Here is a 60,948-nt window from a genome sequence, read left to right as displayed (position 1 = left end):
TTTTAAACTAAAACTACAAAATGATTTTAAGATTTTGGTGCTAGCAAATGTGTCCAGGTATTATTACATTGAAAAGAGATTTCAAAATGGTTTTTCTTCATGGATACTTAGTATTTGCTAAAACCATGGAGTTTGATATCAAAAGAGTTTTCAAAATGTCCCCATTACAACAATGAGATGTACAAGTTGTTATGTCAAAAGCGAACTTTGCAACTTTGTGGGGAGGGTGGCAAGGGGAGCGGGAGGGTTGGGGGGGGCAAGGAAGGAGGATGGGAAGGGGAAACAAAGGAGGAGGCTACAATGCTTGATAAGAAATGTACTCATTGTCTTGCCCATGTAATTGTAACCCCTCTGTACAGTATTTTCACAATAAAAATAAAGAAAAACTAAAAAAAAAGAGTTTTCAAAATGTAAATTAAAGAAAAAATCACTAAGGAGGTAAAATTTATATTAAATGTTAATTTTTAAAGAGCAAAAGGAAGATCCTAGATGGCAGACTAGAGACAAAGCAGTATCAGAGAAATAAAAAGGTTTAATTGAAAAATTGAGCTAGAAAGTGGACATCAGGCAAAGGCAAGTAGTCAGAGCCTACCACCAACAAAGAAACATCCCAATATATTATCTCAGAAACAGGAAACAAGTTGCAGACCAGCGCTCATCATCAGTATCCCTGATTTCAATAATGCATGTACATCCTCTACACACACACACACACACACACACACGCACACACACACACACACATGAATGTATGCAACATCTCAACCTCAACCTACTTACAAGCATCCACTCAAAATGAATCAAAGATCTTCCTGTAATATTTGAAACTTTAAAAGTTTCAAGTTTTGTAAATAATTGATAACAAATGCATAAGCAATTATTTTCTGAATGGCAGAAATGTGAGTTCATGACGATTATAACTATTTAACACATCCCTCCATATCCAAAGAAAGAATTAAACAACAGACAATCCGAATTTTGGGAATATATTTCTACTAGCTATTCCCCAAAGGCTTAATAAGAAAATACATAAGAGATCCAAAATTTAAATACTAAAATAATACAATTAATATATGAGTAAGTGAAGTGAAGGACACTGACCAGAGATCTACTCTGCCTCCTGCTCTCAGCCAGCTGCACATTCCACCACTTTTGAGGCAGCTCAAGCCTGCAGTTTTTTTAGAGTAGCCATGCTGGGATTGGGGCTGGGAGCTAAGGGAAGAAGAGGGTTGGCCACAGGAGGAAGGAGGCAGCAGGCCAGCTGGTTCCTTCAATGGCAGCCCTAATGGCAACCGGTTCTGGGGAGTGTAGGTAAGGTGCAGTGATTGGGACAGATCCCGCGGGGCCTAGCCTGAGGAAAAGGAGTAGCAAGTTCCTCCAAGGTGGACAAGGAGAAATATGACAACCAGTGGCTGAAGCATTTCAAGAACAAAGGCCACAACTTGGAGGTAAACTCAGGCCGTGTGGAAGGCCAGGGCAGAGGGCCTGGGGGCTGGGCGACGCCGGTGGCCTAGAGGCAACAGTGATGCTTCCTTCTATGGACGCACCAGGAAGTGTGTGAGGGAAGGCTCCTCCAAGGCCCTGGCCTAGCCCTGAACTGCCAGGAATGGCTGGCATTTTTGTTTTGTTTTGTTTTTGGGTCTGGTCGTGGGGCCTGAACTCTGGGCCTGGGCTCTGTCCCTCAGCTCTTCAGCTCAAGGCTAGCGCTCTACTACAGTGCCACTTCCAGCTTTTTTCTATTTGCTTATGTGGTGCTGAGGAGTTGAACCCAGCCTCAGGCATGCAAAGCAAGCACTGTACCACTGAGCCACCTTCCCAGCCCATGGCTGGCATGTTTGAAACAAAGTTTCTAATTTTTTTGAACCAAAGTTTCTAATTCCTCCCATGCTGACAATTCTTCTGCTACTCTCATTTCTCCTTGTTTCTTAATTCAACTCCTGTGACCTTTCGGTTCATGAGAAACAGCTGAAGAAATGTGAAGATGGCTTGAAGTCAGAGCTAACTTCCACTCCAGCTCAGAGGATCTAGTGAAGGACCTCCACCTGGGCCTCAGAATCAGGTATTAATTGACCTGTTTGGAATAGACAAACTTACTTTCTCAGGGAGAATCTGTCATTCCTTGACTTTCTCTAAAGAGATCTGATACTAGGGCACATTTCAGAGAATGTGCTTTCCCACCATCATCCATAGCCTTGTCATAAGGAACAGATTCAAAACTGAAAGTGGGCTCATTTCCCACAGGGCCAGTCAGAAGCCAGGAGATCACACTTTCTTTCTCATCATGATGTTCTGGTAGTAATAGAGTAGACAAAGTCTAAGATGTAGCTAAACTGAGCCTGAGCCTGAGGGGGATACAAAGAATTTCCCTCTTTTTGACTACAAGTGAGTTGTAGTCATGGCACCTTCCTTCATATTAGAAAATGCCCTAGGTGAATTATCTCACTGCCACTTTGCAGGAGGTTCAGTTTCCCCTAAGGAGAAGGGTTAAAGGGTGTGACCACCAGTTTGCTTTCTAGGCTGTTGTTTCTCCCACTCCTTCCCATACTGGGAATTCATTGCTTCTTTCAGGCACTCAACTACTTGTTCTGACTCCTAGTCAGGAATACTATTCTTTTGCTAGTCTCTTGCAATTGATTTAGAATAGGCCCAGGCTCTGCTCATGCCAAGAGGTAGATGCAAGAAGGTGACAAGAAGCTCAGATTTGTACCAAAGATCAATCATATAGCAATAAAATTTAACTGAAATTAGTAGTTGAATAATTTAGGGTTTGTAGCCACTAATTTTAGGTATTTATTTGTAACACAGATCTAGAATCATGGATTAGGAAGAGAATTGTGAAATAGATTCAATATAAGATGCAAAAGGCACCCCATAGACATAACAGAAGCTGAGAGTGTGAAGGAACTATTGGTACAGGTCCATCTAATATCTTAGAGTGTCCTTGGATAGCAGGCTGTTAGAATATCTAAAGGAGAAGGACTTCCCAGGCACGAGTGGTTCACACCTGTAATCCTAGCTACTCAGGAGGGTGAGATCTGAGCATTGTGATTCAAAGTCAGCCCAGGCAGAAAAAACTGCTGGAATCTTACCTCCAATAAACAATTCAGAAAAAGCCAGAAGTAGTGCTGTGCAAAAAGAGGCTCAGGGATAGTGCCCAGGCCCTGAGTTCAGGCTCCAGGAGCTGCAAAACAACAACAATGATCATAAAATAAAAGAAGGATTTAAAGATTTGTTATGGAATGAGGCTTATGTGTAATTGCTTAGGGAACCTAGGAGGAGACAATTTGGAACACAGTGATAAATACTCATTACCAATAAAGGATCCAAGGCAAATGCCAAATTCCTCTACTCAAAAACGTCCAAACTTATCTTTTCTTGTAATTGAGGAGAGGCTTCTTTTACAGGATTTCTTCTTATATAGGTAAAAGTCAGTTAATGAACCTCATCAGACTTTCCTGTCAAGATGTAATGCAGCTAACTCTATGGAACCTAATCAGGGCTAGGAAAGTACTGACATTTATACATTTGTCATAATTTTCCTTATAAATATATAACACTGTCAGGTCTAATGACAGACTTCCTATTTTAGAGTTGGAACATGCAACCTATTGAAGGAAATACACATGGATCTCTCAGAGCAATTTCTCTACCACAGAACCATTTCAGATTTCATCCTCATTACCCAAAGAGCAACACATGAAAGCGATGCCCATGGAGGTGGTTGTCTGGATTTTGAAGACTGTGATCTGCACATATATATTTATGAAAATATTATGTTTTTATACTAATGAATGTGTAAAATAGTATAGTAACAGATAAAGAATTGAACACCAAAGTGCACACACACACACTCAAATATAAGAATTTCTCTATATCCTTCCTATTTACCTATACAGACAGTACATGACTTTTTCTTGAATTGTCCTGCAAGTTCTTTATCTGACTCTGGTAGCTTCACATTCTCTGATCTCAAATTAGCCAGATGATATGTGTTCAACAACATTGCCTGGTACAGGCAAAAGTATCCACCTGACAGCCAGAGGAACTTGGATTTCAGAAATGCCATGAATAAATGTGAGGCATACCAGTAGTTTTGAAATTGAATAGATTACATATTTATTAGAAAGGCTGGAAGAAAACACTTCAGTGTAGGATGAAAGACTTGAAGAAAACTACAATTTAAATTATATATATAGCCAGCACCAGTGGCTCATGTCTGAAATCATGACTACTCAGGATGCTGAATCTAAGAGTCACAGTTCAAAGCCAGCCCAGGCAGAAATGTCCCCATGAGATTTTTATCTCCAAATAAACACTCAATAACTGAAAAGGGTACTGTGGCTCAAAGTTGTAGAGATCTAGGGGTGGGATGTAGCTCTGTTGCAAAACACTTGCTAGCAAGTGCAATGTCCTGGGTTTGATCTCCAGTACCAAAAAGAAAAGAAAAAATACAGTTAAAGCTGGGTGCTGGTGGCTCACACCTGTAATCCTAGCTAATAAGGAGTCTGAGATCTGAGGATAGTGGTTCAAAGCCAGCCTGGGCAGCAAATCAGTGAGACTCTTACCTCCAATAAACCAGCAGAGAACTGGAAGTGGCACTGTGGCTCAAGTGGTAGAGTGCTAGCCTTGAGCTCAAGAGCTGAGGGATAGTGTCCAGGCCCAGAGTTCAAGCCCTATGACCAACAAAGAAAATACAGTTAAAAAAAGTTGTAGAGAGCTAGCCTTGAGCAAAGAGCTCAGGCATAGTGCCCAAGCCCCAAGTTCAAGCTCCACAACCAACAATAAATAAAAATAATTAATAAATAAATTACATATAGTTTATTACAAACTCTGTACAGGGAAAATAGGATAGGACAAGTGGCAACAAATGACTACAAGTTACAAAGTGCCATGCCATTTTCTCACTCTGAGAAGATGAATGATTTATACCAAATTTCAAAACATACTGTAAGTTATACACAGGAAATGAAATAACCATGCATTTTACAGACAGTATTTTCAAATCAGTATCTTTTCATTTACACTAAAACACACTGCTTTCAAAATTGATTTGTTTTTGTTATTCCAACTCACTTACCAAGGAAGGAAAGGAAATGGAAATGGAAACATTCAAAACCAAAGAACCTCTGAATATACCAAGGCTCATGCCTGCTTGCTATTATTTCTTTGCTAGGAAATATAACAGGATGATATAGTCTACAGGTAAAGTAGAAGAACAAACTCTCCACTGAGGCTGCAGAATGACTGATGAGGATGGGTCATACAACCTTATCTAGGAAGTTTCACAAAGAGTTTGCTGTGGTAGGTTGAGTCTAGTAGATAAGTGTAGCCAATCTTAGAGAGGAAATTCATTGTAAAAGGCCATATAGAGATGAGGAGGATAACTTGAAGGTGAATATGTGATTAGAGGGCCTTGCTTTCTTGAAGATAGACGTTTTTCGAGTAGGTTTTATACTGTTGAAAATGAGACAGTTAAGGAAGGGATGCTTATTTTTTTTTAGGTCCAGGAATTAGAAATATTATAACATTATCTTTGAAAATTGATAGTAAAGTAAGTGTATTTACAATTTCTATTGCAACATATAGTTTTACCCAATAAATGGTTGTTTATTCTGAATGGGTTTAGAAATGAAACACCATAATATATTTGAACTCACAAAAATAATGACACACAACTTGCCATGCATGGAATTAAAAAATATGTAACAAGACTTATGTCTGAATTCCCAGCTGCTCGGGAGGCTGAGGTCTGAGGATAGCTGTTTGAAGCCAGCCCAGACAGAAAAAAAATGTGAGTCTCATACTACCAATTAGCCTCCAAAAAAAAAATAGTAGGAGATTGATGTGTGGATCAAGTGGTAGAGTACAAGACCTGAGCAATACGGCTCGGGGACAGCAACTGGGTCCTAGTTCAACCCTCAGTACTCATACAAAACAATAAATTATGTGACTAAGGCATGTGGTGCATATTAGAGTTCTCATTCCTTATGCCCTTCATAGTTTATATAACACAAAATTCAGTTTTGTACATGTATTAATTATAGTTACTATAGTAGTATCAATTATTATAAATATATTATATATAACTTATACATTATATAACATTGATGATATTATAATATATTCCTACATTATTCATAGTAATTATAGTAATATCAGTAAAATCGTATATGTTTTAGAAAAGGGAATAAATTTTCTTTGGTATAACGAGGAAGTAACAGTCACAAAAATTATTCCTCTTGGATTTTATATATATATATATATATGTATATATATATAATTATTTCTTTTGCATTCAAGATACTGAATGATAAAAGCAAGTTTTCATATGCACTGGTGTGTCATTGGCATGGGATTGTTCTCCTAAAGTCTTTACTCCAGGCAGAATAAACAGTGGAAGCTTGAATGATTGCCATTCAGGAATTTCTTTAGAAAATGAACCAATCTTGTTTTGATTATTAACAAATTTGTACCCAATACCCTTTTCATTTATAAAATATTTTCATTCTATAGCAATTTTATTGCCATTATAACTATAATTAGAAAGATAATGTGGATGCATCTGCTCCATATCTCTTAAAAGGTAATGTGACATTCACAGAATATCCAGATAAGCATGATGGAAAACTGGACTTGAATTCTAGGTCTGCAACTGGTCAGTCTTAGGTAATTGGGAAATTTGATTGGCATTGCCTGCCTAATTCTTTAGATAGATAGATAGATAGATAGATAGATAGATAGATAGATAGATAGATAGATAGATAGATAGATATAGATATAATGTAGTATTGAATAAAAAGCACAGAATCTTTTCTCAAGTATGTATATTTACATTTTGAAAAGGTAATTTAAAAAGTGTAGCCATTATTGTGTATTTCTTTGAAAAAACGAGTGCATTTCAGGAGTATTTTCACTTCAGCTTCTATAAGAAGATGGGAAATTGTATCTTTTGTATGTTTGCCATGTGGTATTACATGTGTTTTCAAAAATACATACACATTTTAAATAATGGTATTTATTTCATAGGTCACAAACTGAATAATTGGAGTGGATGACCCTAATGTCTTATTTCAGTTGCCTGAATCAGACCGAAAAGAGTCTAAATTTCCTAGTTATGAACATTTCTTCATGCAAACTTAACAACATAGAATGGATTATGAAGGTATAGCCTTCACATACCTCTAAAGCTTTTATATATCTTAGAGTAATATGCACCTACACTAGTCAGCACTCATGAAACACTGATATATTATAATTGTGTTCATATCAGAAATATACTTTAGCTTAAAGTAAAATGAGATGGGTTGTATACTCAACCAAAGAGCAATGATCACCCACTGCAATTTTTCTCAGTGGGTAAACTCTCCCATGTATTTTACTGACTTAACTTCTATTTTGTGCTTTACCATTATTGGAGAGGTCCCATTGTGTCTACATAACAATGCTGTAACAGCCTGAGCTGCCTTTCAGTTGTACCTCCATTGTTGTGATCATGGTCAACTCTGCAGCTGTGAGCACATATTTAGTGGACACTTGATCTTGTCAAGCCCTGATTTAAAATCCAGCTTTCGCTTCTCATTGTCACAGTGTTAAAGATACCACTCCTCTAGATTTATTTTTTATCTTCTTGTATTTCAGACACTGCCTTAGATGTTAGATTTTGAAGTAGAATTTTTGTACATTTTTATTGTAAAAATACTGTCCAGAGGGGTTACAATTAAATGAACAAGGTAATGAGTACATTTCCTATCGAGCATTGTTGCCTCCTCCTTTGTTTTTCCCCTACCATCTCTTCCCTCTCACCTCCACAACTACTCCCTCCTCCCTGCCAGTTTTAAAGTTTATTTTCAATGTAGTGTCTACATCTCATTGTTACAATGGGTCTACCTGTATCCCTATTTAAGCATTTATTTAACATCATCTTATATGGTCATATGTACATAGCTTTTGACCTTTTTGCTTGTCCTAGAAAGAATTAGAAATTTTACTTTGCATTTGATCTGTTGAGGTGTTAGTGATGCCTGATGAACTGCATATATAATAATGTTAATAATGCGATGTTCTGGCATATATTTGTTTAATTTTTACAATTGAGGATGTAAATACACATCACTTACAAAACTGTTTTCATGCACTTTGGTAATACTTTATTGTGAACTTTCTAAATGCCAGGCATGGCAGCACATATTCAAAATCCCATCACTTCTGTAGCTGAGACAAGGCTGGAAAGTTCCAAGCCACCAGGACTATATAGCAAAAAGAGCAAAAGAACCTTCCAAAGGTTTTATTACATACTTTTTACACTTAGCCATTATGACCACCATAATGGAACTCCACTTCTTCACTAATGATTCACAGGATTACTGCTGATGATTGGTATCTTGCCAGGTGCTCATATATGTTTGTGTATCTTCTTTGATAAAGTGTGTTTCCACAGTTTGTATTGAGGAGTTCAGAATATCAGGTCGGTCCATAACCACAACTCTGGAACATCACAGATGATGGGATACCTTGCCAAAGAACTGAGAAATCACAGAGAGGAATAGGAAAGTGGGACACCAGGGGACCCAAAGGCTCACCACCAGTTTTTGGTGGTCCTGCTTAACAAACTTTTTATCCAGTTTAATATAGGGGTGTGGCTAAAGGTATTTGCACAAACTAGGTCATCAATCTATCTTGTGGTTACAACCACTAACAAGAGGTATACTTTGTATACATAGTGACAATTAACTATCTTACTGTTAGGGAGCAGAAGGGAGGAATACATACTTTAGCCATAAAATATCTCATCTCATCTCCAAGATCTTACTATTTTAGTATCCTAACAGCTGTATTTTAAACACACTTAAGGTAGTAACTTATAGCTCTATCTTGCCTTGACGATTTGACCTTTCCAGGGTACATGTCTCAGCCTTTTGAGTCTTGTTTAAGATGGCTTTCTAATCTTTTATCTCTTTCCAGATCTCACAGCTCAGCTCTAGAATCCCTCACAAGTACTCTTACAGTTGTATATTTTTGGAAAGGATTTTTTTCTAGGATAGGCTTCACTTTTTAAACTCTTAAGATTCCTTTTCTCTCCCTGTTCCTGTATCTCCCCCTTTGTGTGTGTGTTTGTGTGTAGGTTGTGAGTGTGTGTGTGGGGTGTAGTAATGAGATTTGACTTTGAGCCCTTGAACCCTTGGTGTTTACACTCATGCCTGATGCTTTACCATGTGAGCCAATGTTCCACTAGGCCTTTGACTGATCAATGGAACATCAATGTCTCATGGATTTGGCTACCCCAGCAAGCTGTGAGCCATGATCCTCCAATCTCAACCTCCTGGCCTTTTAGGAATAGGGATGAGCCACTGGCATCCAGATCTATTGCCAAGTGATTTTTGGTTTTGTATTGCTGTTGTTGTGTTCATCCAAAATCTGTAAGGAAAATAAATCATTTATCATCAGGACTATTCACATAAAATGTGCAGTGTTGAAAGATTAATTATGTTTGACATCCTGTATGATTTTTATCAGTTTACAGATACAGTATGTAATTTGAATTTTTGAATTCTATTGTTGGAAACAGTTGAGTCACATATATAATTTGATTGTTCTTGATTTGGTTTTATAATGTGTTATTTCAGAACAGAGTGTATTAAGGCTTAATTTTGCACTACTGAAACAAGACTTTTATGATTATTCAATGTCTTGTAAATTATAAGTTAATCATTTCTTGGCATCATGTGAGTGCCCGGTAGTTTCCTGTAGTCTTTCCAAGTGTTTTAGGACACAATGCCAGACACTTTTCTGAAAACATTTGAATTTACTGTTCTGACAAATATGTAAGATTGTACTTTATAATTCTCCTGGGATTTTCACTGTACTTCTCTGTACTCTCCAGTGATAAATTCATGTGACAGTTATGTTGATATTCTCCCGTGTTACATTCATCATTGCAACTTGGGAACTACTAGTATGCACTCCTGTACTTCAGTCCATTCACGCCTTGGCCTGCACCACTCTCACAGCAGAGAGCCATAGATTGGGAATATTTTCTTCGCTGTTTATCTTGGACATCTGTCTTTACTTTCTAGCAATGTATTAATTTAATTCACTCTCTAAAGTCTAAGAATGCCTTGAAAATGATTACTGTATTTCCATGGGTTTTTTCTTGTTATTTGGCTTCAGGGAAGAACTTAGGTCAAGCAGATTGCAAACAAGCCTCAATAAATGTTATTCATTAGATAATGTTAACTTCATGGTCTGACTGCCTCCTTCCTTTTCATTGTTTATTTTTCAATGTAGCCGTTTCTTGTAGAAAATATTTCTGTGCCTACTTAATATTAATTCCTACTGTAAGCAGTAATTAATTTTATTCCAACATCAATTCACAGTACCCTGTGAGTTTCTTCAGGATATTGTTTTAGGGTACTTCACATTCTTGGCTATCTTTTAACCATCAATGCATCCAATGATAAAGGCATATTGCTTAAATCATCATTTTGATCACTGAAAAGGAAACCATACTGCAATCTCAGTATATGGCAAACAATTTTCTGGTTTAAAGTTATTTTAGATTAAAATTGATGCTGCAAGAATGAACATTCTGTGTATAATTTAATATATTTTCCTATTTATTTTGTTTTAGTATAGGTTCCAATATAGAAGTATAAAGTTAAAGCATTGCTATTGCTTAGTTTAGATTAATATTTCCAAAAAGTTCAAGAAAATTTTCTATTTATTCACAATTTTCAGTCAACAGAGTGTCCATTATGACCAACGGAGAGAGTTTAAAATTGTTGTGTTCCTTAAAGTAGTTGCTGGGTAATCAAATCCAGTGCTTCATGTGTCAGTCTACTGTGTGCCTATGAGCCTGACGTGGCCTGTTGTTTTATTCTCACTCAATTAGAATAAAGAAAAATTTCAGTAGGAAGAAATCATTATTTGGTTAGTTTATCCAATATCTCTCTCACATATACAGAAATATAATTAATTCTACACTGGCTGAAAATGGTATTCTTGCATTATTTTTATTAGTAGTTGCTGTTTTTTTTATAGCCTCTCCCTTCCCACTCGAAGTCCTGCCTCTATCCTATCCCCTCTCACAAGTTCAACTTGACCCACTTCCAGTCAGCCCCTCTTTCGAAACCCTGTCCTGCTGCACCTGAAATCCCACCCCCAATTAACCTACACCCTAGTAGCCCTGCTATAAACTTTCAAAGCCCTGTTTGCAACCAGCCTCCTTCCTCAAGTCCCTGCTCTGCTACTTGGAAATCCCTCTTCCACTCCATCTACTCTCTTCTCTGCCCCAAAGAAACATATCGCCTCCCTCAATACCCAACTTGTTCCACCCAGACCCTCACCTCCATCCAGCTCCTCCCTTGAATCCCCACCCTTATCTCTGGATGCCCTGCCCCTAACTAACCTAGTCCCTCCAACCCCACCCTTCCCTTTCACCCTACTCTCAACCAGCCTTCTCCCTCAAGCTCCTTAGAGGCTCCAGGGAACATTTCTCCCCTTTGCCCTTCCCCCACCCCATAACTAGTCTACTCCTACAGCCCAGACAACCCATTCAAAGCCCTTCCCTGAACTACACTCCTCCCATGAAGCCCTGTCCTGCTACATCAAAATCCATCCGCCACCCTATATTTGCCCTTGAAGCCCTGCCTTGTTTCACTGGAAGCTACTGGCACAGCCCACCTCATCCTTGGAAAGCACTTCACCAGGTACTTCCCTACCTCCCCATCTTAAGTCCTGCCCTTCTCCCCCAATAATCCAACCCTCAGCTGAGCTCCTCATCCAACCCCTAGTTGGGGTTCTCTGTGGAATCCACACTCCACTCCACAGGATACCCTGCATATAATTATCCTAAACCCTTGTAGCCCTACCACCTTCTGAAAGCCCCACCTCCAACTAGCCTCATAGCTCCAAGCCCTGCCCTTCTCCACCAGAAAATCCCACCATCCTTGCTCGTTCTGGAAGGCCACATTGTTCCACTGGAAACCATTCCACCAGTTGGCCTCCTTCTGGAATGCTTACCAGGCTTGACTGGAAGCACCTGTCCATCCCTATTCTCTTCTTTGAAGGTTTGCCTTGCCCTACTGGAAACCCTGCCCACAGTAGGCTTGCTCCTTAGATATCCTGCCTCCTAACACTGAAGTCCCCAATCAATCTTACTCCATCTCTCCAAGTCTTGGCTGGCTTCACCGAAAACCCCACCCTAACTAGTCCTTTGGATCCTCAAAGCCCTGTCCTGACAAGGCTCATTCGTCCATTGCTGCCCCCTCCTGCTCTGCCAGAAATCCTTCCATCTTACCACATGCCAAAAAGTATGGGGTTTTCCACCCCAGAAATGCTGTCCTTTACTAGCCCAGTCCTTCATAACACTGACTTCCCTCTCAAAGCCACACCCCTCAATAAACCTCTCCCCATCAGCCCAGCCTTCCTCCACCAGAAAGCCTGCCTTCCACCAGCCTCTTCCCTCAAATTTCCCACCCTGCTCCACGGGAAATCCCATTCTACCTAACCCATGGAGGCCCACAGCGCTCCACCAGTAACCCCTCCTCTAAGTAAACTCTGTGAGAGCTTGAGGGGCCGGGAAGTCCTGCCCCATGCTGATTCCATCTTCATGCATGCCAGGCCACTTGGGGAAGAGGGGTCAAAGGGTGGCTTGGGGGACAGGCCACCAGATATAGCAAGAGGGGTTTCTGGGGAGGGGATGGAAAGAAGGAGATGCCGCAAGAGACACATGACAAGAGACATGGCTCCTGGAGCAGAGCAGTGCCCGGCTCTCCTCAGGCTTGATGGCCTGAGGAAGCTGGATCAAGGAGAGGTCTGGGAAATCCCAGGCTGTCAGAGAAGGCTGGAGAAGTCTGGGCAGGCAGGGAGACCTGGGGAAGCCCTAGCCAGCTGAGAGGACTGCACAGAGCTGAGAGGACTGTGAGGAGCAGGGAGGCCTGCAGAGAGCTGAGAGTCCTGTGAAATGCGGAGAGGACTACAGAGAGCACAGAGGCTTGTGAAGAGGTGGAGAGGCAGAGAGGCTTGCAAAGAGGCCAATGGAGAGTGGAGAGGCAAGGCTTGCAAGGAGGAGGAAAAAGGAAAACAACTTGCCCCCTGGAGGTTGCAGTTGCTCCTAATTCTAGTAACCTAGGACAGGGTTGCAGACACATTAGTAAAACACCTTTGACATCTTTAACTGTGCTTATGTGTATTTTCTCGCTCACAGGTCATTACATCTCCTCGCTTGCAGCCCCATTCTTCTCTTAGGACTGCAAACAACATCTTCCCCGGTAACCCTGCCATTTTCTACTGAACATGGGGCTATCTCTGAGCCTCCTTCCTAAAGCCTTGTCCTGTTCCACTGGAAACCCCACCCCTACAAATCCAATACTTCCTACCCCCTCCCAAATGTCTCAAAGCCCTACCCAGACTGGCCTCCATTCTCAAAACCCTGCCCTGCTCCACCACAGAGGCTGTGGCAAAGCAAGCTCCTTCCTGGAAAACTCGAGAGGTTGACTGGAAACCCCAAACCACCTCAAACACGAAGGTCTTATCTAGTAACTGTTTTATTCCAAATGTGATTTTAAGTTGGTATACAATTCATATTACTCAACACGATAAAACAGTTTTACAAAAAGGGAACATCCAAGTGTGATAGCTATTAGATGCCTTAGTCTAGTTTGGGGTTATGGTACCAGACAGATCCATATTGTGTGAAGGAATTACCTTTTATTGTAAAGCTTTCTTTGCAAGTATTATTAATGTTTCATAAGTGATCATTTTATTTCTAGAAAATTTATGCACATTTGTGCCCATTAACTTTAAGAATATTAGTTATTTTGGTTGAGGAAAGAGTATTAGTGTACAAAATCTGACTTTCAACTCATCTGTCTAATGAATAATTTCAGAGTTCCTTTCCATACTATGTACTGGAGTTTTAATAACAGAACTTCTCTAAATTCCAGAATGAACTTTCAGATTCTTCCTTCCACTAAGGTTCCCTTTGGGAAAAAAATGAATTGGGATTATACAGGTAAAATGTTAGAAATAAAAATGTATAATTATATAATTATATAGTTATATAATAACAGGTGAAGAACCACCCAATGTGCCTTTTATTTTCTAACAAAAGGAACTTAAGGATATTTAACTATAGACTTTCTGAAGGCTAGAAGACAAAAATATACGATATGACCTGTGTATTTCTGAAAACAAAACCAAAATAAGGAAAGACAATAATGAAGCAGAAGGGAATCAGGAACTTTGTATGTGTGATATATAACTGGAGATTGTAAGAAATACAATGAATCAGGTAAAAATACCTTTGGTCAAAATGTCTGTTTCATTGTAAATCTTACTTTTGTTAACCTCTGACTGAATATTTGTTTCAGCAGTGATATGCCCAGGAGCTGTGTGGTTAGGCAGTTTCATCATTGCAAGATCATCAGAATGACTGTCTCCCACACACTTTACCATACCTCCTAGATATGCAATCCTGTTGGTCCAACACTTTAAGCCCGACCTGTGTTTTATCAAAGTTCTGTATATGTATGTTATTGGTTTATTTAGGCTTTATTTTTATTTATTTAGATGTCTTCTGGTCCAGGAGGAGGCATCAATAACAGTTCGTTGGTGGTGAACACATGTATGTATCCTTGGCTGAAATCTGCTCTTGTTTTATCTAGTCTGCTCCTAGAAATAAATGATGACAATTATATCTAACATGGTATAGTGTCACTATTAACATCTATCACATGCTGACTATATGTTTTTTATATTTCTTTTTACCACTCTCTTTCTCTTTCTCCCTTCTTCCTTCCTTTCTTCCCTCCTTCCTTCTTTCCTTTGTTCCTATCCTCCTTCCCTCCTTCCTTATCTCCATTCCTTCCTTCCTTCCTTCCTTCTTCCTTTCTTTCTTTTCCTTCCTTCCTTCTTTCCTTTCTTTCTTTCTTTCTTTCTTTCTTTCTTTCTTTCTTTCTTTCTTTCTTTCTTTCTTTCTTTCTTTCTTTCTCTCTTTCTCTCTTTCTCTCTTTCTCTCTTTCTTTTTTTCTTTCTTTCTTTCTTTCTTTCTCTTTTAATTTTAATTTAGATATTTTGTTTGTTAGACAGGCATTCTACAAATAAGGACACATCAACAATCTTTTTCATTTACTAACTTTGCTCATACATTATCAGTTTTGTTGATGGCAAAACAGAGACTAGGCTAAGCTCATTCTTACCTTGGTCAGCCAAGTAGCTGGGATCACAAATGCATTCCAACCTGCCTGGCTTTAGGGAGATATCGAAATCTTATTACCTCCCTTCCCAGACTGATTCTGAATTGTGATCCTCTCAAATTCTACTTCTTCAGTTAATGATGTGACCTTCAATAGCCTGCCCTCTCTATAGGTGATCCAAATGAATGATTAAAGCAATAATAGTCTCTTTTTGCCAGTCTTGGGGCTTGAACTCTGGGTCTAGTCAATGTCTCTAGGCTGTTTTGGCTTGACACTTGATCCACAGTGACACTTCAGGTATTTTTCTGTGATTAATTTTGGAGATAAGAGTCACACAGACTTTCCTGCCCATGCTGGCTTTGAACCATGATCCTGGCATCTCTGCACCCCAAGTAACTCGGATTACAGGTGCAAACCACAGTTGCATGCCTGCAATTTGAGTTTAATCACTGGCATAAATAATAAAATAGTTTTTATGTTAAAATATAGGGTAAGATTGAAAATATAATTACACTAGTCAGATATTTTAGAAAGTATTTTTGTTTCACATTAGTAACTCATCTTTACCCCAATTAAGGGATTATTTTTCTGTTTGTCATCTTGTATGTCATTTGGAAAATTAAACTTCATGTCTTCCAAGTGGGATAAAGGATTATGAATGGCCTTATGTACCAGCTCACATCTATGATCACTATCAGAAATCAGAGATCAAGAGTATCACACTTTGGACATAATCTGGACAAAAGTTTACAAGTCCCAATCTGCACAAATCAGTGAAGCATGGTGACTCATGCCATTAATCTCAGCAACACAAGAGGCATAGGTAGGACTATCATGGTCCATGCATTGTCCACACAACAAAGAGATTTTAAGATAACCTAAAAGCACAAAAGGCAAGAGGTACCAAAAGATTAGAGTTATAAACAATAAATACATGTAAAATTAAATGCATATTTAAAATCATTAAGTTTAATTGGAAATTTGATTTCATACCTATTTCTTCACATTTTTGTTATTTATGGGGCTGAATTCTGGGCCTAGGTGCTATCCCCCAGCTCTTCAGCTCAAGGCACCTGCTCTACCTCTTGAGCCACAGCACCACTTTCTTTTTTTTCTGCTTATGTGGTGCTAAGGAATCGAACCCAGGGCTTCATGCATGCAAGGCAAGTACTCCACCACTGAACCACCTTCCCAGCCCCTATTTCTACACCTTTTATGTTTTCATTAGTTTGCCTTTCTGCTCTTGATTTCACTTCCACATATGATTACTCGATTCCTGGTGTTTATTTTATTGGACTATAAGTTTTTCTAATAAATTATATCATTTAATTTCTAATATGAATCTATCATATTTCACTTCTTAAAATTATGTACACCAAGTTTACCCAATTGTCTATTGTCTATTTATAGATTAATGCTGTCTTCCTCAGGTGAAAGAAAACATACATTCTTAGTTTCTCTTGGCTTAATCTAGTTTTCACCAGGTCCTACCATTTCCTTAAAATGATGCAATATCATCATTTCTAATAGATAAGTAAAATTCCATTGTGTATATATTCCACCTTATCCTGGTTTATTTTTCAATTGAGTGAAAATGTCTAAATGTCATTTCTTGTATTTGGTGTGATCCATCTCTCAATGTAGCATTTAAATTTGCATAACTTTTGTCTTTTTGTGTTTCCATGTGTTTTATGTTTTGCTTTTGATTTTTATTCTTTATGCCATTTCTGGCATTTGCATTAAGGGACTTGCACTCTCCTTTGACATTTTGCACTCAAAGCTGGCATTCTACTACTTGAGCCACAGTTCCGTTTCTGGATTATTGCTGGTTAAGTGGAGATGAGAGTCTTATGAACTTTCTGTCCAGCCTTGCTTCACACATCAGTTCTCAGATATGCACATTCAGAATATCTAAGACTATACACAAATGTCAGCCTCACCAGGGAGATTCTCTGTGTTTTACCTTATTCCTGTTATTTTACTGATATTAAGTAAATGGCAGCAACTTTTTATCATTTCCCTAATATTGTGCATGCAATCTATTCTGTAACAAAAAGTGCCTTTATTCATTCCTTGGCCTGATGGCTTACATTTTTATATATGTCATTATATAAATCATTAGTTCAATATGATACATAAATCTGCTTTTTTTTATTTCTGTCAGTTGTGGAGCCTGAACTCTGGGCCTGTGCACTATCCCTGATCTCTTCAGCAAAAGGCTAGCACTCTACCACTTGAGTCACAGCACCACTTCTGGCTTTTTCTGCTTATGTGGTGGTAGGGAATCGAACTCATGGCCTCATGCATGCAAGGCAAGCATTCTACCACTGAGCCACCTTCCCAGCCCCTACCTACCTACTTTGCATCGGTGGCTCAGGTCTGTATTACTAGCTACTCAAGAAGCTGAGATCTGAGGATCACAGTTCCAAGCCAGCCCAGTCAGAAAAGTCCATGAGACTCTTATCTCCAATAAACCACTCAGAAAACCAGAAGTGGCCCAGTTGCTCAAGTGGTAGAGTGCTAACCTTGAGCTGAAAAGCTGAAGGACAGTGTTCAGGCCCAGAGTTTAAGCCCCATGACTGACAAAAAAGTGGCCCACCATTGTAGAAAACTTTTCTAGAAGGACTTTTTTTTGGGGGGGGAGGTGCTAGTCCTAGAGCTTGAACTCAATGAACATAACATCTGGGCACTGTCTTGGAGCTGGTTTTGCTCAAAGTTACTAACCTACCACTTGAGCTACAGCTCTCTTTCCAGCTTTTTGGTGGTTAATTGGAGATAGGAATCTCATGGAATTTCCTGCTTGGACTGGCTTTGAATTGCAGTCCTCAAATCACAGCCTCCAAGGATTATAGGTGTAAGCCACCAGTGCCTGGCTTAGAAGGACTTCTTAAGAACTAAAAATAACATGAAGGCCTATGAACAGTGATTTCCTTTATTGGAATTCCAGGGTCTGAAAACCCCCAGACTTCTGCGTTCAGCTGTTTGTGAGTGCCCAGACCCCACACTGGTCACACATTAGTCAGACAGATGTGTGGAAAATGAGTCAAAGAAACTGGGCCTCCCTTTCCATAGCTCTTTTGAGATATAGTGGTCATTTTGCCTCTCTCATGAGAGTCTCATTAAGTCTGGTTCTTCAGATAGATAAGCCACTGTATAGAGAGCAAATTTCTTCTTAACTTTCATTTTATAGATGAGATTGCTACAAATTGGGAGGACCTCTATCACTACTACCTCATGTGTTCCCAGTGGGTAGTGGGTGCTATTCCTGGTCCCACTTTTAATTGACATGCTTTGTATATGAGGAAACTCCTATATAAATGTGGCTTTACTTGCTGGATTCTGGAGAAGCTTAGGAACAGGAAATTGTTTTGATTGTCATTCTGTACACAGGGTTTACTGTTCATCTGAAGACCTTGGAGAAGATGATCCTATTGGCTGGTTTGAGCTAGAAGAAGAGTGGGATGAAATAGATGTCCAACTGCAGCAGTGCCGAGTTGCCAAAGTAAGCATTAGTGAGCACAACCCTCGCATGTTCTACTCCTACCCTCTTCTTATTGTGTATACTCTGTGCTAATTGTAGGCCAGCCCTAAGTCAAAACAGAACCTCAGAGGTGGAATAATTCTCAAGGAGTCCCTTGAGAATGTAGTGGGAGAGACAGATATAATATGGCTGTGATAAAGGGATATTCAGGGGCAGTTGGAACCCACAGGAAGAAGATTCAAAACAGCCTTGAATGCACTAGGAAAGATGGTGTGGAGTAAATGGCTAGAAGTTAAGCCATCATCCTTGACTTGATTGAGATGTGTGGAAGAGTTCATCTTAGGCTGAGAAGCAAGTACACAGGCATATGTGCAAGAGATGTGTTTGCCTGGCAGTGAAAGAGACTGTCAAAGAGCTATCTGGCCACTTAATTCTTTTTAACTTCAAGTATCAATCTGAGGCTGAGACTTCAATAAGAGAATTAAGAACTATCTTCAAGGCTTTTTATGCAGTAAAATACTAGATTTGGAAAAGCCGTTAACGAAGGAACTTTTAAATAAAAAGCAATTTGTACAAAAATTGGGCTTTTAAATAGTCACAGTGGCTCATGCCTACAATGTTAGAAACTTGGGAAGGCTGAGATTGGGAGGATCACAGATGAAGATCAGCCTAGGCAAAATAAAGTTGACAAGATTTCATCTTGAGCAATAAAAAGCATCCTATATATACATTTTTCTAATTTGGGAAGGCGAAGGGAAAAAAACAAAATCCTTAAATAGAGATACAGGTTGACCAATTGTAACAATGAAATATACAAGATGAACTTTACAACCCCATGCAGGGGAGTGGGTGAATGGTAGGGGAAAATCAAAGAAGGGGATAACAATTCGATAAGAATGGTAATCATTACTTTTCTCATGTTACTGTAACCCCTCTGTACAGTATCTTTATATTATATATATATATATATATATATATTTTTTTTTAAAAAGACAGTATGTTGGAAATGAACTTTTAGACTTGGTCCGGGGAATTCAAGGGGCCAAGGGAAAGTGGGAGAAAAATGAGGGAGGGGGTAAAAATGTTCAACAAAAATGTACTCATTACCATATATATCTATATATCTGCAACCCCTCTGTATATTACCTTGCCAATAAAAGTAAATTAAAAAAAAATCTGGGCACCATAGTGCATACCTGTCATCCTAGCTGTGCGGGATTTGCAAATAAGTGAATTTTGGTATTGGCTAACTTGGGCAAAAGATGAGACTATAAAATATAAAAATTAGAAGAAAAAGATTGAGGTGTTTCTTTCTTGAGAAAAGAGCAAAGATAATTTATTGGAAAAAAAAGAGACAGTATAAAATAAATGTCAACTGGGCAATCATATGCAAAAGATTAAAAAAAAAAAGAAAATCTAGACCCAGATCTTATATACTTTATAACTCATAGCTCAAATTGATTATGACCTAAATATGAAACCTAAATCTAAAACTTTAAAAACATTTTTGTTGTTATTATAAAGGTGGTGTACAGGTGGGGGTACTGTTTCATAAGATGGATAATAGTACATTTCTTCCTGGACAGTCCTTTGTTCTCTCATAGTTTTTCCCTTCTGTACCCACCCAAAAGCTGTATGTATAGTTCATTTTCAACATGGTTTCTACTGTGTACCACTGCTGCATTGGTTCACTCCATGTCTCTCCATATTCTTTCCCGATCGACAGACCTGTTGGAACCATCTCTTCACTGTGATGGTAATTATTTACTGAAAGTGTGGATTCTTTCACTGAAGTCGATTACGATGAGATTTGTTACTTTTTATTTGTTCTGAATATTTCAATTTGAGTTTCCCAAATGTTTGTTGATAGATTTCTAAAACCTTTGTGCAAAATAGCTATCAAAGGACATGACCCTGTGCTCATTTCCAATCTGTATTGTATAAGCTTTTGTCTCACAAGTCACAGTTTAGTCTCCAGCTTTATGACTTGCCTACAAACAAATTATGAGAAAATTTTAAACAAATGCATAAGTAAAGTTGGCCAGGCGCTGGCGGCTCACTCCTGTAATCCTAGCTACTGAGGAGGTTGAGATCTGAGGATCGCAGTTCAAAGCCAGCCCAGGCAGGAAAGGCCATGAGACTTTTATCTCCAATAAACCACCACAAAACTGGAAGTGGCACGGTGGCTCAAGTGGTAGAGCACTAGCCTTTAGATGAAGAGCAGAGGGACAGTGCCCAGGCCCAGAGTTCAAGCCCCATGACAGACAAAAAAGAAAGAGGAGGAGGGCTGGGAAGGTGGCTCAGTGGTAGAGTGCTTTCCTTGCATGCATGAGGCCCTGGTTTCAATTCCTCAGCACCTCATAAGCAGAAAAAGCCAGAAGTGGCACTGTGGCTCAAGTGGCAGAATGCTAGTCTTGAGTTGAAGAGCTGAGGGACAGCACCCAGGCCGAGAGTTCAGGCCCCATGACTGCCAAAAAAAATAGTTGATAGTTGTCTCACCCCCAAGTGTACTCATTACTTACCTTCAATGATGATAAGCTTATCTTGTTTCATCTATAATATACCTCACCTACTCTTCTTCCTCCTTCCCAGTATTATTTTAGAGAAAGTATATGACCATTTTATTCATCAATACTTCAAAATATACCTGTAAAACAATATTACTAAGTTTTGTTTCTCCAGTTTTTTTTTTATTGCTCAGTTTTTAGATACTGTCATGTTACTCAGACTAAGTACTGGAGTAGAAGGGTGCTTTAAGTATTTACAAGTACTCTGTTAGCAAATGGAATATTGTCCCAATTCTTTGCATTCACCAGGTAGCTGATAAACTAATTTTTACTTCATCCTACACAAAAAAGTAGAGGGCACATGGCTTCTTGAATAACACTAGTGACTATTAATAGACCAACCCTGTGTCCTTTGTTTTTATCATCCCTTCAGAATGCTATGGTGAAGGTTTTGTTTTCCTTCTTATGCTAATGAATTGAACTTCACTAATATTTTACCTGACTAAGCCATTCTTTGTCCAGCATCCTTCTGTTCATGTGACCCACGCCCCTGTCTCCCTTACTGTCTCTGTCATGTTGGGTCTTCTTTTTTTTTTTTTTTTTTCTTTTGTTGGTTGTGGGTCCTGAACTCTGGGCCTAGGCACTGTCCCTCAGCTCTTCAGATCAAGGCTAGCGCTCTACCACTTGAGCCACATCCATTTCCAGCTTTTTCTGTGTATTGGTGCTGAGGAATTGAACCCAGGGCCTCATGCATACAAGGGAAGCACTCTACTCCCACTGAGCCACCTTCCTAGCCTTCATGTTGGGTCTTCTTGAACCTTCCATCAAATGCCTTGCACAGCATTAACTATTTGGTACATTTATTTTAAAACAGTAAGTTTCTTCAAAATTAACTGATTAACCCTGTCTGGAGGCCTGAATCCTATGTTTGTAAGCATAGTCTGTAAATCTACATTATAAAGGGAAATCTTTAACATTGTTTAAGCAACAGAAAGCTCACAAAAAAATTCTCTATCCCTGCCTTTGTCTCTTCCTCTGAAAGTGCATATCTTTTAGAAGTCAGCTTCTTCAACTATTGGGTCAAACCTTCCAGAAGGAAAACTTGCAGATATTACTTTTGGGCATAAACTAAACTTATCTGCCAGTTTTGTTTAAGTAGTAGGTTCTTCCCTCTCCTGATACTGGACAAGGGTTTAGTTCACTGCCACAAAGTGGTCTGCTGAATCTGCTCTCCTCATACTTGGGACAAGTATGTGATGTTATTTCATGGTACCATATGTCTGTGGAGTGTCATGAAGTAAATTTTCTAAATGTCCTTTTCTTGGCTTTCTAGAAGAATATCACTGAGAAAGATCATAAGCAGTCCCTGCAGCTCACATTCCATTCACTGTGCACATATTTTAGGTAAGTTTGATTCTCTTCGATTATTGAATAATTCTAACCTCTGTAGTTATTTTTCTATAATTAGTCCTTCCTTCTGTGCTTTTGGAGTAGTGCTTCTCCTACCCAGAATTTAGAGAGATTCTCGAGTTCCTACTAGGCATGAGAATGACTAAAATAGTGATAGACTGATACTTTTCTCAAAACCTTAATCCAAGGCCCTTATAAGACAAGGTAGTATTGAACCCAGTGAAAACTTCTTCAGACCTTCAGTCTCTAATTAAATATCAAAGACAAAAACTAAAACCAAAAGAGTTTGGGGTCCTCAGTCTTCCATTACAACAACTGAAAATGCAGAGTAGTAATGTGTAGAAAGAAACATTCCAGGAAGAGAGTATATGGAGACTTACAGTCACATCAGAAAAGCAGATGGGACTGTAGAGTTCCTTAATGGAGGCACAGACTCTTGAAGGAGGGAGGGAACTGAGCATCTGCTTACAAGATGGACTATCTGGTCTGGATGACAGATTTAGGGCTATTTGTATAAAATGCTTTCAGAATCAGTTAACGAAGATGATGATAGGTCCTGGAGGTGTTGCATGAAGAACATTTGAAGATACAGGGATTGTTAGCCTGGATTGTTGAGTTACCAGTCATGATATCAGATATATTGAACACTGATATCAAGGTAATTTATGTGTCTGTGCTTTTGGAAGGATATATGGACAGACCGTGGCATAGTCCTAGTTGTAACTACCATTTCTCTTCCTGACCCAGACCCCTATTTCATAGAACTGATGCTGACATCTCTCTGTGTTCTTTATTTGAACCTGACCAGGAAAAGCCTCTTCCTACAAACAGGTGTGAGTTTGTGTCCTTTCAGTGATAAAGATCCAGGTGGCCTTCTACTTATACCTGAGAAAAGTGACCTTGCTGGCATGAACACTGGTGAAGTCCTAGCTATCATGAATACCCTCCTTTGTGTGGCTGCTCGAGAGGTACATCCTGTTTTCTTCTCCATTCTTTACCTCATGCTTCTTTAAGAGTATTTGATAAGACAGTTACTGTAGGGTTTTTTTGGAGGGTGGGTGGGATTGATGGTACTGGGTTTGAAATCACTGCCTCATTCCTGCTAAGCAAGTGCTCTACCACCTGAGCTGTGCCTCCTAGCCCTTTTTACTCCTGTCATTTTGAGGATAGTGTCTCAGTTTTTGCATGGTCTGGACTGAGATCCTCCTGGTCCTGGTCTCCCAAGTAACTATAGTGGCAAGAGGTACACCCCAAGCTATCGTTTAAGGTAAGATGTAGTGAACTTTTTTCTGAGTGTTCCTTGAACTACAGCTGCGATTATAGCATGATCTACCATACCTGGCTACAGTCTTAACTTTTGTAGTATTGTTTTTGCCATCACATCAGTTTTCTCTCATATGTCTAGACTATTCTGCCCATCTCTGTGTCCTCCTTAAAATTCTCACTACAAGATCATTGATATGTGCTGTCTTTCCAGTTCACCACGGATCATTCTGATCTCCATTTTTATTTCTGCCATTTTCTATAATTTCTCTTTCTCTTGTAGCACATCTAAATCCTGCATATTCTTCAACCTCTAAAAACTTCTTCAAGCTCTTACCATTCTCAGTCAAAGCCACTGGGCGAAAACTTCAGGGTTCTCACAAGTTGATAGAAGCAGGAGCTCACCATGCTGGAACAACACTGAAACCTGGCTCTTCAACTGGGCCATTCAACTCTGAAATCTCACTGACTGTCCAAGAAAGTTTCCCATAATCCCTTACCACTGGGACATCAAGTAGTTGACCTTTCTTCCCTTTCTCTCATCTGTGATACAGAGGAAATTGCATATACAATTAAACTTTCTAGGCCAGAGATTATTGCAGCCACTGAATTATCTTCTTGTAAAAGCAAGCATTTATGGTTATAGGGAGGGAGATAGACAGAGTTACATTAGGAGAAAAAAAAGTAAAAATGGTCTAAATTACACCTAGTCTGAGCTTTTTTCTCATGTTTGTTAGTTCAACAATGCCTACCAATGCCTGCTGTGTGTGAGGCCCCACGTTAGGTACAGAGGATACAATGATAGAGGAACCCAAACAAATGTGTGATTACATAGTTTTGTGCATAATTCAGGCTGTCAAAGGATGAGCACTGGTCTAGGGAGAGGGAAGGAAACTAGGGAAAAGCATTTTGGAAAAGAATTGCTGATCTCAGGGAAGGACTTTGAATAGGCTTAAACAAGCAAAGAGGAAGTGAGAGACATTTCAAATGGAGGGAGGTACACCTACAGTGGGCCTGTGATAAATGGGAAGGAACAGGCTACTAAAAAGGGGATGATAATGGGTAGATTCTGAACACGAGGTATTCATGGTTTTAGTGACCTTAAGGTGGTAAGACCTAGTTGCGCTCTCAAGATAGAAATTGTGGCTAAATTGAGCTACAGAGCTGAGGGATAGCGCCCAGGCCCAGAGTTCAAGCCCCACAACCAGACCCAAAAAAAAGAAAGAAAGAAAGAAATTGTGGCTAAAGATTTGTAACCAGTAACGAACAGGAAGTCATGATTGGGGACTGCCTCACATCAGTCATGGGCATCTTGAGCAAATCTACAAGGAAGGTAACCAGGACAGTAGGAAGGAGTATCAGGAAGAAATTCTGGCAGAGAAAGGGAAAGAACTTAAAGAGGGCCAGAGTTTGCAGAGCCTGAGTTTCAGTGGAGGGGCTTTGCTCTCCAAGTGGTAACTGGGGAGTGATCCAATAGAGACAGTAGAATGGGACTGAAGGAAAAGCAAAGCCACAGCATGAAGGGACCATTTCAAAATGTGGTTCACATACAAAAGAATAGATATGGAGGGACAATAAGTGAAAACAACTCTCTGTAGTATCATTCTTCAGTGTGTGTTCACAGGTTCCTTGTTTTTCTTTCTAGTCATCCCTGTACAATGTGTTGGTTATTGCTTGGTTTTTTTTTTCACCTTGATAGCATACAATCTTCTGTGAAATATTTGATTTGTTTAACAATGTTTTTGAGTTTCATTCATGTGTTGTCATTTGTGTTCACTGGTGTACCACAATAGTCTCTTTATGACATACCGTAATTATCTGCTTAACTTGGAGAGGCATATGGGTTGATTCTAGTTTAGAGGAATTAATTACAGACAGTGCTAATATTAGCATATTTCATAGTTTTTTGTTTTGTTTTGTTTTGTTGGTTGTGGGGCTTGAACTCTGGGCTTGGGCGCTGTCCCTCAGCTCTTCAACTCAAGGCTAGCGCTCTAACATGTGAGCCACAGTGCCACTTCTGGTTTTCTGGTGGTTTATTGGAGATAAGAGTCTCACAGACTTTCCTGCCTGGGCTGGCTTTGAACCACAATTCTCAGATCTCAGCCTCCTGAGTAGGTAGGGTTATAGGTGTGAGCCACCAGCATTTGGCACTTCATAGTTCTTCTTCTTCTTCTTCTTCTTCTTCTTCTTCTTCTTCTTCTTCTTCTTCTTCTTCTTCTTCTTCTTCTTCTTCTTCTTCTTCTTCTTCCTCTTCCTCCTCTTCCTCCTCTTCCTCCTCTTCCTCCTCTTCCTCCTCTTCCTCCTCTTCCTCTTCCTCCTCTTCCTCTTCTTCCTCTTCTTCCTCTTCTTCCTCTTCTTCCTCTTCCTCCTCCTCCTCTTCCTCCTCCTCCTCTTCCTCTTCTTCTTCTTCTTCTTCTTCTTCTTCTTCTTCTTCTTCTTCTTCTTCTTCTTCTTCTTCTTCTTCTTCTTCTTCTTCTTCTTCTTCTTCTTCTTCTTCTTCTTCTTTTTTGTTGGTCATGGGGCTTGAACTCTGGGCTTGGGCACTGTTCCTGTGATCTTCAGCTCAAGGGGAGCACTACCACTTGAGCCACAGTGCCACTTCTGGTTTTCTGGTGATTTATTGGAGATAAGAGTCTAATGACTTTTCTGCCCAGGCTGGCTTTGAATTGCGATCTTCAGATCTCAGCCTCCTCAGTATCTAGGATTATAGGCCTGAGCCACTGATGCCTGGCTACTTATAATTCTTCTTCTTCTTCTTCTTTATTTTTTTTTTTGTATGTCGTTCATAGGGCCTGAACTCTGGGCCTGGGTGCTGTCCCTCAGCTCTTCAGCTGTAGACTAGCACTCTACCACTTGAGTCTCAACCCTACTTCCAGATTTTTTTGCTTATATGGTGCTGAGGAATCGAACTGAGGGCCTCAAGCATGCAAGGCAAGCACTCTACCACTGAGCCACCTTCCCAGTTCCAACTTCATAATTCTTATGTGACAGACCCTCTGGAGGTTAGATGCCCCTTCAGAGAAAGTCCAAAGAACAAAGATGACGAAGAGTTACAAAAAGATCATGAATTATTTTCAAGTAGGTTTTTAAAATAAAATAAAAAAGTGAGAAAATCCCATCTTCCCTTCCAATATATAGGCACAATTTTTTTTTTCAGGCACACAAAAAATTCAGACACAAATTGAATGGACATTTATAAAGTTTGGGCTCATTAGTATACAGGTTCATCTTCAACAGACATCTTTAAGCATTTTTAATGGTAGGAAGATTACAAGCTACTTGGCTACTTCTTTCATTTACATATTATAAATTCTGTAGTCATTTAGTCAATTCTCCTAACTTAAAATATTATGTTTTCTAAAAACATCCTCCTTATAGAGAGATTCCACACAGTGGTCCAATTTCAATCCTTTGTAAATTACGCTTTTAAAAATTAAAGGTTGGGCTGGGAATGTGGCTTTGTGCTAGAGTGCTTGCCTAGCATCCAGGAAGCCTGCGATTTGATTCCTCATTACCACATATATAGAAAAAGCCAGAAATGGTGGTGTGGCTCAAGTGGTAGAGTGCTAGCTATGAGCAAAAGAAGCTGTGGGACAGTGCCCAGGTCCTGAGTTCAAGCCCCAGGTTTGGCAAAAGTAAAAAATTTTTTAAAAATTAAAGGTTTCACCAGGTGCTAGATTACAGCTAATCAGATAGCTGAGATCTAAGCCAGTCTGGGCAGGAAAGAATATAATAATTTTTTTTTTTTGGATCTGGTCGTGGGGCCTGAACTCTGGGCCTGGGTGCTGTCCCTCAGCTCTTCAACTGAAGACTAGCGCTTTTTTCTTTTTGCTTATGTGGTGCTGAGGAATCGAACCCAGGGCCTCATGCATGCAAGGCAAGCACTCTACCACTGAGCCACCTTCCCAGCCCAGAATATAATAATTTTTTTATCTCCAATTAACCACATCTTTCCCCCCCCACTCCCCAGAAATGCCAGAAATAGAGATGTGGTTCAAGTAATAGAGCAGTAGTAGCCTCAAGCAAAAAAGCTGAGGGACAGCACTCAGGTCGTTAGCTCATGCTCCAGAACTGCCACCAAAAGAACAAATAAATGCTTCTGTTCTTTTTAGTGATATATATTTACCATTTAAAAACAATATGTAGCTCCTAGTTCTTCAAATACCTTGATACTGCTCTTTAGCCTGAAATTAGACATACTTTTCCAAAAATGAAGAGCTAACATTTAGTGAGATCACTGCATCCAGTCACACAATATCAGTGATATCACTAGCAATGCTGTTTTTGTTGTTGTTATTGTTGTTTAAACCTAGTAAAGAGGTCACATAACAATTTTTGATGTTTGAATTTATATTTTCATTTTCAAATGAATTGCTTGAAAATGTGATTTTCCTATTGTCCTTCAATGATGGATTATCTTTATTTTTTCCATATTTTATTATCAATTTATGGTACATGGTAGATTTATTTTGACATGTCCATATACTCATACAATGTGGGGGCTGGGAAGGTGGCTCAGTGGTAGAGTGCTTGCGTTGCATGCATGAGGCCCTGGATTTGATTCCTCAGCACCACATAAGCAGAAAAAGCCAGATGTGGCATTGTGGCACAAGAAGTAGAGAGCTAGCCTTGAGCTGAAGAGCTGAGGAACAGCACCCAGGCCCAGAGTGCAGGCCCTATGACTGACAAAAACAAAACAAAATAAAACTCATGCAATGTACCTTGATCAGACTCACACTTTCTTTTCAACTCTCCCTCAACTCTGCTAGCGAGAGATTTGATGAAGACTCAGGATAAGGGCTCAGAGACAGAAGATTCATTACAAGAAAGAGATGAACAATAGGGTGGGCGTCTTGGGGTGCAGTAGATGTCTTGTGGAGCAAAAAGAATATTTATAGGTTCCACAAAACTGCAGAGCAATAGGGAAGTTTTCCTAAAACCATTTTTCTTGGTTCACTTCTGGATTGAATGCTCTTTCATAAATTTGCCCCATACACATAGGTTTTTGTTTTTGCTTTGCCAGTGACAGCTGCTTCTATAGAGATAGTTCCTGCCCAAGTTCTGGGAACACATTATTTGGACATTTCCTGTTTGTCTGTTTCTTTGTAGTGTGAGCTGTTGATGCTCAGTGAGCACCAGGGGAAGTTGGCTCTGTGGTCTTTTCTCTGTTCTGGTCTGTGCAAGGTAGCCTGCTCTCCCGGTGCCATTTGCAACTGAAGAGCACAGACTCTGGAGCCAAAGATCTTGCTGTGTACCTTATAGAAAAAATGTGAGTATCAATACACAATCCTGAAAACAGATAGTTATAACTCACGCATCAAGTATGTATATGGCTTATTTCAGTTCCGATCTATAGTTATTTCCGCTTTTGTTTTTGTTATTTGGAAGTTTTTGTTTTGTTGAGACAATATTTCACTATGTACCTGAGGTGTGCCCTGAACTCGTGACTCTCTTGTCTCAGCCTCTCAAGTGCTGAAGTTACAAGCCTGTGTCACCACCTTGTTCAGATTATTTTTGTTTTTTTTGACCCATTTCTGGGTCTAGAACCTAGGGCCTGAGTGCTATGGCTGAGCTTTATTGCCTAAGGCTATTGCTCTACTTGAGCCACAGCACCCCTTCCTGCCCTTTTCCTGGTTAATTGGAGATAGAGTCAAGTTGGCATAGAACTCAGCCTCCTGAGTAGATAGGATTGCATGCATGAGCCACCATGCCTAGCCTTTTTTTCTTTTCTTGGGGCGGTGGGGGGAAGGTGCTAGTGCTTGAACTTAGGGCCTAGGCACTTTCCTTTAGCTTTTTTGCTCAAGATGAGCACTCTGATGGAATTCTATGCCTCCATCAGAAAGAATGACATTTCCCCATTTGTTAGGAAATGGAAAGGTTTGGAAAAAATTATATTAAGTGAAGTAAGCCAGGCCCAAAGAAACATAGGTCCCATGGTTTCCCTTATTTGCAATATCTAGTATAGGTATGAGTCAAGCGGAAAAGGTCAGATAATGTGATGTTAGGAAAATGAACCCTTAAATATGTATTTTAATGTCTTCGTTTCTTTCATTCATGTGTTTCTAATGCATTTATAAGATTATTTCTTTGTTGCTTTGTATGTCCCTCCCCCACAGTGTAACCCCCGCTTTCACTATATTTGATGTCAGTATAACATGTGGAGGAGATGGGGACAAACAAGTCGTTTAAGGATTCGGGTGGACCTGTTGCAACAATGAGAAGTACAAAATGTCATGTCAAAACCAGCTTTACAATGTCGGTGTGGGTGGGGGGAGGGGGGTATGATTGGGTGGGGGGAAGGGGGGTGGCTGGGAAGGGAGGTGAAGGGTAAACAATGGAGGAGGCTGCAATGCTTGGTAAGAAATGTATGCATTATCCTGCCCATGTAATTGTAACCCCTCTGTACAGTATGTTCTCAAATAAAATAAAATAAAATTTTAAATTAAAAAAAAAAAAAAAGATGAGCACTCTGCCACTTGAGCCATAGTTCTACTTCTGGCCTTTTGCTTCTTAGCTACAGATAGAGTCTTCATGGACTTTCCTTCCTGGGCTGGCTTCAAACTTTGATCCTCAGATCTCAGCCTGCTGAGTAGCTAGGATTACAGTTATGAGCCATTAGCATTAGTGTTTTTATTTAGAATTTGGTCATTCTGCTGCCTAGTCATTCTCTTTGCAATCATACAGCACTCGTAAGTGATATTATTGCATGTCAGGGGAGTCTGCCATCTCTGTTAATCATCACCCTCAAAAGAAAGTCTGGAGCTTTTAAAAACTATAACTTTTATAAATCACTGAAAATATTGATACTTGTTTCCTGTAAATCGACAGAAAATTGTATGAAATCCAACAGACGGTGAGAAATTGACTATTTACTTCTGCCAAATTTGGTCTCAGCAATTATGACAAAATGCTTGGAGTTCTGGATCAAGCCACTTAGGCCTTGGGAGATCAGAACATTAATTCATGGACCCATTGTAAACTAAAGGAAAGGGAAGGCTAAGAGCTGACTCATTTGGTCAATTTTTCATATTTTTCCCTTTTCCTTCCCCTTTCCCTTTTCTTTTCCCCTTTTCCTTTTCCCTTTCCCTCTCCCTTTCTCTTTCACTCTTTCACAGTACTGGTATTTGAATTCAGGGCTTTGCTTGCTAAGCAGGTATAACTCAGCCACACCTCCTATTTTTACTTAACTTATTTTTCAAATAGAGTATTACATTTCTGTCTGGGCCAGCTTGGACTGCAATTTTCCTATTTGTATTCCCCAAATATCTGGAACTACAACTATATAATCATATGTTCAGATTTTTATTGGTTGAAATGAGGTCTCCCAAGATAAGTTCTCTTAAACTTCTTGTCTAGGCTGACCTTAAACTGTAGTCCTCCCAAGTAGCTAGGACTACAGGCATCACCACTTCTTTTTAGATAAGTTTTCACTGTGTAGCCCATGCTGGCCTTGAACTTGCTGTCTACCCAGGCTGCCCTTGAATTCTCAGTTCTTCCTCAGCCTTCTGAGTGCTGGGATCAAAGACATAACTTAGAGTGATATCTCCACTTCATTGAAAAGCAACAAAGACAAAAACTCACCTTAAACTTAACTATCACTCATATCAACTACTGAAATTTTCACTGCTTTTCCCTTTCAGAAGAAATTAGACTGACATTGTTCATTAGGATGATGCTTAATGGTTTTGTGATCTGCTGTTCCCTTCTCCCTGCGTTGGTAGTCAGCTTCTATAGCCCTCCCTAGCTTTGCCCTTGGTAATAATGTAGTAAATGATGTTCTTACCATATAAAATATTAACTACTTTATGTTTTGATAGATGTAAGACAGTTTCTGGCAAGCATGAGAGTGATTTTGGAATCCCTTTTGTCACAGAATAGTGGAAAACCGTAGTAGAAAAACTGTGTAATTCAGTGTTTTCCATGGCAGCTCATCAACTGGTAAGGAGAAGTGGCTATTTGCAATAAGCAGGGAAGGGAGTGGTGGAAATACCAGCATGTGCAGTGAATACTGAGTACTTCATCTTCCTTTAGGTCATCTTTCTCCTAGACTTCTGTTCTTTGGACTTTTCACACTGTACTCTCTTGAGAAAGTTGAAGAAGCTGTTGAAGAAGCTCTGCAATGACCCTGAAGGAGGACTGAGCAAGGTAACTTGAGTTGGCCCTGAACCTGTATTGCTTCCTCTCTTCAGAGAGATATGACTCTACCAAATAAAACATACTGGACTACAGATATATGCAAATAAATTGCCTCTAGAAGCTTTATTGGTATTTTTGCCAATAAGGATAGTAAATACCACCTTGATTTGTCATTAGCATTAGAAAGGAGGCAGAAAAGCTGTATAACTTATCTAATCATTTTAGAATATATTAAGTTACATAAAATCTATGTAAATAAAGTCTGAAAGATTTGTCTAGCCAGGTTCTTATAGCTCATACCTGTAATACTAACTACTCAGGGTTGAGATCAGAGGATCTCAATTTGAAGCCAGTGTAGGCAGGAAAGCCTGTGAGACTCTTAGCTCCAAATAACCAGTTGGGGGGAGGGGGGCAGATGAGGAGGGGTAGGCTCGAGATGTGGCTCAATTGGTGGAGTGCTAGTCTTGAATGAAAAAGCCCAGGGACAGCACCAAGACCCTGAGTTCAATCCCCATGACAGGCACACACACAAAAAAATGAAGTCTAAAAGAGAAAATATACATGGAAAGACAAATAAGAAGGTTTGGTATTTAAAAGAATTATCTCCCATACTTAATTTTTATTATATAACATTTGTTCATAATCTTTTTGAGTTTCATAACTGCCTGATGGTAGTAGAAAGGGCATATACATTTAGCAGATCTTTTTTATTTTCTCATTTTGTTTTTTGGTGTAAAACTAGAACTCAAACTTAGTACCTGTTGCTTTGGCTCATTAGGTAGTGCACTACCAACCAACTAAACCATGCCTCCAACCCTGATGTTTTTGTTGGTTGTGGGGCTTAAACTGAGCCTGGGCATGGTGCCTGAGCTCTTCAGCTCAAAGCCAGTGCTCTACCATTTGAGCCACAGCATCTAATCCTAATCGGTTTCTTTGCCAGTATTGGTTCTTAAATTCTGGGCCTATTCCTTAGCTCCTTTTTCTCAAGACTAGCATTCTACCACTTGAGCTATTTCTGGCTTTTAATTGCAGATAAGACTTTCCTGACAAAGCTGACTTCAAACTGCAATCTTCAGATCTCAGCCTCCTGGGTAACTAGGATTAGAATCATGAGCTAAAAAGAAAACTTCCTTTATTTTTAAGAGGAAAAAAGAGTGGTCTTAGACATGCCAAGGTCCTAAGTAAAAATGTGAGCTCTTTAAACTTTTAATTTAGTGTTTTTCTCCAGTGGAATTCATACCAGTACTTATTTTTAAAAATAGTTCTGTCACTGCTAAAAGATAAAAGCATGAGTCCCTAAAGTATAACCCTAATGCACTTCTGCTGAGTGATAGATGTCTATTGACCAGCTTAGCCTGTGTAAAATTTCATCAGGGCTGTCAAAGCCTGTGATCTACAGCACTGATAGTCTATTGTGACAGTTGGTTCTGTAATAGTATCTGGAATTTTCTCCTACTCATTTGTCTGCCTAGCTGGATGTTGAGACCTGGCAGCAGGAACAGCCTGTGGTACTACATACATGGACCAAGAAATCTGCCCATAACTATGAAAATAACTGCCATGAAGTATCTGTCTTTGTTAGCCCAGGGGCAACCTATTTTGAAGTAGAATTTGATGAGAGGTGTGAAACCGAAAAGCGCTAAGACTTACATGTATTTTCTTCCAAGCAATAGTGGATCAAAAACAAGAGAAAGAATATAATAGAGATTATGCCTTCACAGGTATGATTATCTGGAATTTACAGATTCTAGAGTTAGGAAGACACACTGACATAAAACTTGGTACTTATAAGTGGCCTAAGGTAAGTCATATTCCCAAATCAAGGTAAATAAGTACTTCTGTAGCAATTCTTGTCCTTTTTCCAACTTTAGAGCTAAAGGTATGGTGTTTGGAAAAAGAAGGACTACCTAGGCTCTGCTGGCTCATGTTGATAATGTTCAAAATCCTAGCTACTCAGCAGGTTGATATCTGAGGAATAAGATTTAAAGCTAGCCTAGGTAGACAAATCTAAGAGAGCCTTATCTCAACCAGCAAAAAGCAAGAGTGGAGACTTGTTTTGAATGGTAGAATGACAGCCATGACCAAAATAGCTGAAAAAGACTCAAAGCTCTAAGTACAAACCTTAATACTGGCACATTTCTAGAATGTGTTATTAGATAGTTTTGACCATACATCAGGCTGTCAAGGGATGAACACAGGTTTAGGGAGAGGGAAGTCAACTAGGGAAAGGCATTTTAGAAAAGAAGTGCTGAGCTCAGGGCAGGACTTTGAATCAGCTTAAACAAGCAAAGAAGAAGGTAGAGACATTTCAAATGGAGGGCGGTACACCTACAGTGGGCCTGTGATGAAATGGGAAGGAACAGGTGACTAAAAAGGGGATGATAATGGGTAGATTCTGAACATGTGGTACTTGTGGTTTTAGTGGCCTTCAAGTGGTAAGACCTAGTTGCACTCTCAAGATAGACATTGTGGCTAAAGATTCGTAACCAGTAACGAACAGCAAGTCATGATTGGGGACTACCTCACATCACTCATGGGCATCTTGAGGAAATCTACAAGGAAGGTATCCAGGACAGTAGGAAGGAGTATCAGGAAGAAATTCTGGCAGAGAAAAGAGAAAGAACTTAAAGAAGGCCAGAGTTTGCAGAGCCTGGGGTTCAGTGGAGAGGCTTTGCTCTGCAGGTGGTAACTGGGGAGTGATCCAATAGAGACAGTAGAATGGGATTGAAGGAAAAGCAAAACCACAGCATGAAGGGACCATTTCAAAATGTGGTTCACATACAAAAGAATAAATATGGGGGTCTGGGAAAGTGGCTCAGTGGTAGAGTGCTTGCCTTGCATGCATGTGGCCCTGGGTTTGATTCCTCAGCACCACATAAGCAGAAAAAGCTGGAAGTGGTGCTGTGGCTCAAGTGGTAGAGCACTATCCTTGAGCTGAAGAGCTGAGGGACAGCGCCCAGGCCAGAGTTCAGGCCCCACAACCGGACCCAAAAAAACCCGAAACTGTACAGAGGTGTCACATTTCTGGGAGTAAATAATGAGTACATTTCCTAACAAGCATTGTTCCCTCCTCCCACCATCCCTTCCCTCCCACCTCCACAAATACACTCCCCTCCCCCTTCCCCTGCCTAAATTGTAAAGTTCATTTTTCAACAGAGTGTCTTGTGCATCTCATTGTTACAATGGGTTAACCTGTATCCCTATTTAACCATTTTGTATTTCCCTTCCCCTCGCCAAATTAGAGAAACGTATGCACAGGATGTTGGTTTACCAACTTCAAATACAATGAAAACAGGGGTTATAGCGTGGGGGAGGAACATATACAGAAACAAAAAAAATCACATCACACATCATAAGTACATTAGAAACAATAACAAGAAAGTAAACAAATACTTGTGTCCCTATCTTAGGGTTCATTTCCCTTAATATCATCTTATCTGCTCATATGCACATAGCTTTTGATGTATTCTGCTTATCACAGACATATATTAGTTATTGAAAATAAGGGAAACCATGGGACCTATGTTTCTTTGGACTTGTTTTACTTCACTTAATAAATTTTTTTCCCAAGACTTTCCAATTCCTAACAAATTGGGCGATACCATTCTTTCTGATGGAGGCATAGAATTCCATTGTGTATATACACCCATATTTTCTTGATCCATTCATCTACTGAGGGGCATCAGGGTTGGCTCTATATCAGCTATTGTAAATAATGCTGCAGTAAACATACTTGTGCTGGTAGTTTTAGTATGGTCTTGTTTGTGATCATTTGGGTAAATGCCCCAAAGTGGGATTGCTGGGTCATAGGAGAGCTTTATATGGAGTCTTTTGATGAGCCTCCATATTGCTTTCCAAAGTGGTTGAACAAGTTTACACTCCCACCAAGAATGCAGTAGAGTCCCTGTAGCCACATACTCTCCAGCATCTGTTGTTGCAAAAATGGAACATTTCACTAATTTGCGTGTCAGCCTTGCTCAGGGGCCATGCTAATCTCTGTATTGTTCCAATTTTAGCATATTTGCTGCCTAATTGAGCACAGAACATTTTTTATATGTAAAGTGTAATTGATTTTCTTAAACTAGACAATTCAAAAAAAGTAAGCTCAAAAGATTTCTTGTGAAATTTTAGAACCATGTATTTCTTTTTTTTAGCAATACAACAAACTGTTAGTACCATGTATTTCTTACATAAGCACACATTTAAGAAGAAAGTCAAGATTGGCATGTCAAAAACAAAATAATTCCAGATATTTGTTGTTCAAGAGATGTGTAGGAGGAGGAATTCAATTATTCTATACAAGGCACCTGTCATAATGAACACTGCAGCAAGTGTTAAGGTTTGTTAAAAGTGTTAAATGTATTTAATTTTGGGTATTTGCTTATATATGCCAAAATTAGGACTGTTTGGCAGGTCATAAACTTTTCTATAAAGTATTTAAGGTTTATGGTAGCAGACATATGGTACTAATTATGTACATTTCAGAGTTTATAGAAACATTACCAATAAGAAGTTGCAAAGTCTTTGCGTAAAGAAGCAGAGTGAAGAGTTAAGACTTTGTTAAGTACATAGTTTCTGTTAAATTTTTAGGGCTTCCTTACTTTACATGTTAGTGAGGAACAAATGATGATATAAGCCATATACAAATGATGAGATGAACCATAAAAAGTAATCTTCGTGGGTAACTTTAAAGACTACTCATAGCCTATAAAACTCTTTTTAAAGGGCTGGGAAGTTGGCTCAGTGGTAAAGCGCTTGCCTTGCGTGCTTGAGGTCCTGGGTTCGATTACTCAGCACCCATAAGCAAAAAAACAATCCAGAAGTGGTGCTGTGGCTCAAGTGGTAGAGAACTAGCCTTGAGCTGAAGAGCTGAGGGGCAGTGCCCAGACTCAGAGTTCAGGCCCACGACTGGACCCAAAATAAAAACCCAAACAAAATCCTCTGTTTGAACATCATAATCTTAGCCAGTTTTAAATGCACAGGAATATGAGAAAATAGTAAAATCTAATATGTAGAACACTTCAAATACTGAAAACACTGGTAATTGTTTTTTTAATTTTATTAATCATTAATATTTAATTTTCGGTTTTCTTTATTTGTTGCATTGTTTCCCTTTTTGTAATATAATACAACTTTTTATAAGTCGTCATCAGGAGGTACTTTGAGAAGCTTACTGGGATGGCCAAAGATTTTTTATAGGTGCATGTGAGTTTACAAAGAAGAAAATTAAGAACAAAATATTTATTAAAAAAATTATCAAGTACAGTCTGAATCAGGAGGGATGAAAAATGTCCACACTCAAAATCTTAGCCCTCATCTGAAGTGGTGGTATTACAGAGTTGAGACCACAAAAGTGAGAGACTGTTTTTGTGTTTTTTTTTAATATTTTATTTTATTTTATTTGAGAACATACTGTACAGAGGGGTTACAATTACATGGGCAGGATAATGCATACATTTCTTACCAAGCATTGCAACCTCCTCCTTTGTTTACCCTTCACCTCCCGTGTTTTTTGTTTTTGTCAGTCGTGAGGCTTGAACTCTGGGCCAGAGCGCTGTCCCTGCACTCTTCAGCTCAAGGCTGGCTCTCTACCCCTTGAGCCATGGCGCCACTCTGGTTTTCTAGTGGTTTATTAGAGATAAGTCTCACGGACTTTCCTGCCCAGGCTGGCTTTGAACTGTGATCCTCAGAACTCAGCCTCCTGCATAGCTAGGATTATAGTCGTGAGCTGCTGGCACCCAGCATTGTTTTGTTGATTTTTATTTTGTTGGTCATGGGGCTTGAACTCTGGGGCCTGGGTGCTGTCCCTCAGCTCAAGGCTAGCGCTACCACTTGAGCCTTCGTCTTTTTCTACTTCTGTGGTGCTGAGAAATCAAACCCAGGGCCTCATGCATTGCAAGGCAAGCACTCTACCATTGAGCCACCTTCCCAGCTCCTGAAAGACTGTGTTTTAAAAAATCATCTAAACAACATTTGCTTTCTGCTTTGGGTTATATAATGAAATATATGAATATCTTTTTATATTTTTGTGAATTGTCATACTTCTAAATTTATACTAACTTCAGCCACTTTATCCTTTTCAAAGTCATGAAATATCGCTGAGAAATTTCTTCTGGGAAAATTGTATTTGCACTTATAATTTCTTCTGAGTCATTTTTATTTTTATTTATTTTTTATTTTTTTATTGTGAAAAAACTGTACAGAGGGGTTACAATTACATGGGCAAGATAATGAGTACATTTCTTATCAAGCATTGTAGCCTCCTCCTTTGTTTCCCCTTCCCATTCCTTCCAAGCCTCCCCCCCTCACCCAGTACTCCCCCCAACCCCCCACCAAAGTTGTAAAGTTCATTTTCGACATGACAACTTGTACTTCTCATTGTTGCAATGGGTCCATCTGCATCCTTATTTAAACGACTTGTTTTTCCCCTTCCCCTCCACAAATTATACCGACATCAAATACAGTGAAAGCAGGTGTTATACTGTGGGGGAGGGACATACAAAGCAACAAAGAAATAATCATATAAATGAGTTAGAAACAAATGCATGAAAGAAAAAAAACATTTAAATACATATCTTAGGGTTCATTTTCCTAACATCACCTTATCTGACCTTTTATGCTTGACTCATACTTATACTAACTATTGCAAATGAGGGAAACCCTGGCACCTATGTTTCTTTGGGCTTGGCTTACTTCACTTAATATAATTTTTTCCAAGTTGTTCCAGGCCCATATCAAGCACTGAAATAGAAACAGCAATAAGAGACCTCCCATCTAAGAAAAGTCTAGGACCAGATGGTTTTACAGTGGAATTCTACAAGGCCTTCAAAGCAGAGCTCACACCAATACTCCTACAACTCTTCAATGAAATTGAAAGAGAAAGTTCACTACCGAACACATTCTATGAAGCCATCATAACCCTCATCCCAAAACCAGGCAGGGACTCATCATTTTTATTTTTTATCAAAATCATTTTATATTTTATGCCGATGGATTATCATACATCAAATACCTTCAAATGTACATGTAGAGTCTAAAGATAGCAGTATGAATATTCTCATACAGCTCTTGTTTATCTGTTATGTACTTTCAGTATTATGTTACTTCTCTCTTTCACCGTTTTTCATTCATAGTCTTTCTCTTTCATGCTCCATGTCTGCTACTTAGAATTTCTGCTGGTCTTTTGTCCTTCAGGATCCACTGGTTTTGTGGGAACATGATAGGGACCAACAGTTTCCCTTGCATTCTTTAAGAATTCTAAGAGTGACGTGATATTATTCTTTGCCATTCTAAATGGCAAAACAACAGATCTAGGAATTCCTTTTCACTTTTACTTCTATTATAAATTTTATCTCAAAGGAATCATTGGGATAGATAAGATATTTTATCTTGTGACTTAAAAGTTCTTTTTCTTTTACAATCAACCTTTTTCTTTGATTATCAGTAAGTAACTACATGTAATGAAAACAAAGCTATCCTATGGTAAGTAGACCGAAGTTGTTCACAGGGATGAAAAACAAGGTAATGGGGCAAGTGAGAACAAAGGATACCCATCATAGAGCACAGCTCCTCAGAGCAGTTTATCATGTACACTTTGTGAGAATGACAATGTGCTGGGAACTATTGATTAAATCACTGAACACTGATTTATATATATGTACATATATTTGCATATGTATATTTATTTATATATGCATATATGTATGCATATGCCCTTATATATGTACACACATATGTTACTATACACATAAATTCACACATACATATACACATGTATACATGCACACATGGAGAAAGACACATATTTACAGCCAACACAAGTTTCACTAGTTGTTGAATATGCCTTAGATGGAATATTTGAAACAAAATATGTTGAAAATGTATTTGTCTCTATTAGTTCTTTTACCACTCCTCTTATCTCTTAAAACTGGTAGGTTTTGACAGATTTGACTTGCAAAATGCAGTACAAGTCACTCAGAAATCTCAGTAAGTAAAGAACATATCGTGTTTCCCAGCTCCCTACAGAATGCTTGCTCTTATAGACATTCTCAACAACCAAAGTAGCAGGAAAATGCCCTGGTAAAAAAATAAAGTTATATATCTCATTGTTGCAATGGGTCCACCTATATCCCTAGTTAAACGATTTGTTTTTTCCCTTCCCCTCCAAAAATTATACCTACATCAATACAGTGAAAGCAGGGGTTATACCGTGGGGGAGGAACATACAAAGCAACATAGAAATCATCTTATAAATATGTTAGAAACAATTTCATGAAAGTCAAAAAACCAAAAAAATCATTTGAATACTTATCTTGGGGTTCATTCCCCTAACATAAACTTATCTGACCTTTTCTGCTTGACTCAGACATATACTAGTTATTGCAAATAAGGGAAACCATGGAACCTATGTTTCTTTGGGCCTGGCTTACTTCACTTAATATAATTTTTTCTAAGTTTTACCACTTCCTAACAAATGTGGCAATGTCATTCTTTCTGATGGAGGCATAGAATTCCATTGTGTATATATACCACAATTTCTTGATACATTCATCTGCTGAGGGGCATCTGGGTTGGTTCCATATCTTAGCTATGGTAAATAATGCTGCAATAAACATAGTTGTGCTGGTAGTTTTAGTATGGTCTTGTTTGTGATCATTTGGGTAAATGCTCAAAAGTGGGATTTCTGGGTCATAAGGCAGCTCTATGTGGAGTCTTTTGAAGAACCTCCATACTGCTTTCCAAAGTGGTTAAACAAGTTTACACTCCCACCAACAATGTACAAAAGTACTCTTCTGTCAACATTCCCTCCAGCATCTTTTGTTATTAGAGTTCTTTATTATAACCATTCTAACTGGGGTGAGGTGGAATCTCAATGTTGTTTTGTCGAAAAATGAGCTTTACAACTTTGGTGGGTGGGGAGATGACCAGGTGTGGGTGGGAAGATGGGAAGGGATGGAAAGGGGAAAGAAAGAGGAGACAACTATGCTTGATAAGAAATGTACTCGTTATGTTGCCCATGTAACTGTAACTCCTCTGTACGGTATTCTCACAATAAAAATAATAAAATTATAAGGCTCTAAATGGCATCCTTCCTTGAGCTCTTTTCCAACAGCCAGCATCAATTCCCAAGCAGATGAAAGAGTCCTCAGAAGACTGGACCTCAGATCAACATTTAACCAACCCATTTGAAAAGTCCTATGAGAGAAATGCTGGCTGAGGTCTGGCTGATTTCCTGGCCAAGAAAATAAGAAAAGAAGAAAGTATTTTTAATGTATTAAAGTTTGAGAATAATTTGTAACTTGTCAATAAATGTGTAGAACACAACTATACCAACTGACAAAAAATGATGTGCTCTTGGACTTGGTGAGTGATTTTACATGTGTTTACATAAGTAGAATCAGCAAAAATCAAGCCAGCATTTCTTCATTTAAGATATGAAGAAAGGATACAGGTTGACCCATTGTAATAATGAACTGCACAAGACACTCTATCAAAGAGGGGGTGGAGGGATGAGTTGGGGAAGTGTGAAAAGAAGGGATGGTAGGGGAAAAACAAAGGAGAGGGTGCTCAATAAGAAATGTACTCATGCTGGGCGCTGGTGGCTCAGGCCTCTAATCCTAGCTACTCAGGAGGCTGAGATCTGAGGATCTGATTTAAAGCCAGACTGGGCAGGAAAGTGTGAGAAATTCTTTTTTTTTGGAGGGAGGGGTCCAGTTGTGGGGCCTGAACTCTGGGCTTGGGCGCTGTCCCTCAGCTCTTCAGCTCAAGGCTAGCACTGTACCACTTGAGCCACAGCGCCACTTCAGGCTTTTTTCTTTTTGCTTATGTGGTGCTGAGGAATTGAACCCAGGGCCTCAAGCATGCAAGGCAAGCGCTCTACCACTGAGCCACCTTCCCAGCCCCCAAGAAATTCTTATCTCCAATAAACCACCAAAAAACAGGAAGTGGCACTGTAGCTCAAGTGGTAGAGTGCTAGCCTTGAGCTGAAGAACTGAGGGACAGCACTCAGGCCCAGAGTCCAAGCCCTATGAACGACAATAGAGAAAAAACGAGAAATGTACTCATTACCTTACTTATGTAACTGTAACCCCTCAGTACAGTATCTTTACAATAAAAATATATATTAAAAAGATACAAGGAAAATTTCTGTACTTATAGGAAGTTGTATTTGTCACATCAGTAAGGTATTGGTTTTAGGACCAGAGGCATATTACACTTTGGATAGTCAAATTCTCTATGTGAACACAGCATATTACTTACATTAGAATCTGCCCACAACCTAGTACAGAGTAATTGCTATGAAAATTTTTACTACATTCTATGTTTGTAATGAAAAATAAAAGTATATGCACTATTAATAGATACAATTTTTTTCAGATAATTTTTGCCCACATTTTATGGATGGAATTGGGAGAGCAATTTTGAAAAGCACAAATTTCATCACCAAGACCGGTCTGCAAAACAAGGAGCTAATACAGCATCACTGAATAGTATGGAACTCCAAGGAGAAGTACTTGAATTGACAGTATCAGAAAGTGTAAGCACACAAGAACTTTTTAGAAATGCAGCTGCTAGATTTCTCATGGAGAGCTTTCATAACACTTTGTGAAACACCAAGTCAGAACCTCACTGAAGTGTAGATGGATTTCCCTCACCTTTCTGTCATGCTCAGTCATTATCAATCAACATATAGCTAATCTCTAATAATCCTCTAATAACAAAATATTGATGGAGTATATATATGCAGAAAACCTGGGAAGGCTAAATTTTTTCAATTAGGACAGTTTGTATTCTATGATCCAGCAGAGTGGAAACTAGGTAAGCATCCATTTACAGTCTTCTGAATAATTCTGCTTCTGACCACATCAGTTATTTATCCATACCTGTGCTGGAGTGAGCGCTTTTTAAAAGACTTTAATGATTTTAAATTTAAATTTAAATGTGGAATGAAATTAGTTTCAATAGTGCATTACATTAAGATATTTAGAAACAACTGAGAAACCTAAAGGTCTATAAGATTTTTTTGGAAGTGAAGAGATATTGGAATTTCTTTCTTTATATTTTAAGCAATTTGCAAAAAGAATTGGCAAATAAAATTTATATTTGCAGCAGACTTGACACTTATTAAATTTTGTATGGTAAAGAGCACAGCCTCAACAATATGTCAATGCTATCCTCTTATTTATCTTTAAAGGTTTATGCTTCTGGTCTCTTAATATTAAAACAAAACTTTTTAAATCTTTAGCTAGTAGTCCAAAGGGTTTTGCTTCATCATGTCAGTGTTGAATAGAGTGTATGTATGTATGTTGAATAGAGTGTATGTACACTTCAATGTACAATACATCTGGATCATTGTCAAACTTTCCACTTTTCTTCCTTCCCTTATCCCAACCCGACCTATCCCTTCAAGTTTTCTATTTATATTCTCACATATATGCAGAAGTAGGCCCTGAGAGGAGACTCGAGCTGGGACAGCTTCTTTCCAGGCTTTGCCTTTGTTTTGGGGATTTTAGGAAAAAAAACCCCTCTAAACAAGGTTAACTCGACCTTGGCTCCAACCAGCACAGTTCTTGGAATGGAAAGAATGCCTCTATGCTCCCCTCCCCTTAACAACCTAACCCACCTTGATTGTTCAGTGAAAGACTGACACATAAAACAGGTAGGTTGTAATCTGGCTCCAACTGGTGACACCACGTGCTTTATGGTAAACCCTGCCTTTTGCACATGCTTACAGTAAACTCCACCTATTGGCCATCTGTGTGTGGTCTGGTATGACCATACAATCCTTTGTGTGTGTTACGATCCCATTGGTCACCTGCGCATGACCAGGCTCGACCTCATGGATTTTGTCTTTAAAAACCAAAGAATGGGGGCCGCTCGGGGTCACAGTATCAGCTCCCGAGCCTGTGCTGAGGCCCTGGCTGATCAGTGTAGGAATCTCAATAAAGTTGCTTCCTTATTAACAACTTTGTTGCAGTGGAGTCTGTCACTCTGGAAGATTAGGTGGGCTTGCCTGCCCTGAGTAGGGGGTCTTCTTACTACATTTAATGGGGGCTTGTCCAGGATAGAGCTGAGGGGGATTGAAGTCCCTGGCCAGGAGGACAGTATGTGGGCACTTAGCTGTTGGAGAGAAGTTCCGAGAAAAGCCTTGAGGTAAGCACGGTGGACCTAGGTAGAGAAGGGAGAAGGCGCCAGAGTGAGGCCAAAAGTAGGGTGAGGCTGGACACAGCAGAGTCCCCTACGGCTGAGGAGTTCCAGGGATGCCTGGACCCCTCAATTCCACCAGTCCTAGCAGTCCTAGTTGGACGGGGGCTTGCTTAAAAAGTAACTTTTGGTTTTGGGATCCCTCCTCATTCTGTGTATAATTGTGTCTGTCTGTGTCTCATTTTGCTTTTGCTTTTGCTTGCCGTATTTGTAATTGGTTTTATTTTACAGAAAAAATATGGGGCAACGAGAGTCTGCTCCTGGGACACCCCTAAACTTTGTCCTAGTTCGTTTAAAACAAAAACAAAAACTGCTGGTTCTGCTTTGGTAACTTGCTTTTTTTTGTCAATTATGAAACTGCCACCGACCACCTGCAAGTGGCCCCATTTGCAAACACCATTTACTGAAAAGGCTATATTTTTTCCAATATAGTTCTTTAGCTCCCTTACTGAAAATTAGGTGGCTATAGGTCTGTGCGTTCATTTCTGGGTCTTTAGTCCTATTCCATCGGTCCTCAGGTCGGGTCTTGTGCCAGTACAAGCTCTTTGGATTTCTATGGTAGAGTAGAATTTGAGTTAGAGTTTGAGTAGAGTAGAGTTTTCTATGGTAGTAGAGTTTGAATTTTGGTATTTATCTTCCTCCAGCACTGTTCTTTCTACTCAGGATTTTTTTTTTTTTTTTTTTTTTGCTATTCAGAGACTTTTATTGTTCCATATGAATTTTTAGATTGCCTCTTCTATTTCATTGGAGAATGAGGTTGCAATTTTAATAGGTATCTCATTGAATTTGTACTTAGCCTTTGACAGTATTGTCATTTTCACGATGTAATCCTCCCAATCCAGGAGCATGGGAGGTTTTTCCCCTTGCTTAGTTCTGCTTTAATTTCCTTTCTCAGGTTTTAAAGATTTTGTCATAGAGCTCCTTCACCTCGTTTGTTAAGTTCATTCCTACTATTTTATTTTTTGTGGAACTATTATAAAAGGGGGTGTTTTCCTAATTTCAACCGTGTTCTTCTCATTATTGGCATACAGGAAAGTCATTGATTTATAGGGTTAATTTTATTCCCTGCTCCTTTGCCAAAGTTTCTGATCAGCTCAAGTAACTTGGGAGGGAAGTCCATGGGATTCTTTAAATACAAGATCATGTCATCTGCAAAGAGGGAGAGCTTTACACATTCTTCCTTATTTGGGTCCCCTTTATGTCTGCATCTTGTCTTACTGCTGTAGCTAGGCATTCTAATACTAGTTTAAAGAGGAGTGGGGAGAGTCGACACTCTTGTCTCATTCCTGAATTTAGAGGAAATGGCCTTAATATTTCACCATTAAGTATAATGCTGGCTGCAGGTTTGTCATATATAGCCTTTATTATTTTGATGTATGTTCCACGGATTCATAGTTTTTCCAAAACCTTCATCATAAAGGGGTGTTGGATCTTGTCAAATGTTTTTTTTGCATCTATTGAGATAACTATGTTGTTCTGATCCTTGCTCTTGTTAATGTGATGAATTATATTGCTTTGCATATATTGAGCCAGATTTGCATCCCTGAAATGAATCCTGTTTGATCATGGTGTATGATTCTTTTCATGACTTGTTGAAGTCGATTGGCGAAGATTTTGTTGAGAAGTTTTCTGTCAATAATCATCAAAAAATAGGTCTATAGTTCTCTTTTTCGATGAGTCCCTGCCTGGTTTGGGGATGAGGGTTATGCTGGTTTCATAAAAAGAGTGTGATAGTGAATTTTTGCTTTGAATTTCATTAAAGAGGTGGAGAAGTATTGGTGTGAGTTTTGCTTTGAAGTCCTTGTAGAATTGAGCTGTAAATCCATCCAGTCCTGGACTTTTCTTGGGTGGGAGGTCTCTTATTGCTGCTCTATTTCCATGCTTCATATGGGTCTGTTGTTTTAAATCATCTTGGTTAAGTTTGGGCATGTCAATATTTGCTAGAAACTAGTCCGTATCTTTTAGATTCTCAAACTTATTAGTATAAAGGTTTGAGAAGTATCCCCTTATATATTATGAATCTTGGCTGTTTCTGTAGTTATATTTCCACTGTCCTCTCTTGAGTTTGTTTATGTGAATGTGTTCTCCTTTTTTCCATTCCATAGGATTTGTTAAGGGTCTGTCAATTTTATTTTTTGAAGAGCCATCTTTTTGTTTTGTTAATTCTTTCTATAGTTCTTTTTTGTACTCTAATTCATTTAATTCGGATTTAATTTTATTTGCTTCCATCTACTGGATTGGGGTTTGGCTTGTTGTTCTTTTTTCAAAGAGCTTTAGTTGCCTCATTAAATTGTTGGTTTCAGATTTTTCCAATTTGGTAATGTGCAAACTCAGAGCTATAAACTTGCTTCTGAATACTGCCTTTGCTGTGTCCTAGAGGAGTTGGTAATTTGTGTGATCATTTTTTTTTGAATATCATGAACATTTGAATTTCCTTTCTAATCTCTTCCATGACCCACTGGTGGTTCAAAATTGTGCTGTTCAGCCTCTATGTGTTACAGTATTTACTTTGGTGGCTTTTGGTATTGAATTATAATTTTATTCCCTTGTGGTCTGAGAGAATGCAGGGTATAATTTCAATGTTTCTGAATTTGGACAGATTTGCTTTGTGGCCTAAATATGGTTCATGTTCCATGTGTTGCTGAGAAGAAGGTGTACTCTGTTTGGGCTGGGTCAAATATTCGGTAAATGTTGGTTAGGACTAGTTGATCTATGCAGATTTTAAGATCTGTAGTTTATCTGGTGAGTTTTTGCTGGGTGGATCTATTTAGTGGGGATAGTAGTGTAGTAAAATCCCCCACAATTAATGTCTTTGGATCTATGTGAGATTTGAGGGAAAGTAGCATTTCTTGTATAAATTTTGGTGCTCCATTATATGGTGAGTACATGTTTTAAATCATAATATCCACCTGAAGGAGAGTTTCCTTAATTAGTATGCAGTGACCTTCTTTGTCATTTCTCATTGATTTTAATTTAAAGTCTATTTTATCTGACATTAGTATAGTAACTCCCCCCTCTTTATGGGGGCCATTTGCTTGATATATTTTATTCCAGCCTTTCACTTTCAGAATGTTTATTTTTGTGGGCAAGTTGTGTCTTTTGAATACAGCAGATAAAAGGATCTTGCTTTTTGATCCAACTGGACAATCTATGATGCTTAACTGGAGAGTTAAAACCATTAATATTATGAGTTAGGACTGAGAGGTGTTTGTCTGTCCCTGCCTTTTTATACATTTTATACATTTTTTATACATTTTTGTACCTTGGCTTTCTTGTTGTGATCATGTACGTGTTTTGTACTATTTATAATGTATGTATATCATACATAATATATGTAATACATACTATATCTGTAAATATGTATAAGAAATGTATATATGTTTATATATATATGCCAGGAATTATGGAAAAACCATTAGTGCATTTCATGTGTGCAGCAGCTTGATGAGAGCTGATTTCATTTTACAAATCATTGAGAAGCCAAGGAACCTCCTCTATGCACACAGAATAATAAACAGTAGGGCCAGTTTTCAAGCCCAGAGGCTGGATCCTCAACTACTATACCACCTTGTCAACCAATGCCAATCTAAACAAAGGAGTGGAAAGAAGGGTGCAGCTGTAAGGGATGCAGCTGGTGTTTAATGCAGGTATAAATCAAGGTGTAGACTAAATATGACACTCTTTCCCACTATGTTTCTCCTCCCACCAACTCCTACTTCTCAGGAATTAGGTAGTGATTCTTGCATTCAAACCTGCTCTGGAACTGGAGCAAGTGTCAGGCTTGACCACATGCCCAGGAAAAGAATAAAGACTGGACTTTTTTCCCACGCCGCCATCCCCACCCCCTTGCCCTCTGGCTATTCCCTTTCATACAGGTAATTTCTGTATGAAAGGTAATTCCTGTATGGGTAATTCTCAGCAGCAAAGCTAGAGGGCAGTCAAGTTCCTCCTGGCAAACCACCAATGGGCATGTATAGCTTTGAAGCCTCTGCCTGGCAAAGAGGTTAGGTTTTAGCTTTATGACAAAAATCAGCATGTTAACATTTTGAAGTGTTTGACATTGAGGAAGCATTTACTTCTGTTTAACCCGACACTTCCCAAAATTATTTGAACACAACACACTCATTTTGTGATTCTTCCTGAATTGGACAGGATTATTCAGCACAGCCTAAGTGGAATGCCCCGAGGAACCTATACTTCCTGCTTCCTGGTGGCCATCCAATGGAATTCCTGGAGTTCTGAAGCAGAGAGGCCTCCATTGTGTAATGGACAAACCCTACAGACCTAGCCCACCTCAAGAAAGCAGGTGATCTCCTTTGGTTGACCTTGTATCTAGTAACTGGCGCCAAGATGGGCCTCCCTCCTTCCACCCCACTCTTCCTTTCTTTTTTATATTTTAAAAGTGCCAAAATACACAGATGATCAAGTCAGAACCCACCCATATCCTCCCATATCTAAAGAAGTTACAATGCTCCATATTATATAAATGCTTCACAAGTAGTATTTTTGTTATTTAGGAAACCCTGAGAAAAAGAAATGCATGTACAGTTTCCTGACAGATCAAATCACTCTCTTAAATATATGTGATCCAAAGTGAGTTGAATTCATGGATATAGAACTTGTACATGAAGGAGCTAAATGTTTTATCAGAATATTAAAATCAGGTGTATTTTCTATGTATTTGAAACTTATAATGGGACTGTAAGCTGAGTACATCTAACAAATTATACACACCAGGAAAATAAACAGTCTCACAAGAACTACATGACACTGCAAGAGCTGACACCTGAGATTTGCAGAATCAAAGTCTGCAACTTAAATGGCAAGAAATCTTAAAGTTAATTAATTTTCAAAGGTGAGTCTTAAGGTAAGTTTTAGAAGAGAGATGGGAAATGCTTAGCTATGTCCGAGTTCAATATTGAAAGAAACAAATTCAAAGAGGCACCACCTCCAATACTTTGGGACAGCAATCAGCAAGACTTAAAAAACAATGGTTGGTTGCTTTATTCTTTCTCATGAGTCACCCAAATGAAAAGACATATTCAGTTTACAAAATGCAAAAGAAAACCTATTAAAATGTTACAGAATTGTTTGTAATGTCCAGCTCACTTGATGATATAAAGAAAATTATTTTAACTCTATAAAGACAGGAGTTCTTATATTAAGCCTAGCGATAAACTCCTGAACTATTAAAGGACTATGCTAACTAAATCCAGAGACATTTAAAATGCTCATAATCATATTGCTGTTGCTTTCATCAAGAGGAAAGTAAGTCATCTTGAAAACATGCAAATTTCTGAAAATAATTTTTCTTTCACATTTTACAAACTGGCAAACTTTCCATAATCTGTGTGTGTGTGTGTGTGTGTGTGTGTGTGTGTGTGTGTGTGTGTGTGTGTGTGTGTGTGTACAGAGACTCAAATGCAAAAACACAAGGCCTAAGGTTATCTATTGGCTTTTTCCCTCAAGATTGGCACTGTACCCACTTGAGCCACATCTCCATTTCTGGCTTTTTGCTGGTTAACTGTAGAAAAGATTCTCAGATTTTCCTTTCGAGGCTGACTGAATCTAATTCATCTGATCATAGCCTCCTTCATAGTTAAGATTAAAGACATGAGCCACTGGTGCCTTGCCATAATCTCTTTATACACAGACACTGAGACATTTGAAATTGTTGAGTAAGAATCTTTACTACAAGGCACTACTTTTCTTTTAACTTTTCATACTGCAAATGTACCTTGCTGGATTGATTTTTGTTTGAACCTGATATTTTTTACACATTTCACATTGCTTTTGTCAGGGTTAAATAGGAAATAGACTTGATTAGATACATTAAAAAGTCTTAAAAATCTCATGGTCTTTCCTGCCCAGACTGGCTTTGAACCATGATCCTCAGTTCTCAGCCTCCTGAGTAGCTAGGATTACAGGCATGAGCCACTAGCACCCAGCTGAAAATTACTGCTTTAAAAAAATGGCAAAACTATTTTTGACAAATATAATGAAGAAATGTGGCCCCATTGGGAAGAAGCCCCTTTGCCTCCAACCATTGTCCCATTCGTTGTAAGTGGATCCAACTACAGTATTGAAACCCACCTATGTAGACTAGACTGAAGTGCACAATAATTGCTGTTACTCTAATCAACCATTTTGGGATGCCACAGGCACTCTGCTCTGCCCAGTGCCTTTCCGTTCCCTTCACTCTATATCCTGGGTTTAGGCCCCAGGTCCAATCTTCTCAAAAAGTCATGGGCTCTTGTTAAATTAGTCATTGCAAGGGATTTCATGCTTTGCTGGATTTATATTTCATGCCTGGAAAATACACCAATGGTGTATTTGTAGGTGGTCACCTGACTCAAAATTGGAGTACTGTTTCTGTGAAAGCTAATAGCAAAATCAACAGTTACCAGAACTTTTCTGCACCCCTCTTCTGGTACCTGATGGAGAACCAAGGCTTCCTCTAACCATCTGGTACTCTTTGGTCTTCAAGATGCTTAAGCAGCCCTCCAGTGCTCCTCCTCTGCTTTCCCAATAGATGTAACCACCATTCTCAGGACTGGAAATGTCTAATGATGAGTATGCCACCAGCTAACCCAAGTGGTTTATCCCAAAGCTAAAGGTTTTAAGTCTTGATGTAACTTATTTTCATGTATGGAAACAGAACAATGAAAATGCTGAAATTTTTGGAAGACAAGGGAATTGAATCTCATGGAATGAGAGTTATATCTGGTCTGAAGATGATTGGATATATATATATATATAGCTCGGCTAGGTGAGAATTCAAAGGCAAGAAAGTGCAAGGCTCTGATTTCCAAAACTGGTATTTGTAGGGGTGCAAAGAGCTATTTTTGGAGCTGCAAGAATTGTATGTGTTGGGTATCATTTCAAATCTAATTCATAATTTAAAAGTTATATTTTATCCAGTATTATGAGCTGTTTTACCTTGTGGGATCAACTTGCAACAAGAAAGTGTGATCTATCATCTTCTACTTATTTGACTGTCTGCCTGGATGTCATCTACATATTTTGCAATCACTTAAACTAAGAACATGAACTCATGTTTGCTTGCTCACAGCTGACACTCTTCCAAATGAATCAGGCCTCCATTCTGTACTTTGATTAGTTAACTACAGATAGAGTTTTGTGGACTTGGTTTTAGGAGTTTCTTCAAACCATGATTCTCCAGTTCTCATCCTTCTGAGGTAAGATTATAGGAATGGGACAATGGTGGAAGGCAAAGGGGCTTCTTTCTGATGAGGCCACAATTGTTTATTTGTCAGTAATATTTGCTATGTTTAAAAAACCCAGTAATTTCCAGCTGGATGCCAGTGGCTCAAGCCTGTAATACTAGCTACTCAGAAGGCTGAGAACAGAGGATCATGGTTCAAAGCCAGTCTGTGCAGGAAAGTCCATGAGACTCTTATCTCCATTAAACCACCCGAAAACAGGTGCTGTGGCTCAAGGGACAGAATGCTAATTTTGAGCTGAAGAACTGAGGGACAATGTCGACCCAGAGTTCAAGCTCCATGACAAACAAACATTAATTTTCAAATGCAAGATTATAGTGATGGAGAACTAGTCTTGAAAAGAAAGTTCAGGACAGCACCTTGGACCTCATTTCAAACCTCAGGACATACAAACAGGGACACACAGGCATAACTTAAAAGGCATAAACACTATGCAACCCTTCTCAGGACACAAGGCTCTTTTACATAGCTGCTGACTGTTGCTCTCATATACAAGCATCCAAAGAATTTTTTTTTCTTTTATTATACAGTCTTGGTGATTTGTTTGAATAATCAATTCAAGGTTGGAAACCATACAACATAGAAGATCTCATTGAAATAAACAGATGGATACACACCTGTAATACTTTCATTCAGGTGTTGGTAGGAAGCCTGGAGGTATGACTCAACTGTGGCTGGCACAGCAAGACCTATGGCAGAATAATACTGAAACATCAAAAATGAATGAAAGAATGAAAGAAAAAATACATTTATTGTCATAGTCTGAAACCTTATGGCCCTCACAATTGTCCTGATCATGATAAGCATCAAATAAAGTGTTTTTCTTATGGCACACAATGAAACTGGTATACTGATGGCAAGGAGCCTAGCATGGCTGACCTGAGGCTGAGCAATCTGAAATAAGCCAGTACTCTTACTCCTGCAGGAACACTCTGGTGGCAAACCAAACCAGTCATTGTTCAAAGTAGCTTGGCATATAGCTTATGTAAGCACACTTACCTTTCTGGGCCATTTAATTCACAGCCTGCAATTGCTGAGAAACTGTCACAAATCTCTAATTTTCTTAAGTTGTTCACTTCCCTGAACATGCCCTTTGCAGAATTACTTCTTCCTAGAAATTGATTCCATACCACTATCTCTCTCCCCATCTAAACTTGCTTACAAATATTTTCACAGAAAAAATAGAGAGACCCACACAAAGTTAGGAGGGAATCTGGTGAAGATCTCCAAGTCAGCAAACACCCCCCACAAACTGGAATCCCTACCCCCAGGGTGAGTACAGGGAAGGAGCGAACTCAGCGATATTGCCATTACAGTTGCCAGAAATTGGCACAACCCGGTAAACCCCCAAAGTCAGCCCGTGCCTGCAGTGCTGACAGGATACTCATGTGCCCCTGCCAACCTGACACAAGGACCCCAGGAAACCACAGTCACAGCCAATCCATTGTTCTATGCTCTATGGGCCAACTGCACTGCACTGCCAACTAGGCACTCTGCTGGGACCTGCTCCCTCCCTGCTGCCACCCTGCACAGACCCCAGGCTCTCACAGCTGCTGCACCACAAAGCTGCTGCTGCCATCTCTGCTGACAGACCTAGCAGCCACCCCCAAGGCTGCCCACCACTGCCCACCACCTCCCACTGCCTCTGCTGCACATCAGCACTACCCCCCACACCCCAAAACAGCCTACTGCACCAACCTCCACTCAGTCCTGCCACACCAGGACTTGCCACGCTACCACAGAGGAGACCCTTGAGATTCAGCAGAGACAACCCCCCACCTGGACCTGCCAACACCCAGACCTTCTGACTGAGAACCTGCCAACTCCATCTGTTTTTCTTTTTTAGTACTCTCTTTTTTTAATTGTGAAAATACCATACAGGAGGTTACAATTACATGGGCAAGATAATGAGTACATTTCTTACCAAGCATTGTTGTCTACTCTTTTGTTTTCCCTTCCCATCCCTTCACATCTCCCCCTTACTCTGTCCCCCTACCTACCCACCCCCCTCCACCTCATCACAGTTGTAAAGTTCATTTTTCGACATAAAGATTTGTACATCTCATTGTTGCATTGGGTCCAGCTGTATCCTTATTTAAACAATTTGTTTTTTTTATTTTAAACTTATTTTTTATTGTGAAAATACTGTACAGAGGGATTACAATTAGATGGTCAAGATAATGAATGAGTACATTTCTAATCAAGCATTGTAGCCTCCTCCTTTGTTTCCCCTTCCCATCCCTTCCCAGCCCCGAAGAGAACTTGGGTAAAATGATAGTAGAGGGAAAAGAACAGCTTGGGGGAGGGGCATATGTAGTAAGATGAGAATAAAGACCTTGTTACCAAGTGTAAGAGGTGGAAAAGGATTTGAAGAAAGGTTATGTAGGGAGAAGCTTACAGATTGAGATGAAGGTGAGAAAAAGAAGTGTATTTGGAAACTTGCTGAGATTAGAGAAAGATTTTTCAAATATTATTAGAGAGTCACTTAATCTAAGTTAACTCCTGTAATAATTATTTACAAACGAAGAAGGAGGCCTTTGTGTACAGAACTAGGCAGGGTAGCTCTGATGGAGTAGTAGTATAATGTGGAGGGAGAGGAGAAAGGGAGAATTAGAGGAAAATAAAGAAGAAAATCTGACAAATTAGCAGATCAGAAAGTGGAAGAAGAAACCAAATAATAATGAAAAATAGAAGCTTTAAGTGGAATAGCAAATCCTAAATCACAATACACTTAAATAACACACTTAAATAGCATGTAGAAATAAAAACAAACAACAAACGATCAGACATAAAAACTAACAAATCAACAAAAACGAGAATAAAAACTAAAGAATTGTTTTTTTGGGAGTTCTTTAGGGGAGCTTTAGTCTCCCCATAGTCCTCAGAGCAGATTCTTGATAGAACCTTGGATGTCTTGCTGTAGTCAACTTTCCTTGTGGCTTGTTTGGAAGTAGATGGCCTTTTCATGGGAGAAGGTGCTTGCTATCTAGAGTTCCACTCTCAGGCTTGGTGGCAGGGAGTTTTGGGGGTTTCAGGTTTGTAGACTGCTATCATAGGCCTGCAACAGTGTCCCAGACTTTTCCAGGTAGCCAGACCAGCCTTAGGAACAAAGCTTATGTCCGTGTTCTGTTCTGGTATGATCCCTTCTTTTTGGAAGTGGATTTGGGTCAGAGGGCTTTGGGGTCCCACATGGAATTGCTACCCCCAGAGATTGGTCCCAGTTGGGTTACTCAAGAGGTCTGTAGCTGGTGTTGTGCTGTGTCAGAAAAGACTTGGAAAAAAAATTATATTAAGTGAAGAAAGCCAGGCCCCCAAAAACATAGGTTCCATGAGTTCCCTTATTTGCAATAACTAGTATATGTCTGAGACAAGCAGTAAAGGTCAGATAAATTAATGTTAGGTGAAATGAACCCCAAGATAAGGATTCAAATGTTTTTGCTTTCATGCAATTGTTTCTAACATATTTATAAGATGATTTCTTTGTTGCTTTGTGTGTCCCTTGCCCAAGGTATAACCCCTGCTTTCACTGTATTTGATGGTATAATTTGTGAAGGAGAAGGGAAAAAATTGTATTTAATGGCGAAAAACTAAAGCCATTCCTTCTTAACTCAGGAACAAGAAAAGGATGTCCACTCCCTCCACTTCTCTTCAATCTAGTATTAGAATGCCTAGCTACAGCAATAAGACAAGATGCAAACATAAAGGGAATCCAAATAGTGAAAGAAGAAATAAAACTCTCCCTCTTTGTAGATGACATGATCTTGTATTTAAAGAATCCCATAGACTCCACTCCCAAATTACTCAAGCTGATTCAAAACTTTGGCAAAATAGCAGGGTAGAAAATTAACCCCCCCCCAAATCAATGGCTTTTCTGTATGCCAACAATGAGAAAAGTGTGGCTGAAATTAGGAAAGCAACTCCATTTGTAATAGTTCCACAAAAAATAAAATACCTAGAAATTAACTTAACCAAGAAGTGAAGGACCTCTATGATGAAAACTTTAAAAACTTGAAAAAGGAAATCAAAACAGAACTTAGAAAATGGCAAAACCTCCCATGCTCCTGGATTGGAAAGATTAACATCGTGAAAATGGCAATACTTCCCAAGGCTAGCTACAAATTCAATGTGAAACCTATCAAAATTCCACCCTCATTCTTCAAGGAAATAGAAGAGACAATCAAAAATTCATATGGAACAATAAAAGACCACGAATAGCAAAAACACTCCTCAATGGAAAGAACACTGCTGGAGGAATATCAATACCAAATTTCAAACTCTAATATAAAGCCATAGTAATCAAAACAGCTTGGTACTGGCACAAGAACAGACCACAGAACCAATGGAATAGAATTGAAATCCCAGAAATGAACTTGCAGACCTATAGCCATCTAATCTTCGATAAGAGAGCTAAAAAAATAGAATGGAAGAAAGACAGCCTCTTCAGTAAATGGTGCTGGCAAAATTGGTTAACTACTTGTAGAAAACTAAAGCTAGATCCTTATATATCACCCTGCACCAGAATCAACTCCAAATGGATCAAAGACTTCCAAGTCAAAGCAGACACCCTGAAAACATTACAGGATGGAACAGGAGAAACCCTAGGTCTCCTTGGCACAGGCCAAAATTTTCTTAAAGAGACTCAGAAACACAGCAAATCAAAGAAAGGTTGGACAAATGGGATAGCATGAGATTGCAGAGCTTCTGCATGGCAAAGGACATAGCTAGCAAGATCAATAGAAAGCCCACGGATTGGGAGAAGATCTTCACTAGTCATACAATGGACAAGGGTCTCATATCTAAAATATACTTGGAACTCAAAAAATTAAATCCCCCAACAACAAATCTGCAAAGAAAAAAACTGCCCAATAAATAAGTGGGCTAATGACTTAAAGATAAACTTCTCTGAAGAAGAAAGGATGGCCAATAGACACATGAAGAAATGCTCAACCTCCCTAGCCATAAAAGAAATGCAAATAAAAACAACATTGAGATACCACCTCACCCCAGTTAGAATGGAAAAAATCAAGAACTCTAATAACAACAGATGCTGGAGGGGATGTGGACAGAAGTGTACTTTACTTCATTGTTGGTGGGAGTGTAAACTTGTTGAACCACTTTGGAAAGTAGTATGGAGGTTCCTCAAAAGACTCCACATAGAGCTCCCCTATGACCCAGCAATCCCACTTTTGGGCATTTACACAAATGTTTACAAACAAGACCACACTTAAGCTACCAGCACAACTATGTTTATTGCAGCATTATTTACTATAGCTAAGATATGGAACCAACCCAGATGCCCCTCAGTAGATGAATGTATCAAGAAAATGTGTTATATATGCACAATGGAATTCTATGCCTCCATCAGAAAGGATGACATTGCCCCATTTGTTAGGAAATGGAAAAACTTGGAAAAAATTATATTAAGTGAAGTAAGCCAAGCCCAAAGAAACATAGATCCCATGATTTCCCTTATTTGCAATATCTAGTATATGTCTGAGTCAAGCAGAAAAGGTCAGATAAGGTGATGTTAGGAAAATGAACCCTAAGGTATGTAATTTAAATGTTTTTTTTATTTCATGCATTTCTTTCTAACACAATTATAAGATTACTTCTTTGTTGCTTTGTATATCCCTCCCCCACTGTATAACCCCTCATTTCACTGTATTTGATGCCGGTATAATTTGTGGAGGGGAAGGGGAAAACCAGTCGTTTAAATAAGGATACAGGTGGACCTGTTGCAACAATGAGAAGTATAAGTTGTCATGTCAAAAATGAACTTTACAACTTGGGGGGGGGGAGGATTGGGTGTGGGGGGAAAGGATGGGAAGGGATGGGAAGGGTAAACAAAGGAGGAGGCTACAATTCTTGATAAGAAATGTACTCACTATCTTGCCCATGTAATTGTACCCCTCTGTACAGTATTTTCACAATAAAAAAAATAAACAAAAAGACAATTAGGTAAACATTAAAAAAAGGAAGACAAGGGATATAAGAGAGAAGGTAAGTTATTTCAAACCATGTTTGCACATTTAGAAAATTATAACAATAGAACCTCTCATAGAATTAATACATGCTAATTCAAAATTGAATTTAAATGTAAAAAATAAACTACAAAAATCTAAAATCACTGAGAACAGATAATTGTAGGTTTATATGTTCAGTAAATTACAATCAAAAAGAAGACATTCTGCCTCTCTACATGATAGCAGTTATACTCAGAAGGGATGGATAGACAAGCAATATTAAGAAAATTCAGAATATAAATGGCATGAACTTGTGTAGGATAGGACTAACATCTGAGCTACTTGCTCTAGGAGTTCATAATTATGGTAATATACTAAGAACTGTGGAGCTGCAACTTTTTGCAAGCGTACACGTGTTTGTGAGCCAGTGCCAAGGGCTGAAATCAGAGCCTCACATTCTTACTCATCATTTCCTTCTGCTATATTTAGAGTGGTTATTTTTATTGTTGTACAGAGGGATGACAATCACATAAGTCAGTAATGAGTATATTTCTTTTTGAACAGTGTCACCTCTTTCCTCATTTTCTCCCAGTTTTTTTTTCCTTAATTTACAACTCTGCCATTTGAGCACTTTACTTTGGTGTTTGATTGGAATAAGGGTCTCTAGGATTTGTCTTCTCTGTGCTGGCTTCCAATTGGGATCTTCAGATCTCAACCTCCAGTACATCTAGAACTGGTTATGAACCACCCCTGCCCAGGAACTGCACATTTTTATGTATCTCTCTTGATGACAATTATCATCTAAGTACAGCAGACACAGAAAATAAATTTAAGTGCACTGATTTGCAAAATTATTTTCCTGCAGGGCTGAAAAAAATGTCTCAGTGGTAGAGTGCTTGCCTCGCATGCATGAGGCCCTGGGTTCAAATCCTCAGCACCACATAAGCAGAATAAGCCAGAAGTGACACTGTGGCTCAAATGGTAGAGTGCTAGCCTTGAGATGAAGGATTGAGGGACAGCATCCTCGACCAGAGTTCGGGCCCCACCTGACAAAAACAAACAAGTAAACAAAAAAAAAACCCTGCTAAATCTATTCAGGTTGCTGAAAAACTATACTATTACAGAAAGGAGAAAACAGAAATTTGTGGTGAACACTCAGGAATTTGGCTGAGTTTCCCAGCAATAGTATATAATACCTGGTTGAGCTTGGCAAAGTTCAAAATCTATTTTCTCTTCTCAGTTGCACAAATAATTAGGGAATAATTTGAATTATGCCAATTATTTGGTTGTTATGAAGAATCAATAATTCGAGATATAAAAATTTCCTTGATCTGTGACTTAATATTGTAATTCAGATTATGCAGTTAATTAATATCTGAATTGTCTGCTTTTGAGCATTTTTCCCCTTTAAAATGCAACCACCATTTCTCTAATACAAACTCCTGTAAGCTTCCTCAAGGGCTCTGTGAAATTTAGTTATATTTTCAAAATTATAAATCATTTCTGTCAAGATTAGCATGTCTAGGCAAACAATCTAGTACAAAGAGATAAAATTTTAATTTTTAGAAGAATAAATACTATCCAAGAGGAAGAATGCCCTTGTTAAATGAAAATACATCTACACATAGGCACTTATAATGGCATTTAGGACAAGATTTGACTTTTGAATGCAAAAAGATAAAGTGCCAAACAACAGAGATATGTTCAGTATTTTACAGAGATATGTTCAGTATTTTCTTTGTATAGTGTCAATGTTTATGTTTATATGTAAATCTTACTATTTAATAAAAATAAATTTTTAACTGCTTGAAAAAAAAGAAAGAACAGCAATAAGAAGGGTTATAGAAAGTGAAGTAAAATGTCTTCAAAGAAGAATGGAGGAGGCCGAAGAAAGAATATTGGAGGCTGAAGACAGTTTAGACTCCATAGAGACAGAGCACACAATTATTCATAATAAAACTAAGAAGTATGACAGATCACTGCAGGAAATACAGGATACATTCAGAAAGCCTAATTTAAGAATAATAGGTATAAAGAGGGCCTGGAGAGGGAAGCCAATGGATTAGGAAATATATTCAGCAAAATCCTAGCGAGAAATTCCCAAATATACAAAAGGACAGACCCCTCAAAATACAAGAAGCTTTTAGAACCCCAAATAGACCACACCAGAACAGATCATCCCACCACCGCATTATAATCCGTACAGGCTCAATAGCCACTAAAGGAAAAATACTTAAAGCTGTCAGGGAGAAGAGAACCATCACATATAAAGATAACACAATCAGAATCACCTCACTTCTCAGCAGACACCATAAAAGCAAGAATGGCCTGAAATATGTAATCACAACAAGAACAGCCAAGGCCCAGCTTTCCACCTAACTATGGATAAAAAGTAAGAACAAACACCTTTGAATCCTAAACCTTAATATTAATGGTCTTAACTCTCCAATGAAGCGACATAGATTGTCCAGTTGGATCAAAAAAAAGCAAGATCTATCTGCTGTCTTCAAGAAACACACTTTGCCCACAAAAATAAACATATTCTGAAATTGAAAGGCTGGAATAAAATATATCAGGCAAATGGCCCACATAAACAGGCAGGAGTTATAATCCTAATATCACAGAAAATGCACTTCAAATCAATGAGAACTGATAAAGAAGATCACTACATACTAATTAAGGGATCTCTCCTTCAGGAGGATATTACGATTCTAATGTCTACTCACTAAATAATAGAGCACCCAAATTTATCCAAGAAACACTACTTTTCCTCAAATCTCACATAGACCCCAAAACATTAATTGTTGGAGATTTTAACACACCACTATCCCCACTAGATAGATCAACCCAGCAAAAACTCAACAGAGAAACATAAGATCTCAAAATCTGTATAGAGCAACTAGACTTAACAGACATTTACTGAACATTTCACACAGCAGCAGCAGATTACACCTTCTTCTCAGCAACACATGGAACATTCTCCAAAATACACCATATTCTAGGCCACAAAGCAAATCTGTCCAAATTCAGAAACATTGAAATTATGCCCTGCAATCTCTCAGACCACAAGCGAAGAAAATTAGAACTCAATACCAAAAGCCACCAAAGAAAGTTCTATAATACATGGAGGCTGAAAAACACCCTGTCGAACCACCAGTAGTTCATGGAAGAGATTAGAAAGGAAATTCAAATGTTCATGATATTTAACAAAAATGAACACAGAAACTATTAGCTCCTCTGGGGTACAGCAAAGGCAGTACTCAGAGGCAAGTTTATAGCTCTGAGTTCCTATATTAACAAATTGGAAAGACCTGAAACCAACAATTCAATTAGGAACCTAAAGCTCTTTGAAAAAGAACAACAAACTACCCCCAATCCAGTAGATGGAAACAAATAATTAACATTATTTGTTAATTAAATGAATGACTCTGAGAAAACTAAAAAATTAACAAAAGAAAGATTGGGTCCTTGAAAAAAATTAATAATATTGACACACCCTTAGCAAAACCTTATGAGAAAAAAGAGAACACACCCAAACAGACAAAC

At 38.9% G+C, this 60,948-nt stretch overlaps 1 protein-coding gene, 2 long non-coding RNA genes and 1 other non-coding gene across 4 annotated transcripts; 3 read left to right on the top strand and 1 right to left on the bottom strand.

Moving 5' to 3' along the window:
• Positions 1-5,741: 5,741 nt before the first annotated feature.
• On the top strand, positions 5,742-23,605 carry LOC138807621 (zinc finger ZZ-type and EF-hand domain-containing protein 1-like). The gene is made up of 5 exons (XM_069993406.1): positions 5,742-5,791; positions 14,569-14,623; positions 18,585-18,696; positions 22,516-22,586; positions 23,446-23,605. Coding segments are annotated over exons 2-5 (345 nt in total). The 5' UTR covers positions 5,742-5,791; positions 14,569-14,621.
• Positions 23,606-23,789: 184 nt separating this feature from the next.
• LOC138807655 (uncharacterized) lies at positions 23,790-30,101 on the top strand. Its single transcript, XR_011366228.1, has 3 exons — positions 23,790-23,859; positions 28,965-29,124; positions 29,972-30,101. It is a non-coding gene; the product is annotated as an uncharacterized lncRNA (long non-coding RNA).
• Positions 30,102-30,171: 70 nt separating this feature from the next.
• LOC138807645 (uncharacterized) lies at positions 30,172-42,517 on the top strand. Its single transcript, XR_011366227.1, has 3 exons — positions 30,172-31,793; positions 31,887-32,000; positions 42,369-42,517. It is a non-coding gene; the product is annotated as an uncharacterized lncRNA (long non-coding RNA).
• Positions 35,928-36,031, bottom strand: LOC138807658 (U6 spliceosomal RNA). Its single transcript, XR_011366229.1, has one exon. It is a non-coding gene; the product is annotated as a U6 spliceosomal RNA (small nuclear RNA).
• Positions 42,518-60,948: the final 18,431 nt, after the last annotated feature.

Source organism: Dipodomys merriami, unplaced genomic scaffold (assembly GCF_024711535.1).
Source record: "Dipodomys merriami isolate MVZ:Mamm:240054 unplaced genomic scaffold, mDipMer1.0.p SCAF_1017, whole genome shotgun sequence".
NCBI classification, from domain to species: domain Eukaryota; kingdom Metazoa; phylum Chordata; class Mammalia; order Rodentia; family Heteromyidae; genus Dipodomys; species Dipodomys merriami.
This window is presented reverse-complemented; position numbering and strand designations above follow the sequence as displayed.

What these genes read in the sequence shown, in the direction of transcription:
- LOC138807621 (XM_069993406.1), top strand. An exon ending in AGCAGTGCCGAGTTGCCAAA is followed by an intron (nt 18,697 to 22,515) that starts GTAAGCATTAGT and finishes TTGGCTTTCTAG; the next exon opens with AAGAATATCACTGAGAAAGA. An exon ending in TCACTGTGCACATATTTTAG is followed by an intron (nt 22,587 to 23,445) that starts GTAAGTTTGATT and finishes GTGTCCTTTCAG; the next exon opens with TGATAAAGATCCAGGTGGCC.